This window comes from Panthera uncia, chromosome C2 (assembly GCF_023721935.1).
Source record: "Panthera uncia isolate 11264 chromosome C2, Puncia_PCG_1.0, whole genome shotgun sequence".
Lineage (NCBI taxonomy): Eukaryota > Metazoa > Chordata > Mammalia > Carnivora > Felidae > Panthera > Panthera uncia.
The window spans coordinates 36419070-36491158 of record NC_064810.1 but is presented as its reverse complement, the minus strand read 5'-3'; the positions used below and the strand labels follow the sequence as shown (position 1 = coordinate 36491158).

The following is a 72089-nucleotide window of genomic DNA, read 5'->3' as shown; positions in this document are numbered from 1 at the left end:
ATTTCTCTGATTACTTCAAAAACTGTTTGACTATGTGTGGTAGCAGAATAATGCCTCCCCAACCCCACCTCCCCATCCAAAATGCCCACATTTTAGTCCTTGGAACCTGTGAATATGTTGCCTTTTAAGGCAAAGGGCCTTTATAGTTGTGAGTATATTAAGGATCATGATGTAGGGAGATTGTCCTGAATTATCTGAGTGAACATCTTACTAGTGAAAGAAGGAAGCAGAAGAGTCAGAGTCACAGGAGGTATGACAATAGTAGTATGACTGCTAACTTTAATGAAGGAAAGGGCCACAAAGCCAAGCAGTCTGGTAGCCTCTACGAGCTGGAAAATAAAGGAAACACATTTTCCCTTGGAGCCTCCAGAAGAAACACAACTCTTGTCAATACCTTGGTTTTAGCTCAGGGAGACCCATTTCAGAATTCTGATCTCCAGAACTGTAAGCTAATATATTTATGTTGCCTTAAGTTACCTAACTTGTGGTAATTTATTACAGTAGCAATATGAAACTTACACACTGTGTTTTTCATCAGCTCATTAGGGTAACATGAATGCTCTTTTTGTAGTATAAGCTTCTTGTTTTATACATACAGAATCTTCTCTTATTTCTTAATTCACTTAACATTTTTAAAACCTTTAGAACAGTGTCTGCCACAGAATAAACAACATATGTTTGTCAAATAAATAAATAAATACATAAATAAATAAATAAATAAACAAACAAATAAATAAATAAAATTTGGAAAGTATATGGGCAGTTTTTTAAAAAACATGCTTTTTTATATGCTCTCTTAATTTTTTCTCAGTTAATTTTTTCTCTTTCTCTCTCTCTCTTTCTCTCTCTCTCTCTCCCCTTCTTCCTTTCCTAAAATATTGGCAAAATACAGTCTAATAATATTGAAGAGTACAAAACTAAAACAAATTTGGGAATTAGCAAGATTTATTGACAAGGTAAATGGGTTTTGTTTGAGGCTATTTACGTTTAATAAGAAAGATTAGGCTCTCTTATCTGGACAGTAGGGTGGAGTGTGGAGACAGGGTTTTGAAAGTCTTGGGGTATCATTGTTTAGCATGCACATATTGACTGCACACTACATCCCACTACTGTTCTTTGCACTGGAACCTAAGTAGAGTGCCAGTCTTTTGCTCCAGTATCTTTAGAGGTAGAAAATGTCTAAAATTTTCTGGAATTAGTGAATGGTCATTACTTCCCTCCTCAGGCTAGGACTAGTGGCTAGATAATATATTTTTATTAAATGTATTTTGAACCAGTACTTTAATTTTAAATGCTTAGTGTCATCATTTTCTTTTATACCACTTCATGTCTCCTACAACCCAGGGAAGAAGTAGGTCTTCAATTTCACAATGTAAACACATGCCCCTGGAGTTAGGTGAATTTCTTTTATACCACAACCTTTTTTTTGTACTCTTGGCTTAGGGAGCATCCCAAAGATTTTCTCTGAGACTGATTGTAGTCCAAGCTTAATAGAATGGCTTTTCTGTTCTTTGGAAAAATTTCCCAACATGGATTTCCTGTAGGGATCAGTAACTGATCATAATATAATAGTATGTTTCTACTAGTCTTATGACATTTTCTTTGTTTATTGTTTCTCCTAATGGGAGGTGATTTTTGTTGTTGTTGTTGCCACTTTGGGATTTCATTAGAAATTATGGAGGAATAAAAGAGAGAGAAAAATTAAGGGTTTGTGGATTTGTAACATTTAAAATTACCAGCGTACTTCTGTCATTCTCGGTGTGTTTTAGCTCTCTAAATGGTAACACCAGGTTTAATTTTAAGTCTGGGTGGCCAATAAATTAATCATTTTGCTAAACCCATTGAAGTGGTTTTGGTGTTTCTCATGGTATTTTATAATTCCCACTTCAAGGCAGCCTTACAAAGCACACTAGGACTACAAAAGGCCATTATTTTGTGTGTATGTGTGTTTCACTTTCAATGGAATTGAAACAATATTCCATAGCATAAGGTATGATATTAGAGTCTTTATTCACAGCTTATAAAATTTAAACATTCCTTCTAAGTTTGCCTGTAGATCTGTGGTTCTCTGTGTGTATCTGAGTTCATTCTTCCCAGAAGGTAACAACATCATGTCCTGTATAAATATTTGTAGTTTATCACTTTTTAGAGAGATGTTACAACTAACTCGACTTTGAATGTAATTTCTCTGCATCCTTGAGGACTAGTGAAAAATACAGTCTTAGATTATTAGGTTTTCCTTCCTGCAGAGTCATTTGGAAGGCCCAGATTTTCACACACTGTTAAAGTACTGATTGGCTACTTGGTTAATCTGAGAATGCTTTGAGATTCGGTGGTTCTCAGCCTCTCACACCAAACTTGGAGCCGGGGAACACAGACAAAAATCAGACACTTTAGTGCTTATGGCCCCGCCTTCCTGAGGAACCACTCACACAGCTGCTCTGAGGCCAATACTTAATGCTTAGCAGGTTCCCATTCTTCAAGGATCTCTTTCAAGATTGGAAAATCTTTGTCTCTCCATCCTTGCTCTTCTAAAAAGCACTCCTTGTTTTTCTTTTACTCTTTGAAGTTTCTAGCATATTTAGTTTAGTCATTTTAGGTTTTTACAAATCACAGGAAGAATCATTGACTTGAACCAGCATCTGATACTAGGACAGCAAAATTGCCTCAGACAAGTAAATGCAACGTATGGCTAACTTATGGAAGAGAGACTCTAAAAGATTAAATGCAAAGTAACATCTGAGTAAATTATCTTGCCTCATTTATATTCATCAAATTAGTTTTTTTTTTGTAGTGTATAAGTTATTTATTTATTTTACCTATCTGTCATGAAGTGAAGTCCCAGAGTTATCTAATAAAAAATCAGAAACCTTTAATGCTTTCAGACAGAAAAAGACTTTCTTTTGTTTTTAATGTTAAAGTTTGTTGTTGTCTTTTATGTTGGTGCATAAAAGGGACATTATTTCAGTCTTAGGAGATTGTATTTTTTTTTTTTTTTTTTTTGTTTTTAAATTTTTTTTCAACGTTTTTTATTTATTTTTGGGACAGAGAGAGACAGAGCATGAACGGGGGAGGGGCAGAGAGAGAGGGAGACACAGAATCGGAAACAGGCTCCAGGCTCCGAGCCATCAGCCCAGAGCCTGACGCGGGGCTCGAACTCACGGACCGCGAGATCGTGACCTGGCTGAAGTCGGACGCTTAACCGACTGCGCCACCCAGGCGCCCGGAGATTGTATATTTTGAACAAATACATTGTGCACTTATCATGCTGCTTCCAGGAACATCAAGGGAATGGAGAAAACTTATCTGCTCATCTCTAATCCAATTCTCCTTCATTGGCTCCTGTACTTTAACTTCATGAGCAATATTTCTCAAATAAATGATATCTATTCCTATAAAGGAGAGTCCCATAATTCCATTTGAAATCTATAACAACACAAATTTCCTTTCTTTTCACAACTTATACTATTTGAAATAAAGTAGCAACTACACCAGTGAAGGAACTCTTTAGAGCTTTTACTAAAAGTAAACTTTTAGGGTCTGCATTTTAACCACTAAAAAATCAGTCATGAAAAAATTATGTATTGGCCATGCAATATCATAAAAAAGTCCTAGGTCATGATTTTTTTCTGTAATATATAGTCATTTAATTTGGTCTTAATTTTCATCACTTCTTATACTAAAAGCATACATATCTAAATGGTAAATCATTTAAAAATATGTTTTCTAGCATATTTAGGAATGTTACTAGCAATGGCTAAAAGAGTATTGGATTGGAGTCATGTTTCAGATTTATTTCTATTGCTCGGTAGCCAAGACTTGACTTTGATTATATTTCCCCAACTGCTAAGTGGTGGTATTATTCTCTCTCACAGGGAAGAAAGAAGAGGAAGGGGGATGGAAGAAGGAGTGAGAAATAGAACAAAAGCCAAAATTTGGAAAGCAAGTGTATCATGACTCACAAAATAAACTGAACAAACAATGCTATGCAAAATAACTTGAGTTAAAAAATTTTTAACAGTAGCTTGTTAAGGCCATATTTTCTAGGATAAAAGCATAGACTGATTTAACTCTAACATTGTATAGATTCATGTTCCAAGGATGAATTCCCAATTTTTCTAGCAAATTGTCCATTTTACCAAATATCACTAATTTCTCCAGACTTCCCCTTTGAGACATTCCTGAGATTCTGCAAAGATTGCACTCTGCCTTGAAATTTTAATAAAGCCAGCTTTGCATGACCACAAGTTTTTCTGGTGGTCTTAATAAGAAAACTTCAACAGAAAAAACAGCTAGAAGAGACAGAAGGAGTTTGAGAGTATAAGTTGTATACAAGAAGACAAGCAGTATTATAGAAGGAAAAAAAAGGTATTTAAAACCGCAAGAGGAACATAGCTGTAGGAATTTGTGTGAATTATAGTCATTTTTGGCCAAATATTAACTGTAAGAATGACCTCGTAAAAAATGAAAAAAAAATTAAGTAACCAACTGGGAGAAAACGTGAGAAACTAAAGGAGGGAGGAAAACCGAATATGAAAAATAAGCATGAAAATGAAAAGAAAACAAATTACATTTTAAAATGGCTTTGACTAGTTTATCATTTTTGTTATTATCTGTTTAAGCAGTTTCTTTAGAGGTGCAAGAAAAACAGAAAACCATGAAGCTACTTGCCCAGCAAAGGAGTAAGTGATTACTAATTCAACTGAGATTAATCCAAATTCCAAGAAATAAAGCATCTGATACGATTTTCGGATATCTAGGATAAAGTGCACATATTTCAGACATTGTTTCAAGTGCAAAATGTCCAAGACATGTGAAAGAGTGACCTAAAATGAATGATCAATACACAATTCACAATTCACTCTTTAGGAAAAATAGATATGAAACACATAGTAATTCAAAAATAATTTTTGCAATTCCAATAAAAGTAGCAGATAAAAGTGAGGTTTTGAATAAGATAATGAAAAGAGCTATTATTTATTGAGTATCTTCTGTATGCCAAGCAATGTTTAAGGAACTTTAAATTATACCACATTTAAGCCCAGTCAACACAGGTAGTATAATTGCCATTTTACAGCTGAGGGAATTGAGGTGTTAGTAGACTTATTTTTTAAGTTTATTTATTTATTTTGAAGTGGGTGGGGGGAGGTCAGAGAGAGAGAGAAAGAGAGAGAGAATCCCAAGCAGGCTCCATGCTGTCAGCACAGAGCCCAAGGTGGGGCTCAATCCCATGAACTGTGAGATAATGACCTGAGCCAAAACCAGGAGTTGGCAGCTTAACCCACTGAGCCATGCAGGTGCCCTGAGGTGTTAGTAGAATTAAGTATTGCTTATTAATCATGTTAGTCTGAATGCACATTTTAAACTCTTTCCTTTACTCCAGGCTACTTCAATGTATGCAGGATTGCAAACAGAAAGTAAGCTTAAGCCCGTCTCAATTATTTTTTTTTTCATTTTTTTTTCATTTCATTTTTCATTTTGGTTAAAACCAACATTGGATTAGACTGGAATCAGGCAAAGTTATGCTATAATTAGTAGTAAAACTCTTAATGTGGAAAGTGTTTTTTAGATGTCTTTTAAGAGTATAAAACAAATAGAACATACTTGCACGCAGACTGTCCTGAAGCGTTTCATAATCAAAGGCATGATGGTATGGCTTGACTTATGCTAATTCTACTGCTGCAACTACATTACCACTATCAAACCACTATCAAATCACTACTACTCAAAAACATAATTTATTACATACTTGTTTGGTATGAGCCTGTGTGTGCTATATGTTTTATGTACCTTATCACATGATAGTTTTTAATTACTCAAAAACTTGTCATTACTACCATTTTGTAGGAAACAACTGAAACTCAGAATTTATTAAATTTCTCAGAATACACAGGAAGTGAGAGGCAATCCTAAAATTAACTAGGAGTCAGTTTAATCTTTCTACAGATTCTCTGATGATCAGAATAGCTAAAATTAACAATACAAAAAACAACAGGTATTGGCAAGGATACGGAGAGAGGGAAACCCTCTTGCACTGTTGGTGGAAACGCAAACTGGTGCAACCATTCTGGAGAACGGTATATGGAGCTTCCTCAAAAAACCAAAAATAGAACTACCCTATAATCTACCGATTGCACTGTTAGGTATTTACCCAAAGGACACAAAAATACAGATTTGAAGGGGTACATACACCCCAATGTTTAATTTTTTTAATGTTTATTCATTTTTGAAAGACAGAGACAGAGCATGAGTGGGGAAGGGGCAGACAGAGAGGGAGACAAAGAATCTGAAGCAGGCTCTAGGGTCTGAGCTGTCAGCACAGAGCCTGACGAGGGGCTCAAACTCACAAACTGTGATATCTTGACATGAGCTGAAGTCCGATGCTTAACCGACTGAGCCACCCAGGCGCCCCCATACACCCCAATGTTTATAGCAGCATTATCAACAATAGCCAAACTCTGGAAAGAGTCCAAATGTCCATTGACTGATGAATGTATACTAAAGAGGTGCTCTTCAGCAATGCTGTTTGCCTATTTAGAAGTCACTTCACTTTTGGAATTGAATTTTTATATGCAATTTTACATGTATTTTACATACAGTTATTCTGAATTTACTTTTTACAGTAACGATGAAATGGGCAAGTCAGACGTTAGTTTTGTTTTTGTTTTGTTTTGTTTGTTTTAACATAAGGAAGCTGAAGCTTAATTTTCAGTGCAGACAGTACAACAAGAGACGTGACTAATCATATCCTAACAAAGATAGAGGCAGGACTAAAACTTCAGAAAGTTTTCTTGGACCACTAAAAATGCCTTTGTATTTGCCATACCTGTGTGCCTCCAGATTCAATAGTTTATACTATTAAAATGTCTACTTGACTGTCATTTCTTTTCTCTTTGCTTTGACTTGTTTTGTCCTGAATTGTCTTTGTTGTTGTTGTTGTTATCTTGCCCTGTCTTCTCCTGTCCTATCCTGCTGGATTCTGTCCTGCCTTGTCTTGTTTTGTCTTTCTTTCACAATTTTCAGTAGCTTTCTATTTGCTAAAGAAAAACATCTAAATTTCTAGCTTTTTTTCAACGTTTTTTTTTTTTATTTTTTTTTATTTTTGGGACAGAGAGAGACAGAGCATGAACGGGGGAGGGGCAGAGAGAGAGGGAGACACAGAATCGGAAACAAGCTCCAGGCTCCGAGCCATCAGCCCAGAGCCCGACGCGGGGCTCGAACTCACAGACCGCGAGATCGTGACCTGGCTGAAGTCGGACGCTTAACCGACTGCGCCACCCAGGCGCCCCAAAATTTCTAGCTTTAATTGACAAAGGTCTACTCAAGCTGGTCCCTACCTAACATTCATACTTTATTATTCTGCTATATTTTCCACTCATCCAATATTCTCCAGCCATGTCTACATTTTTATTGTTCCTACAATATTCTGGATTAATTTCCAATTTGTGCTCTATATATTTCTTTTTCTTCTGCCTAGATATTCTTCTAATTTTACCATTTCTCACAATTACTTTATTAGGTGGCCATAAATCCAAATTTGTCTTACAGGATTAAAGTCAAAGTGCCAAAAGTGCTGGTTCCTTCTTTTTTTTTAATTTTTTTATTACATTTATTTATTTTTGATAGAGACAGAGAACATGTGGGGGAGGGGCAGAGAGAGAAAGAGACCCAGAATCTGCAGCAGGCTCCAGGTTCCAGGCTCTGAGCTGTCAGCACAGAGCCTGATATGGGGCTTGAACCTACAAGCCACGAGATCATGACCTGAGCCAAAGTCGGATACTTAACCGACTGAGCCACCCAGGTGCCCCAAAAAGTGCTGGTTCCTTCTTGAGGCTCTAGGGCACAATCTGTCTTTGGCTCTTCCAGCTCCTGATGGAATCTGGCATTCCTTGACTTGTAGCTACATCACTTCAATCCCTACTTCTGTCTTCATATTACCTTCTTTTCTGTTGTCCAGCTCCCCTCTCATGAGGACTTCTGTCATTACCTTTATGTTCTACCAAGGTAAACCAAGATAATCTTTCCATCTCAAAATCCTTAACTTAATTACATCTTCAAGGTCCCTTTTGTTATATAAAGTGATTCATAGGATCCAGGAGCAGGATTTTGGAGGTGTTATTTAGCCTATGACAAGAGAATAGAAAAAAAAATGTGAGCTATTTGATATCTATATTAAAAATAAATTAACAGGTGGGGTGCCTGGGTGGCTCAGTCGGTTAAATGCTCAACTTCATCTCAGGTCATGATTTCACGGTTCCTGGGTTTGAGCCCTGCATTGGGCTCTGTGCTAACAGCTCAGAGCCTAGAGCCTGCTTCAGATTCTGTGTCTCCTTCTCTCTCTGCCCCTCCCCTGCTCTCTAGCATGCTCTCTCTCTCTCTCTCTCTCTCTCTCTCAAAGTAAACATTAAGAAATAATTAATTAACTAACAGAAAAATTAAAAGTTTTAAAAGTATTCTGGCTCATATATGATTACTCATCATGGATATTCTATAGTTTTTCTTGATGCTAACCTTAAAGCTGAACTCAGTACTTATAGATGAAGAGATAATCAACTCTACAAAATATTAGTGATGAATGTGGATATTTTGAAGATTTTCATGGATACATAGGGGTGTTCATACTATATAACAAGTAATTTAAAGAAAATTTCATTTTTATTTTTATATTACTCCATAAATTACTCTTTCTGCCATTCTTTACCAGACTTCATTCTTATCCTTGCACTTTCCTCAAATCAGTCTTTAATATCACTTCCATTTTTTTAAAGACATATTATATACGTTCAAATTCTCTCAATCCTAACAGGTAGATTCAAGGCTCTGTTGTTCTAATTTCAGACTGTGCTTATTAAAATATTAATTTATTTACATGCTTCTCTCTATAAATGATGAGGATAAAGGTGGGCTAATCGTTTTGCTACAAAAATATGTGTTTCTCTTATATCATTAACTGATGATAAAAAATATTCTTACAAGAATTTATATTACCTATATTACCCCTGTGGGATAAAGTAAATCAGATTGGAGTATTACTTTTCTTCTGGAGAACTATATCCCAGAAGTAAATTGAGACAATTTTTTACAGAAGTCTAAAGAAATAAAAGAAATGGAGGATGTTTGACTCTATTTTTTTTAATTTTTTAATGTTTTTATTTATTTTTGAGACACAGAGGGACAGAGCATGAGCAGAGGAGGGGCAGAGAGAGAGAGAGGCAGAAAGACAGAATCTGAAGCAGGCTCCAGGCTCTGAGCTGTCAGCACAGAGCCCAACATGGGGCTTGAACTCAGGGACTGTGAGATCATGACCTGAGCTGAAGTTGGACGCTTAACCGACTGAGCCGCCCAGGCGCCCCATTTTTTTAAATTTGTTTTTAACATTTATTTATTTTTGAGACAGAGAGAGACAGAGCATGAACAGGGGAGGGTCAGAGAGAGAGGGAGACACAGAATCTGTCAGTTGGCTATGCTATAATGTAGAACAATTGACCAATAAATAGTAAATAATCTATTACTAAAATAATATATTGGATCATTTTTAAACTTACTATTAGTAATAGTGACATTAAGATAACTAGTAGTTGAAAAATTTGTACAATTTAATATGAACGAAAGAAAAACAGAAAGAAAAGAAATCAAATCTAGACAAAAATAAAGAAGGGAGCCTGAGTGGCTCAGTCAGATAAGTGTCTGACTCTTGGTTTCAGCTCAAGTCATGATCTCATGGTTTCATGAGTTTGAGCCCTGCCTCAGGCTCTGCACTGGCAGGATGGAGCCTGCTTGGTATTCTCTCTCTCACTCTCTCTGCCCCTCCCCAGTCACACTATCTGTCTCTCAAATAAATAAAATAAAACCTTAAAAAAAGACAAAAATAAAGAATAATGGTAATAAGAAGAGATAAACTGAAAACTATAAAATATGTTATCAAAAACAAGGTCAAATCTGTTATTAGTAAAAGTAACTAAGAATGGATTGGATAAGTATGATGTAAAATTAATAAATCACATATTGGGAAAAAAATAGACTACTTTGCTGCAAAAGTCATATCTTTAAACCCCTTAACAATATAGGGGCTGTGAAAAGCTAGAACGTATAAATTAGAGAATGTTAACTACTTTAACATAATACAAATTGAATATTGTAGACAGAGCATTAAAAGGGAGAAAGATTGTTTATGCCCATCAAGTAAAAATAAACTAAAATTTCATAAGTAAATATAGGTAAACACCTTATATTTTCATGATTGATCAAATTACTTTTATGAACTTAAAGTAAATTATTTAAAAACACAGTGAGGAACATTAAATATGAGTGGAAAATTTATAACTGTTATGTATACAAATACCTTTCTGTTAATAAGTAAAAAACTTATATGAGCAAATTAAGAAAATATTATTCCAGAAGGAAAAATGAGCAAAAAACATAAATAGTTATTTGCTAAAAATATTAGTCACAAAACAATGTCCACTAAGAAGACCTAGAATAAGTAGCATTGCAATAGTATAGAGCATACTTAAATGCACAAATTTGGAATTATAAATACCATTCATCACTATAAATTACCAGGGTTCCTTGGAGAGATACTAATTATAGGGTTGGGACACAGAAAGTATAAGATAAACCTGGAACATCTTGTACTGAAAATTAAGGAAATGCTCAAATTAAGATGGGGAAATATCTAAAGGATCAGAAGCCATTTGAAAGATCTCCCACTGGCCAAAACTGGGACAATTTGAGTATCAAATTAAGGAATAATGGTCACAGATTATAACCCTTTTCATTAAATTAAAGTCTATGTGTTTTAGTGATAGACAGAAATTAAAGAATATATAAACAAGGAAATATCCACTAAGACACATAGAAAGAAGAATGATATTTTAAAGTTATCATTTGGCAAACTTCAGAGTAATAATTTGGAAAAGATTTGTGAATGGATACTAAAACTACTGTGTATATATTTGATGAAGAATAAAATATTACATAGCCTCAAAGTATCTTCCTATAAAGTATGTATTAAATAAAATAGGGCAAAGCAATTTTGCAGTGATAAACCTAGTAGATATCACTTAATCAAGTGTCAAAATTAACATCAAGATTGATGGGAGAAATCCAGTAAAATGCAATGAAAAGAATACAGCATTACTTCTGTGATATACTGAGCAAAATTTCATAACCTGATTCTGAACATAAAGAATGTCAGACAAATCCAAAAAAAGGGATATTTTACAGACTACTTAAAGGTAAACAGAAGATTTGAGAAACTTCCAGAGTGAAAGATATTACATATAGAAGACAACAAAATCTTGACATGATACTGAATTGGATCATTTTGACATAAAACAAATTACTGAAACTTGAACAAGATTCATGCATTACATGATAGTAAAGCATCAATCTCAACTGATTTTTATGTTTATATTCTCACATAGGATAGGGTTCTTGTAGAATATGTGCACTTAAAATATTCAAAAGTAATACAGCATTATGACTGAAATACAGCATTATGATGGAAATTAGACTGAAAAATGTATGCTTCTTGAAACTTTGTAGCTATATTATTTGTGGACTAATTACAAATTGAGGATTTGAGATACTTTGCATTACCATTAGAGCTTTAATATTCTCAGGGACAACAGTACATCCAAATAACATATTTAATTGGTCTCTTTACATAATTAAGAAGTTAAACGTTATCAATAAGATACTCTGATAGTTGTGCAAATGAAGATTTTATGCAGAAAAGCCTTTGTAATAATTTTATGACAAAAGTAAGAACTATGATCAACTTGTTTTCCCTTAATTTCTCAAGTAACTCAGACCATAAAATCTCTAGACTGAAAAGAAATCAAAATATAATGCATAGGTCTTCATGATTAAGCTTTTCAAACTGTTAATTTAGACTTGAAAAGGGTTTATACATTGAATTTGTTAAAATACTTGTAGTCATAAATGGATCAAATTATTTAATCTTGAAATTTATAATGTCATTATATCACTACATGAATCAATTAATTTTAAACCTGTAACATAGTTGATGTAGGAATGACATTATACAGAATGTTCTTTTTCTATAAATATTAGTACTGACAACTCTTAGTAAGCTATTTTGCAACCGTGGTACTATTTGTGAAGAAGCTATGCATTTATTCAGAGTTGAATGTAGTTTATGAATTATCCAGAATTATTTTTTAAATCAATCTGCTTCCTATTGCCAGCTCTTTGGAAAGTTTTGTTTGCTCCCCCATATAGACTATTCTGTATTTACCTCGTGATTAATCTCTCCCTCCTTCTTCCTCTTTTTCTCTTTCCTCAAGCAACTCCACCTTATAACTGCACAAAGAAATACCCTTTAGATCTGATGCAGTAGCATCTCAGTGGTTCTAACACCAGCTCACCAACCTCACCAATCCTGATTAAAATGGAATTTGTCTGGTGGAAGGGAAAAAAAAAAACCAGCAAATAGAGAAGTTTGTTTGGTTTTGGTTTTGGTTTTTGTCTAAGCTTAATGTGCCTCTTCAAATATTTTCTGTAATAAGTTATGTAATAGTTGTGACTTTTTTTTTACATTTATTTATTTTTGAGAGATGGAAAGAGACAAAGCACGAGCAGGGGAGGGGCAGAGAGAGGGAGACATAGAATGCAAAGCAGGCTCCAGGCTCCAAGCTATCAGCACAGAGCCTGATGCAGGGCACAAACCCATGAACCATGATATCATGACCTGAGCCAAAATCTGATGCTCAATCGACTGAGCCACCCAGGCACCCCAATAGTTATGACTTCTTACTGAAGCCATTTAGGGACATATTGCAGTACTTTTGAATCTCATCTTCTTAGTTTTCTTAACATTGCTTTGTAAATAGTATGGAAAGAGCCCAAATGTCCATTGATGGATGAATGGATAAAGGAGAAGTGGTGTATATATACAATGGAGTATTACTTGGCAATCAAAAATAATGAAATCTTGCCATTTTCAACTACAGGGATGGAACTAGAGGGTATTATGCTAAGTGAAATTAGTCCAAGAAAGACAAATATCATATGACTTCACTCATATGAGGACTTTTAAGATACAAAACAAATGAACATAGGGGAAGGGAAGCAAAAATAAAAGCAGGGAGGGAAACAAAACATAAGAGACTCTTAAATATGGAGAATAAACAGAGGGTTGCTAGAGGGGTTGTGGAAGGGGGGATGGACTAAATGGATAAGGGGCATTAAGGATTCTACTACTGAAATCATTGTTGCACTATATGCTAACTAACTTGGATGTAAATTAAAAAATAAATTTAAAAAAATTACTTTGTAAATGCTTCCCTTTCCTTTGTAGGCTACTTTTTTCTCATATTAAGAAAGCCTTCAAGAACACTATTAAGCCACAAACCTTTTTCAACATCCAGGCCAGTCCTAGATGATTTAGTTTTTATTCTTTCTAAGCTCTAAACTTTCTTATACATATTGGATATTTCCTTTCAAGATACCTATGGTCACTTGAACCATCTGTGCCACATCAAGCTCCATACCTTGCTGCACAGAGATATTCTTTTTTTATTTTTGTAAGTTTTTATTTACAACCCTGTTAACATACAATGCAATAATAGCTTTAGGTGTACAATATAATGATTCAGTGCTTCCACTCAACACCCAGTTCTCATCACAAGTGCCCTCCTTAATCCCCATCACCTATTTAACCTATCCCCTTCATGCACCTCCCTTTGGGTAACCATCAGTTTGTTCGTGATTTGCCTCTCACTCTCTCTCTCTCTCTCACTCTCTCTCTCTTTTTCTCCTTTGCTTGTCTGGGAACATATTAAAAGTCAACAAAAAGAGAAATCTCACTCTCACCTTGACTTCTCATTCATAATACCTCCTTTCCCAATCCAGACTGCACATTTTTTAGATTTAGCAGTCTCAAACTGTACCCCTTTTACTCTACAGTAATATCACATTTATTGCTTTACCTCCAGGAGGAACTTTCTAATCAATCCTTCACACTATTATAAGAGTGTTTTTTTTTTTTTTTAATCCAGAGATCTCAGCATGTCATAGTGTAAAATTCTTTAGTGGTTATATGTGTATGGAGTTCAGGATAATAGTTGGGGCTGAAATTATAAATGTGTAAATCGACATGTCACTTAAATTGTTAAGACTTGATAAGATCAGCAAAACTAGTGAGTTAGATGAAGAAAAGAGTAATATGTCTGTGTTCTTGTACTAGACAGCATTCAAAGATTTGGGAGAAGGGAAGGAAACAGCAAAGACAGAATGGTGATATGAGATGAAAGCAAGACAGGGGTGCCCTGGTGGTTCAGTCAGTTAAGAGTCCAACTCTTGATTTCAGGTCAGATCATGATCCCAGGGTTGTGGGATAGAGCAGTATTCAGCTCTGCACTAAGCATGGAACCTGCTTAATATTCTCCCTCTGCCCCTTGCCCCTCTCCCCATCTAGTGCTTTCTCTTTCTTCTTCTTCTTCTTCTTCCTCTTCTTCTTCTTCTTCTTCTTCTTCTTCTTCTTCTTCTTCTTCTCCTTCTTTTCCTCCTCCTCCTCCTCCTCCTCCTCCTCCTCCTCCTCCTCCTCATTCTTCTTCTTTTGAGGAGGGCAAGGGCGCCTGGCACCTGGGTGCTACACACACACACACACACTCTCTCTCTCTCTCACAAATAAAATAAGTAAATAAATAGATAGATAAATCAATAAAATTAAAAAAAAAGAAGGCAGCGGCACCTAGGTAGCTCAGTTGGTTAAGCCTCTGACTCTTGATTTCAACTCAGGTAGGATCTGAAGGTTCATGTGATCAAGCCCTGAGTTGAGCTCTGCACACTGAACTCTAGGACCTGCTTAGGATTCTCTGTTTCCTTCTCACTCTGCCTCTCCCCGACTCATACTTTTTGTGTCTCTCTCTAAATAAATAAATAAAGTTTAAAAAAAAGAGGGAAAGCAAGACACTGTGCTATAGTAAAAGATGAAAACTAACAAATGCTCAGTGGACTTAGTCATATCCTGGTCAGGTCATTGGTGGCACTGACAGGAACAATCTTGGGAGAATGTTGACAAGGAATGCCTGAGTACAGTTTCTTTAATAGAGAATGGGAAAAAGGGATTTATAAAAAAACCAAGTTAGACACCTCTTAAAAAAATAATTTAACTGCGAAGGTGGAGAAATAATGGGTAACAGTAAGTGGGGCAGTGACATACATATTTGTTTTTTCAATAAAGATGAGGTATTTAAGACGTGTTTTTATACTGATGAGAAAAATTCAATAGCAAGAGAAAGTTATGACTTTGGGAGGACAGAAGAACTGTTTGAGAGTAATTGGTGATATGACTTAATAATATGTGTTGTATGAGATTCTGTCTTTTCTCTTTTTAAAAAATTGCCCTAGATAGAAGAGGACACTTTCTCTATAAAATTTATGGAAGTTTTGTTATGTTCCTTTTCAAAACTTATTTGAAATTTTCAGTACTTGTATGGAAATATTAGTACATTTATAATAAGAAATTTATACATTAACAGAGTATATCCTAAAAATTTTTTCTGATTTTTTTCTGCCCTGTATAAATATACATGGCTCATTAATTTGTTAAGTCAATTCCTATGTATTACTAATATTATAGATGATATTTTATGTTATATTATGTGTTTATACATTTTAATCCTGCTAAACACTTCTAATAATTATAATATGTTTGGGGCACCTGAGTGGCTCAGTCGGTTGAGTGTCCGACTTCGGCTCAGGTCATGATCTCACAGTTCGTGGGTTTGAGCCCCATGTGGCTCTCTGTGCTGACAGCTCAGAGCCTGGAGCCTGCCTCAGAGTCTGTGTCCCCCTCTCTCTCTGCCCCCCCTCCCCTGCTTGTGCTCTGTCTCTCTCTGTCTTTAAAAAATGAATAAACAAACAATTTTTTTAAATAAAAAAATCATAATATTTTGTTTTTAGTTTTGTTGGATGTTTATGTATAAGCTTATATATTCTTCAAATACTGTGGTAATTTTTTTCTTTTATTATTAGTATTTTTAAAATTTAAATCCAAGATATTAACATATAGTGTAATAATGATTTCAGGAATAGAATTTAGTGATTCATCACTTACATATAACACCCAGTTCTCATCCCAACAAGGGTCCTTCTTAATACCCCTGAGCATTTAGCCCATCCACCCACCCAACACCCCTCCAACAACCCTCAGTTTGTTCTCTGTAATTAAGAGTCTCTTATGGTTTGTCTCCCTCTATGTTTTTATATTATTTTTGCTTCCATTCTCTTATGTTCATCTGTTTTGTATCTTAAATACCACATATGAGTGAAGTAATATGACATTTGTCTTTCTCTGACTAATTTTGCTTACCATAATACACTCTGGTTCCTTCCACATTGTTGCAAATGGCATGATTTCATTTTTTTGATTGCCGAGTACTATTCCATTGTGTATATATATACCACATCTTCTTTATCTGTTCATCAGCCAATGGGCATTTGGGTTCTTTCCATACTTTGGCTATTGTCTATAGTGCTACTCTAAGCATTGGGGTGCATGTGCCCCTTCAAAACAGCACTCCTGTATCCTTTGGCTAAACACCTAGTAGTGCAGTTAATGGGTTGTAGGTTAGTTCTATTTTTAATTCTTTGAGGAAACTCCAGACTGTTTTCCAGAGTGGCTATACCAGTTTGCATTCCCAACAGCAGTGAAAAAGTGTTCCTCTTTCTCCACATCCTCACCAATATCAGTTTTTTTTTTTCCCTGAGTTGTTAATTTTAGCCATTCTGACCAGTGTGAGGTGGTATCTCATTGAGGTTTTGATTTGTATTTCCCTGGTGATTTGAGCAATATTGAACATCTTTTCATGTGTCTGTTTGCCATCTGGATGTCTTCTTTGGAAATGTGTCCATCCATATCTTCAACCCATTTCTTCACTGGGTTACTTGTTTTTTGAAGTTGAATTTGGTGAGTTCTTTATAGATTTTTGGATACTATCCCTTTATTAGATATATCATGTGCAAATACGTTCACCCATTCCATTGGTTGCTTCATAGTTTTGCTGATTGTTTCCTTCCTCATGCAGAAGCTTTTTATCTTGATAAGGTCCTGATAGTTCATTTTGCTTTTGTTTCCCCTGCCCCCAGGGACGCGTCAAGTAAGAAGTTGCTGTGGCCAAGGTCAAAGAGGTTGTTGCCTGTTTTCTTGTTTAGAATTTTGATCACCTCCTGTCTTATGTTTGTCTTGTGTCCATTTTGAGTTTATTTTTGTGTAGCGTAAGAAAGTGGTCCAGGTTCATTCTACTGCATGTCACTGTCCAGTTATCCCAGCACCATTTGCTGAAGAGACTGTCTTTTTCCCATTGGATATTCTGTCCTGCTTTATCAAAGATTAGTTGGCTATATGTTTGTGGATCCATTTCTGGGTTCTTGATTCTGTTCCATTGATATATGTGTCTGTTTTTGTGCCATACTGCCTTGATGATTACAGCTTTGTAATACAGTTTGAAGTCTAGAATCGTGATGCCTCCAGATTTTTCTTTTTCAGGATTGCTTTGGCTATTCTGGGTCTTTTCTGGTTTAGAAAACAAATTTTAGAATTGTTTATTCTAGCTCTGTCAAGAATGTTGGTTGTATTTTGATAGAGATTGCATTGAATATGTAGATTGTTTTGGGTAGTATCGACATTTTAACAGTATTTGTTCTTCCAATCCATGATCATGGTATGTTTTTCCATTTTTTTGTGTCTTCCTCAATTTCTTTCAAAAGCTTTCTATAGTTTTCAGTGTATAGATTTTTCACCTCTTTGGTTAGGTTTATTCCTAGGTATATTATGGTTTTTGGTGCAGTTGTAAATGGGGTCGATTCCTTGATTTCTCTTTCTGCTGCTTCATTATTAGTGTTTAGAAATGCAACCAATTTCTGTATATTGGTTTTATATCCTGTGATTTTCCTGAATTCATGTATCAGTTCTAGCAGTTTTTTGGTGCAGTCTTTTGGGTTTTCCACATAGAGTATCATTTCAACTGTGACGAGTGAATTTGACTTCCTCCTTGCTGATTTGGGTGCCTTTTATTTCTTTGCACTGTCTGATTGCTGAGGCTAGGACATCCAACACTATTCTGAATAACAGTGGTGAGAGTTGACATCTCTGTTGTGTTCCTGACCTCAGTTTTTCCCCATTGATGATGATATAAGTGGTGGGCCTTTTGTATATGGCTCTTATGATTTTGAGGTATGATCCTTTTATCCCTACTTTCTTGAGGGTTCTTATCAAGAAAGGATACTCTATTTTGATAAATGCTTTCTCTGCATCTATTGAGAGGATCAATATCTTTCATTTGTATCCTTTGTTTTATTAATATAATATAAATAATAATTGTATAAAATAATATATTAATTATTAATATAATAATAATAAATATAAGCTCACATTGATTGATTTGCAGATACAAACCAGCCCTGCATCCCAGGAATATGTTCCACTTGATTGTGATGAATAATTATTTTAATGTATTGTTGGATCTGGTTTGCTAGATTTTTGCATCCATGTTCATCATGGATATTGACCTGTAGTTCTCCTTTTTAGTGGGGTCTTTGTCTGGTTTTGGAATCAAAGTAATGCTGGCCTCGTAGATGGGTTTGGAAGTTTTCCTTCCATTTCTATTTTTTGGAATAGCTTCAAAAGAATAGGTAGTAACTCTTCTTTGAATGCTTTGTAGAATTGCCCTGAAAAGCCATTTGGCCCTGGATGCTTGTTTGTTGGGAGATTTTTGATTACTGATTTACTTTCTTTACTGGTTATGGGTCTGTTCAAATTTCTATTTCTTCCCATTTCAGTTTTGGTGGTTTATATGTTTCTAGGAATTTTGTACTTGGTGAGGGCTGATTTGTGTCCCAGTATGTGATCTGTTCTGGAGAATTATCCATTTGCAGTCAAGAAAAATATGTATTCTGCTGCTTTAGGATGAAATGTTCTGAATATATCTGTTAAGTCCATCCTGTCCAGTGTGTCATTCAAAGACATTGTTTCCTTGTTGAGTTTCTGCTTAGATCTGTCCATTGTTGTAAGTGGGGTGTTGAAGTCACCTACTATTATGGTATTATTATCAATGGGTTTCTTCATGTTTGTGATTAATTGATTTATATTTTGGGGTACTTCACACTGGGGGCATAACAATTTAGAATTGTTAGATCCTATTGTTGGATAGACCCCATAATTATGATATAATGCCCTTCTTCATCTGTTGTTACAGTCTTTATTTTAAAATCTAGTTGTCTATGGCAACTCCAGCTTTCTTTTCATGACCATTAGCATGATAGATGGTTTTCCATCCCCTAACTTTCAATATGCAGGTGTCTTTAGGTCTAAAATGGATCTCTTGTAAGCAGCATATAGATGGGTCTTGTTTTCTTATCCATTCTGATATCCTATGTCTTTTGATTCGAGCATTTAGTGCATTGACATTTAGAGTGAGTACTGAAAGATATGAATTTAGTGCCATTGTGTTGCCTGTAGAGTTGGAATTTCTGGTGATGTTCTCTGGTCCTTTCTAGTCTTTTGTTACTTTTGATCTTTTTTGTTTTGTTTCATCTTTTCTCCACTCAAAGAGTCCCCCTTAAAATGTCTTGCAGGACTGGTTTAGTAGTCACAAACACCCTTAGTTTTTGTTTGGGAAACTCTTTATCTCTCTTTCTATTTTGAATGACACCCTTTTTGGATAAAGAATCTTTGGATATGGAGGCCTGGGTGGCTCAGGTGGTTAAACATCCAACTGCAGCTCAGGTCATGATCTCACAGTTCATGGGTTCGAACCCCATGCCAGGCTCTGTGCTGACAGCTCAGAGCCTGGAGCCTGCTTCAGATATCTGTCTCCCTATCTCTCTGCCCCTCCCCTGGTTTCACTATGTCTCTACCTCTCAAAAATAAATAAACATTAAAAAAATAATAATCCTTGGCTGCATATTTTTTCCAATTCAGCACATTGAATATATTCTGCCACTCCTTTCTGGCCTGCCAAGTTTCTGCTGATAGGTCTGCTTTATCTGTCTTCCCTTACAGGTTAAGGACTTTCCCCCCTCTTGTTGCTTTAATAATTCTTTCCTTGTCTGTGTATTTTGTGAATTTGACTATGATATGTCATGGTGATGGTTGGTTTTTTTTGAATCTAATGGGAGTTCTCTGTGTTTCCTGGATTTTGATGTGTGTGTCCTCCCCGAGATTAGCAAAGTTTTCCACTATAATTTGCTCACACAAACCTTCTGCCCCTTTTTCTCTCTCTTCGTCTTCTGGGACTCCTTCAATTCAGATGTTATTCCTTTTTAATAAGTCACTGAGTTCTCTGTCTTGTATCATGCTCTTTGCCTTTGTTACCCTCTTTTTTTTTCTCGCTTCATTATTCTCCATAATTTTGTCTTCTATATCGCTGATTCACTGCTCTCCTTCATCCAATCTGCCGTCATGGCATTCATTCGAGATTGCATTGGTTATAGCATTTTTAATTTCATCCTGACGAGATTTTACTTCATTTTTCTCTGCAGAAAGGGATTCTATACTTTTTTCAACTCCAGCCAGTATTCTTGTCATCGTGGTTGTAAATTCTAGTTCAGACATCTTGCTTATTATCTGTATTGAATAAGCCCCTGGCTGCCATTTCTTCCTGTTCTTTCTTTTGGGGCGAATCCCTTCATTTTGTCATTTTAGAGAAAGAAAAATATAAATAAAATTAAAATTAAAAAATTAAAATTAAAAAATTAAAAACAAAACAAAAAAATCAAATAAAAGAAGCTAGATCCTAAATTTATTTTGGTCTGCTTGTTGAAAGCAGTTTGATAGAATAGAGAAAAAAGGGAAAGAAAAGAAAATTTTAAAAAAGGCAAGAAAAAATTTAAAAATTAAAATGAAAATTTATATAACAAAGTAGACTAAAATGAAATAAAGAAAATGAAATAGAATAAAAAAATTAATAAAAAATAAAAAAAATAATTAAAAAATAATTTTTAATTAAAAAAAGTAAATAAATTTTGTTTCTCTTTCTGTGTCCAAGAAAAAGAAAAGAAAGGAACAAAAAAAGAAATAATTTAAACAAAGTCAGAAGCAAAGAAACAAACAAGCAAGCAAAAACCCAATAAACAAACCAGTGAACAGAATGAAACCTGAATAAAGTAGACAGTTTCCCCTGAAACTCAAACTATGAAACACTCTATAGTCCAAATGCTAAGCAGGCAGTGAGACTTGTGCTGGTCTTCCAAGAGATGTGCTTCAAGAGTGCAGTTTGGCAGAGCTTAGTGTAATGGTTCTGTTCTTCATTAGGTGGCGCTGCTTAGCTTATTGGGGTGGACCTTGTGGTGCACACGCAGGTATGCGTGTATGTGCGTGTTCAGGAAAGGTGGAAATGGCTTCGCCCAGCTCTTGGTCTCTGGCACCTGACCTCTAGCACCCCTCCTTTGTTTCAGGCCTCCATCCACTCGCCACCTCTACCCTGTTAGTGTCTAAGCCTTCTGCCTGCCATGTAGCACTTCTCTCCAGAGTTTTATCTCAGATGGGGTTGTGTTTCAAAGCCCCTCACTTTTGAGACTCCTGTGACTTGGACCCACGCAGAAGTTGTTTCTGAGTAATGCTGGGTGCCAGCTTGCCCCAGAAAATGTTCATGCAATTATGCAGTGGCAGAGGTTCCGAGATTTTGATGAATCACAACACACAACCGGTGCCAGGTTTAATTGCGCTCTGGTGTCTTTGTCCCAATACCAGCAAATGTGGCTGCTCTCTGGGGTCCTCTGGGATCTTTGCCTGTGGGGAGGCCATATGACCTCTATCAAATGTTCTCCAAGCAGGGGAACCACTTCTCCCCATGTGACACACAGACTCCTTGGACCCTGATGCCTGCTCCTGGGGACTCACCCTATTTCCTCACCAAAGCATTGCCAGGCACTGAGCTCTGGAATTTCGGACTCTGCACTCCACTGTTTATAGCATCCTAGTGGTATTGAAGCCCTCTCCCTTCTCCCCATCAGTATCTTTGGGGAACAGTTTTTTTGCCGAGTCCCCTGTAAATGTTTTCACTCTCTCTCTCTCCAGCCACTTTCTGGGGTGGGGTGTTTCTTGCACATTCCCGGTGAGCTGCACTCTCTCCCTTCCCCTTTCTCTGTCCTTTCTTGGAAAAAACAGCTCCCTACCCTTCGCAACTTTTCTCTCCCCCAGTTCACCTCTCCATACCATGTACCTGCTGAGATCTGTAGCTCAAGTTATGCACATTGTTGTGTTGATCCTCAGATCAATTTCCTAGGTGTGCAAAATGGTTTGGTGCTGATCTAGCTGCATTTCAGGGATGATAAAAGCTGAGAGTCTCCATGCTGCTCTGCCATATTCCCCAAAACCTCAATAATGTTTTATTTATTATTTCCATTTTAATCCTTCAATCTGTTTCTTTTACTTTTCTCTGAACTTTGGTCAATACCTCTAGAAATATATTAAATATTAATTGTGTTATATTGAAATAATCATATTTATAGATTTTTGTCTGTAGCTTTAAAGTTCCTACAGAAATGCCTTTTATTCCATTTTAAAATCATAAATATTTGTTAAATGATATCGTGTTTATTACTTAGGGTTACCTTAAAATAGTGCCACAAGGTGAGTGACTTGAAACAATAATTACCTTTATTTTCTCCAGTTCTAGTGGCTGGATGTCTGAAATCAAGGTGTTGATATGGACATACTTCCTCCAAAACCTATAGGAGAGGGTCTTTCCTTGCCTCTGAGCTTCTGGTAGTAGTGATCAGTCCTTGGCCTTCCTTGGTGTATGGCCACATTGCTGCAATTTTTACTTCTGTTATCACATGACATTCTTCCTGTGTGTCTCTGTCTTCTCTTTTTATAAGGGCATCAGTCATTTTGGAGTAAGGCCAAACCTACTCTACTCCAGTATGACCTCATCTTAATATGACCACATCTGCAAAGACTATTTCCAAATAAAGTTATATTCACAGGCTCTGGGGATTAGGACTGCAGCATATCATTTGGGAGAATACAAGTCAACAGTTATTAACTTTTTTTGTGTCTGTGAGATAATGAAAAGCTCTTCTCTGACTTTATTGCAAAGAAAGATAGACTTTAAATGGAAAGAAATTAGCATAGGAAAAAAGGTCACTTTGTAATTTAAAATGTAAATTCATCAAGAAGATACAAAAATTATAATTATCTCATAAAAATGGATGAATTTTATATTTTGTTTATATATGTTCAGTCCTTTGGAATTTGTTGATGCTTTCTGGCCAGCATATAGTCGTTTTTTATAAAAATGTTTACTTTTTAAATTTTTTATTTAAATTCCAGTTAGTTAACATACAGTCTCATATTAGTTTCAGGTGTACAATATAGTGATTCAACAATTCCATACATCACCTGGTGCTCATCACCACAAGTGTACTCCTCCATCACTTATTTCACCCATCTCACCACCCACCGCCCCTCTGGTAACCATGTTTGTTCTGTATAGTTAGGAATCTGTTTCTTGATTGTCTTCCTCTCTTTTCTACCCTTTACTCATTTGTGTTCTTTCTTAAATTCCACATATGAGCGAAATCACATCTGTTCTCTGACTGACTTATTTCATTTAGCTTTATACTCTCTGGTTCCATCCATGTTGTTGCAAATAGCAAGATTTCATTCTTTTTATGTCTGAATAATATTCCACTGTGTGTGTGGAGACATCTTCTTTGTCCATTAATCAATTGTTCGACACTTAGGCTGCTTCTATAATTGTCTGTTGTAAATAATGCTGCTATGAACATAGGGGTACATGTATCAATTTGAATTAGTGTCATTGTATGGGAGTAAATACCCAGTAGAGTGATTAATGGATTTGGGGGTAGTTCTATTTTTAATTTTTCAGGAACCTCCATACTGTTTTCCACAGTACATGCTTCAGTTTGCATTCCCACCAATGGTGCATGGGTGTTCCTTTTTCTCCACATCCTCATCAATACCTGTTGTTTCTTGTGTTGTTGATTTTAGTCATTATGACAAAAATGTTTGTATTTGAATTATATACGTATTTAGTACATATTAGATATAGTGCTTTCTAAATATTATTTAGAAATAATATTTCTAAACAATAGGATGTTCTAATTGGGTTGTTTAGTTATCTGTGTTGTTACTGACTCTTTTCTCCTGAGTGATTTTCTTGTCAGTTACTGAGAGATATTTGTTACAGTCTTATTAGGATTATGCAGTTGCCTCTTATTTTCCAATTATCTTTTCAGTTATATCCTTTTTGTTTCATATAGTTTGAATACATGTTTTGAATTATTGTATAGTCTTTGTTTAATGTTTATTTTTGAGAGAGAGTCAGAGCGTAAGCAGGGGAGGGGAAGAGAGAGCAGGAGACACAGATTCCAAAGCAGGTGCCAACTTGACAACAGAGAGCCTGACGTGGGCCTGAAACTCACAAACCATGAGATCATGACCTGAGCTGAAGTTGGATGCTTAACCGCTTAATTGACTGAGCCACTCAGATGTGCCTTTGCTTGCTTGCTTGCTTGCTTGCTGGTTGTTTTTTTTTTTTTTTTTTAGAATTATTGTATAGTCTTGAAGATTGACTCATTAATATCAAATGTTGGTCTTTGTCTCTGGTAATGCTTCTTGTCTTAAAATGTACCTTATCTGTTATTAGTAGAACATCCACTTTCTTTTGATTAATCCTTTACAAGGTCCATCTTTCTCCAAAATTTTATTTTCAAACTTTCTTTATTTTCATATAAGGTGTGTCTTTTTTAGAGAATTTTTAATACTGTTTTAAATGAAATGTAGATTCTATCCAGGCTGAGAACAAGTAAATCATCTAAAGATTCACAAAAAAAACCAAAATATATACTGCTTGGAGAACATGGTTTTATGAGATAAAGTTAAATAGATCAATGCTTATTCAAATACTCTTAGTTCTGGTGACATAGAAATTTTATTTTTTTAAAGCAGTGAGGCATTTACTAATTTACCATAATATAATATTTTATTATTTTCTATATTATTGTACAAACTAGCAGAGGGAAGAAATTTGTGCATTGAGATAAGTTAAGAAATAATACAGTAGGATCAGGAGTGGCTTTATTAATGCACAATTGCAATGATTGTGACCATTATTGATAATGTGAAAGTAGAAGGACAGAAGAAATAGTAAATCCTTTCTGACCCAGAGGAAACAGAAAAAGGGATTTATTATACATTTTCTTTTTTAAAAAATTAGTGATTTAGGTAGAAATGATGTTTTTGAGGTTGAGAAACAAAATGCATTGAGATTAGTTTTAGTTTAGTTATTATTGACTGTGGGCTTTCCAGAAACAAAAACTGCACATCAAGCAAAATTAAGTTTATTAGACTTCCAATAATAAAGGAGTACAGAACTTTAACATTTAACAGCACCTTAGTGTTGCCTCAAATCAAGGAAATAAAAGGATATTTACAAGGCTTTTGGATGCAGGCTATGGTCTTTTAAGGTAATTCTTGGATGGGGAAAAAGATGGTAGAGTTTTGGAAGAGTTTATGGCATATTAGTTTTACATCAGTGGGCATACAAAAGAGAAGTGTTGAAGCAAATTCATGAACCTGCAGTTAGTAGATAAATATTTAGTTCATTTATAGTAGTTAATGTAACTCACTAGATGTATTTTTCAGTATTTTATGCTTCTTCATCTCTGATGGTTACTGGTTCTCTGGCAAAAGAAAAAGGACAAACAAAAAACAACATATGGAAGCAAATACACACCTAAAAATGACACACAAGTGGGGTGCCTGGGTGGCTTGGTCAGTTAAGCGTCCCACTCTTGATTTTGTCTCAGGTCATGATCTCACAGTTCATGAGTCCAAGCCCTTATTAGGCACTGAGTTGACAGTGTGTAGCCTGCTTGGGATTCTCTTTCTCTCCCTCTCTCCCTCTCTCTCTCTCTGCCCCTCCTGCCTCTCATATAATAATAAGAAAACACAAGCAAACAAAAAACCTGTGCATTGGTTATTTTGGAAGGCAAAATGCCTCCTATTATCAGACCTAACACTTATTTTCAAAACAGCAAAGTTTATGTTTCACTGTGGGAAAGAAGTGTCCTAGAACAAAGAGAAGCCATGTGTACCATAGGAGAGACACTAGAATTGGGAGCAAACATGAATGGGGAATAACAAGGGAAAATAGAAATAGAACTAGGGACTGGGGGAATCCTATAATTCTTAATCGTGAATTTACTGTTGGTTTTCTTTTCTTTCTTTTTTTTTTTCCATTCATGATCTGCTTTTCTACACTACAGTTAGTCCCATAATATAAGATATTGCCCTATTCTAAAATGCAACCACCAAGGAAAAATGACACTTCATGCTTTATAATTTCTTTAGTGTGAATTGTAAATGATTTTTTAAAACCCTTTTCTGACGGAAAACAAATTATTCTATAACCTACTAAGTGGAGTTCAAACATTTCAATCACACAAAATACAGTGTTATATCATTTCAAGATTAGTACAAAAATATTGTTCACTTTCAACTAACTATGTTAAAAATGGAGAGATTTATTTGTTTGTTTTCATTTGTTAAACCATTTAAAAAATATCTTAATCATTTGAGAATGTCAAAATTATCAGAGGCCATATCTTCTACACCAGCTCACAGAAGATATAAACTTTGGTGAACTTCACATCTGTTTGGTAATGGGGTCTGGGAAGAAAAACAAGCAAATCTTATTATATTCAAGTTAAATTATGGTGGAGTTCTATCATAAGAGTTTGGCCTCTACCTTGATAACTTAGTTTGAAAGAGCTGTTTAGCCATTCTGTTCCTATATTCTTCATCTGTAAAATACAAATACTAGCATAAATGATGATGAACAATGGAACATTTTCCACTGATGCTCATAGTAAGATCTTCACTTACAGACTCTTCTCCTTACATTCTTGCTAAACTCAAATTGCCCAACCAGTGGTTACTAAACTGAATCTTGCTGTCTGTGCATCCTGTTCTAAGATTAACAAAATCTCAGTTTGCACACACCTTCTGAGATTTATTTTTAATTGAAGATTAATTGACATACAGTATTGTATCAGCTTCAGGTGTACAACATAGTGATTCAATATTTATATACATTATTATGTAACCACAATAAGTCTAGTTACTGTCACCATACAAAGTTGTTACAATATTATTGACTATATTCCCTTTGCTGCACATTACATCCCCATATCTTATTTATTTTATAACTGGAAGATTGTACCTCTTACTCCTCTTCATATATTTTGTCCACCTCACCACTACTGTCCCCTCTGGAAACCATCAGTTTGTTCTCTGTATCAATGAGTCTATTTCTATTTTGGTTGTTGTTATTTGTTTGTTTTCTTTCATAGATTTCACATACAAGTAAGAACCTACAGTATTTGTCTTTCACTGTCTGACTTATTTCATCCATCCAGGGACTTATTACGTCCATCCATGTTGTTACAAATGACAAGATTTTATTCTTTTTTACTGCTGAATAGTATTCTATTGTTTATATAAACTACATCTTCTTTATGCATTCATCTATTGATGGACATTTAGTTTGTTTTCATATCTTGCTCATCATAAATAATACTTTAATGAACAGGGATGCATATGTTTTTTCAAATTGTATTTTTTGTTTTCTTCAGATAAATACCTAGAGTTAGAATTGCTGGGTTGTATGGTAGCTCTATTTTTAATTTTTTGAGGAACATCCATACTGTTTTCCATAGTGTTACACCAATTTACATTCCCACCAACCAGTGTACAAGCATCCTCTTTTCTCTACATCCTTGCCAACACTTGTAATTTCTTGTCTTTTGGATACTAGGCACCTTGACAGGTATGAGGTTCTATTTCATTCTTCTCATTGTGGTTTTGATTTGCATTTCCCTGATGATTAGTAATATTGAGCATCTTTTCATATGTCTGTTGGCCATCTGTACTGTCTTCTTTGGAGAAAGATCTATTCAGGTCCTCTGCCCATTTTTAATGAGGTGTTTTTTTTTTTTTTTTATTGAGTTGTCTGAGTTTTTTTAATATATTTGGGGTGTTAACCCCTTATAGGGCATGTCATTAGCAAATACCTTCTTACATTCAGTAGATTACCTTTTCCTTTTATTGATGGTTTCCTTTATTATGCAAAAGCTTTTTAGTTTGATATAGTCCCACTTGTTTATTTTTGCTTTTGTTGTCTTAGCTTGAAGACACAGATACAAAAAAAAATATTGCCAACACGGACATCAAAGAGCTTACTTCCTGTTTTCTTCTAGTTTTATGGTTTCAGATCTTCCATTTAAGTCTTCCATCCATACAATTTATTTTTAAATAAGAAAGTGTTCTAGTTTCATTCTCTTGTGTGTAGCTAAAATTCAGTTTCTTCAACACCATTTATTAAATAGACAGACTTTTCCCCAATACATATTCTTCCCTTCTTTGTCATAGATTAATTGACTATAGGAGTATAGACTTATTTCTGAGCTCTTTATTCTGTTTTACTGATCTCTGTGTCTGTTTTTGTACCAGGACCATACTATTTTGATTACTATAGCTTTGTAGTACAGTTTGAAATCTGGGAGATTGATAGTGCCAGCTTTGTTGTTGTTTTCCCTCAAGATTGCTCTGACTATTTGAGGTCTTTTGTAGTTCCATACAGATTTTAGGATTACTGTGTCTAGTTCTGCAGAACAAATGCCATTGTTATATTGATAGAGATTGCATTGGATCTGTAAATTGCTTTGAGTAGAATAGACATTTTAACAATATGAATTCTTCTAATCCATGAGCACAGTTTATCTTTCCATTTGTTTGTGTCATCTTCAGTTTTTTTCATCAGTGTATTCCAGTTTCAGAATACAGATCTTTTATCTGCTTGGTTAAATTTATTCCTACATATTTTTTTGATATGATTGTAAATGGAATTGTTTTCTTATATTCTCATAGCTTATTATTAGTATATAGAAATACAACAGATTTCTGTATATTGATTTTGTATCCTAAAACTTTTCTGAATTCATTTATTAGTTCTAAGTGAATAATTCTGAGAACAAAACTAAATCTTGACTGACCTTCCCAACTTATAAATCTGTATGCTAATTATTCCTTCCCAATATCCATCTTGCAGTGTTCTCACATTGAAAAGTTTTTAATGAAGGCTTAAACTAATTGATTTTGATTTAGTTTTTCTCATCCCATAGATTTAATGCCTGGGAAATATTGATAAAGATAGGACATGCCAAGAAAACTATTTCTCCTTTATTATAGGCCTCTGTGGCTGGAAAGTGTGGTAAGTTCTTCACCTGTCTGGTATTTTACCATTTTGTGTCAGTGTGCTGCTCAAACCTTTATGTCATCACTATTATCATCTTTGGATGAGATTCCTCTACTTGTTTTTATCACTGCTAGGACCCTTTAAGGTGAGGCAAGAGTGCAAGGATTTGATTAGGGGGAGCTCACTTGTGTTTTTCATTCCTCACCACTGGAAGGCAATAGACAACTGTCAGTTGGAAAGCTGACAACAAGCTGGTGCACTATTTGCATAGGTGCCTATACCCCCAATTATTTGAACACTTCAAGGCATTTCACTTGGAGAATTCATAATTATAATAGCCATTTTGAAGAGATTTTGATGTAAAAATTTTGTTTATTTGAAAGGTGTCAAGACACAAAGGCTACAAATCTGGTAAGGAGGTTGCATCGCCATATCTATCTAAAAAGGGGATCATTTGAGAGAAAGGTTATTTTACTTAAATAATCTCTATTAACTCTTCTGTGAGAGCCAGTATGTGTGTATGTTCAGGTTTCAAAATGGGCTTTCTACCTGTAATCATTCTTTCTTGCAGAGGGATGATAATTAACTTGTAAGAATAATTTTTGTCTAAAATAAGCTTCTTCTTAATTTTCCTCTATGTGTGTATGTGCATATGTGTTCTTCTTCTGTTTTTTCCTTCTCTTTGGTTATTTTGTATATTAGTCATATTTTTTGTTATTATGGTTGCAATCTTAAGAATATATACATATCTGGATACATATTCAAATGTTTCATAAAGAAAGAAAATTATTGGGTTGCCTCGGTGGCTCAGTCAGTTAAGCGTCCTACTCTTGATTTTGGCTCAGGTCATGATCTCATGGTCTGTGAGTTTGAGCCCCACGTCAGACTCACACTGACAGTGTGGAGCCTGCTTGGGATTCTCTCTCTCCCTGTCTCTGCCTTTCTCTGTCTCTCTCTCCCTCTCTCTCTCTCCCTCTCTCTACATTTCTGTCTGCCCTGTTTGCATGCTGTCTCTTTCAAAATGAATAAACTTTAAAAGAAAATAAAAGGAAAGCAAATTATTTTGCTGTTATTTTTTGCTTAAAAAATAGTCTATATTAAAAAAAATCTTCAACTGAGCATGTAATAGAGTGATAGCTTTGTTAGCTAGTGACTAGATCAGAAAAAGCTCTGTCGAAACGAGTATTTCTAAACAAGATCTAAGGAGTAGTTGCACTTTAGTTTATGTATACTTATGAATTATATTAATAATGTGTACTGTATCTGATCAATTTTTGAATCTTTAAACAAATTAGCATTATTAGGTATATTGATGCAAATATCCATCTCCTTCTACATTTTATGTAAAATTAACATCAACCACTATTAACATTAGCCACTATTCTAGTATATGCAATACTAAAATTAAAACTTATTTAATTTTAAAAAATTTTCTACATTGACCTCTGAGGGTCAAATGAGCTGTCATTAATTTTCACAAATATATATGATTTTGAATATAAAAAATTGTAATCAAATAACTTGTGAAAATGGATGTCTTTTTAAAAGGTTAATCTCATGAATAAATTCTTAAAACATTACTGGTAGGGGCACCACACCTGGGTGGCTTAGTCAGTTAAGTGTCTAACTCTTGATTTCAGCTCAGGTCATGAACTCATGGTTCACAAGTTTGAGCTCCTCATTGGGCTGTGCACTGATAACATGGAGCCTGTTTGGATTATCTCTCTTCTCTGTTTGGCCCTCTCCTGCTTGTGCTCATAAGCTCGCTCTCTCTCTCTCTGTCTCAAAATAAATGAATACACATTTTTAAAATATTATATATAATAAGAGCCAACTGTTTGCTTCAATTATAATTTTCATATTTTTAAGTAATTTTAAGACCTTACACTAATATTAGATTGAGTATATGAACATTTTCAAATTAAGAAAAAATTATAAACCTCAGTGTCTAAACTTTTTATTTACCCTATTCTTATACATTGTAGAATGTGCAAATGCCTTTTGATAATGCTATATATATATGTGTTTATTTTCCTTATTTACTTTAACATTTGTGAAGTTGATATAAAATATACACTTACAAAAATAAAGAATTATGGAGTTTGTGATTTTCTATCTTCCAGTTTTCTCTGTCTCTGAAGGGAAGAAACAAGAATTGATAACTTTGGTTAAAGGTGTTAATAAAAAAGTGTTTGGGACTATGCTTAGCATAATAATTACAGGGAGACATGAATATATACAAGATAATAGATATGGTTTGTATATTTTTCAAAGATGACATTACAGTTAATTGATATAGGAATTGTAATATAAATATGCATTGGCTTAATATGTTGATAAAATCATTTATAATGTAACCTAAAAGTATGATTTATGAAGGTATGATTAATATACCTTAATATAAAACCATGAATGTGTTAAAATTTTGATTTATTTGACTCAATATTAATCTCTTTATTCATAAGGAAAAGTTTATAATTTTTTTTAATGTAAAATACTATATATAAGAAGGGCTAGAATTTCTTTCTTTCTGTGAAACAAAATTATTCCTTGCCAGAAAATAATCTGTTATTCTTTTTAAAGTTATGTTCCTTATAATCATTGTTCCCAATATTTTCCAATAACTATTTATTCTAGTCATTTTTTCTTGAATATTACTTTCCTACTTTTCAAGATCAAATTCAAAAGAGTATGAAAGGTAGTAGAATATGTCACCTCAAAATATGACTGTAGGAGTTCAGGACATGCCACCCCACAATATGCCACTTTGGTATATTATTTTCAGTTGTAGCTCTCTGAAAACAACAAATGCAGGGAGAATCTTTCTTTGAATTCCTCTTATTTGCCTAAAGATAGATCCTCCAAAAGGAACTGAATTGTCATAATCCCCTTCCCTGGAGTTTGTCAACCAGGGAAGATTGACTGCTATCACAGGAGAGGAGACTAGAAGTCAACACCACCCTCAGACAAATACTGTTACAAACTATCATATCTTCTATCTATTTCTCTAAGGGCCCATTCATTTTTCCTAAAAACCATATCTTCTCTTCTAAGAGGCCTATATCCATCCGCTTTCCTTTCTCTGTTAAGATAGTAAATACTATCCTAAATTTTAAAGGTATATTTTTGAATTATTCCTTTTTCCTGGCTATCTCCTAATATATACATGTACTATACATGTTATTAAACTTCTGTTGTTTTTCTCCTGTTAATCTTTTTTTTTTTTAATAAGAGTCTCAGCTAAGAGCTCAGACAAGGTAGAGGAAAAATTAGTTTCCTTCCCTATAATAGATACAACTATTAAGATGTCCTTTATGTATAAAACTCTTTGTGGGTTTCCTGGAATAGTCACCAGGTAATAAGAAGATTTGCTTCTTTGCCTTTTAAAAAGAAGAACAATATAAATAGTTAAGTTTGATTGTTCTTTTCCAAATTTTAAGTAATTTCTAACTAAATAAGGAATGAAAAACCTAACAGACTATGAGAAACATGTAGTCTTCATAATTTTATTATGTGAAAGTAAAATATAGTAATACAAATATGTTTAAATAATTGTATACCTCTCAGTATAAAATAAGCATACTCAAATTCAAGTATACAATCTGGTACAAAAACTGTCTTTAAGTTAATTTTTGTTTCTAAATATTAGTAATATCTCAAGTGCAATTAGTGGCAATTGTTTATTATGTTTTATTATTACATCAGAGGCCCTAGAGATGGTCAATATCTGCCCAGTTTATATCTGATGATTTCCTGGGTAATCACTGACTAAATCATTATGTGTTAATTGTGTGTTATTCTTCTACAGAGCATTCCTATTTTTCCATGCTTTTATTGCTGGCTAACAAAATAATAGAAAAAAACAGATTAAAATCTTAAATCAGCATAGATAGGGCAATTTCACTTAAAATTTTTGAAAATATTTCTAGCATTTGTTCTATCATCCAAACTTAACCCTGGCAAAATTGTAAAGATGAGACCTAAGTAAGAACCAATCCATAAAGATCATTTGAACATTAGCAAATGCATTTTAAACAACTGTCTTAATCCAGTGGATTTGCTTTCTTGATCAGGACTAGGAAAGATAAGTAGGATATTAAGGGGACATCTCATGGTCTATTAATGATCCTTTCTTATGTTGCTTAGCAATGATGAGGGAGCATAAGGCAACCAATGCCCCACAAACACCCCACCTCGGGGTAGGATATGTGTGATACTCCTCAGGTACTCCTGGCTGCATCAGAACAAAGGAAAAGGAAAAACAAATGGTTTAATGATAAGAGAGATCAGTCATGAAGGACATTAATCTCCATTAGTTTACATATGTCTTAGTAAATTATGAGAAAAAGGCAATCTTATCAATAGCCTGATCTCCAGAAACCTATAGACTCAGTTTCCTGGAGCCCCAGCATCACCCTTCCCTCCACAGTAATGTGGGGAACAAAGGCAAGAAGGAAATGACAGGTAAAATTAAATTTCTTTTTAACCTGCAGCCCATTGACAAATACTTGAGGCAAATACAGAGCCTAGTTCTCCAGGAACCTCCTACTGTCCTATTGTTAAACCTTACTAAAGGAAAAACAACCTTAGCTTGACAATAGCTAGGCCTCTGGTATTTTAGGAGTCTTCTTTAGCACATGAAAGTCCTTCTGGAGGCCTCTCTTTTCCCTTTGCCTCCCCCAACTCCATAGTATACAACCAGTCACTCCTCACAACCCCAGTGCTGTTCTTTCTGCTCACGGGTCCTGTCCCTGAGATGAGATTTTGGAGTGGTGGTGGTAGGGGGTGGTGGTCCAGAGTCAACTGACAAGAACTCTTGAAGACGTCTTTGGTGAAAAGGTGATTTTATTAAATCACGGGAACAGGATTTGTGGGCAGAAAGGGCTGCACTGGGATTGTGAAAAGTGACTGATTATATACTGTGGAGTTGGGGGAGGTAAAGGCAAAAGTCATGGCTCCAGAAGGACTTTGGTGTGCTAAAGAGGACTCAAAGATACCTGAGACCTGGCTGTTGTCAAGTTAAGGCTGTTTTCCCTCTAGTAAGGCATTAACATAGACCAGTTGGGAGTTCTGGAGAAATGTTATACTCTATATTTGCCTCAAGTATTTGCCAATGGGCTGCAGTTATAAAGAAATTCAATTTTACTTGCCATTTCCTTCTTGCTTTTTTTCCCCACATCACTATGGAGGGGAAGGTGATATTAGGGCTCCATGAAACGGAGTCCATAGGTTTCTAGAAATTAGGCTTTTGATAAGATTGTTTTTTTCTCATAATTTACTAAGATTGTATAAACTGATGGAGTCTCATGTGCTGCATGACTGTGATCTCTATCACTTAACCATTTGTTTCCTTTCCTTTCCTTTGTTCTTGAGAAACCAGGAGTGCCTGAAGAATATTACACATATCCCTATTTTTGGGAGTGGGGGGGTCAGGCAATGTGCTAGCTTTTACTTGACCCTTAGCTTGCCTTATGGTCCTTCATCACCTGTGCTTTAATGAAATCACCTTTTTTGAACCAAATATGTCTTAATTCTTTCTTGGCCATCAGCTCTGAACGCCCATCACTCCAAAACCCCACCAGCAGAGTATTCCCATATCTTATTCTGCTCAGAGTCTTAAATGCTTCTTTGTAACTACTAACTACTAACTCCAGAGATGATGGCCACCATCATAGAAAATCAAAATACCAAATTTTAGCTATCCTTCAAGAATCTTAGCATCTGAATGTTTCTCCTTATCCCTTATTACTAAATGCAAATTAAGAAGCCAATGGATGAAATTAAGTTCCCATTTTCCTGTTCCTATGTCTTGTCTCATGATTAACATACCTTGTTTTCCCCATATTTTTCAAGAATCTGAGCAGTGAACAATTCTCAGAACAATACTAAACTTTGAGTGGCCCTTTTTAATCAGCCTTATAAAATCTTTCAGCTACTTACTTCCTGCAGATACTCATTTTTAGCTTTTCCCCATATTTCAGCATTCTTAAATACTTGAGTTAATGACTTTAGTTGTTTCTTTTTCTTCTTTCAGTGTAATACTTACCTTACAGAATTGTTGTTAATGTAAAATATGTATGTAAATTATTTAGCACAGAACAGGCTTTACAGATGACCTGCTAAAAATGGTAGTAATACTGTTGATGCCAATAATTAAACAACATCCATAGCTGGATTTCATTGGATGATGATGATGATGATACCAATGAAGTCTAGGAAAAGTAAACAGTAAATAATTAGGTAGCAACTCAGAGCAAGGAAGCAAATAATTAGGTAGCAACAATGGAACAGTGAACTTTATAAGTATAGACCAAACCCAAAAAGAGGGCAACATTGCCAACAGCAAACTGAAACATAAAACAGCAGATTACTTTGGAGATTTTAAATTAATATTTTCATTAGTAATATCGCACAGTGTTGTGGATTTCAGGTCATCGTTTCTTTACTGATGTTCCTCCCAAATTACCTGCAGACATTTTTGAGGAGAGTGAATTTTATTGGTTTCTTGTTTCTGTGCCAGCCCTCTAGAAACAAATGAGATTTTTTCCTGCCATACAAGCCTCTGACATTAGGATAGAAATACTAACGAAGCAATTTATGTCCTCATTGTAACAGGCTAAGTCTAAAAATTTGTAGAGTCTTTATACCAAGTTTTGTAGTGTTAAGTAATGGACTTACACATTTTTGAGAAAATGTTTAGATTCACAGAGTGGATTTATTTTTAAAGTGCTTAAGGAAACTTAGTATGTGAAACTCCAAACCACCGAAAGGCCAATCTTGCCTTGAGGGCACAGACCCATTAGCACTTGTTCAGGGTCCCATTCTTTTCCCAGGAGAAGATCAAACTTGGCAAATAAGAAATCAGTGGTCATTAATTCTTTGCATTTGTAAGAGAAGTTGCTTCTGAGCTTTATTCTTAACTCAATCCACCTGAGATCTAGATTTCTTAAGTGAATTGACCTTTAGTCTGGTAGCCAGAGTCTTTATAGAACTGTATAGTAGTTCAAGGTTTAGAGAGGTTGGATCTGTTCTTAGTGGAGTTATCTCCTGACTTCAAGAGGTAAATGCGGGTTAAAATTTACTAGGGCAAGCAGTTTCTAAGGGATACCTTTTGTAATGTGATTGTCTGAAGATTTACTGGGAAATGTTACCCGTGTCTCTCTGTATTATAAATTATTTTAACCACATATGTAAGTGGATTCAGTTAATTCAGATTATTAATATTATTCAGATAAAGTGATTGCAAATTAAACACTAAGGTTTTTTGTTTAAGTACTTAATTTTGTTCAGGTTTTATGGTGCTAACAACTTTTGTTAGCTTCTCTGTTACATGACCAAAATATAGTTACCTCCTTTCCTGTAAATGCATACTATTTCTTAATTGAAAGGGTGAGGTTTTTTTTTTTCCACCATCTTTGAATATAGGCTGACTTTTGTAGGTTGCTAGACCAATAGATACAACAGAAATGACAGTATAGCTAAGTCATAAGAAGTTTCACAGCTTTTGCCTGGACCTCTTGGAATGCTTTTTCTTAGAAAACTTGTACTGGGAGACATCAGACAGCATGGTAAAAATTGGAATAACTCAGGCCATTTTGGAGGAAGAGATACCATGTGTAGGGAGAGAGAAGCAAAGAGACATCAAGACACTAGACATAAGAGTTTAAAAATCCTGTTCTAAGTGGATCCTGCAGTCTCAGCCACAACAGAAACCCAACCCCTGAGCCACAAAATTATGAACAAAATGAAATAGTTATATTAAGTGACTAAATATTGGGCTGATTTTAACAAGATTGATAGCTATAAGAGAATTGGGTAGTAGATCTAATTCCATAACAAAACCTAAAACAGGTTTCATTGCTTTGAGATTGTCAGTCAGAAGTTGGTAGAGCTTTGAGGAGACTTCTGGTGATTATTCTGAAGATGAGTGAGGAAATGTTATTGGAAGTGGGAGAAAGGGGATTTTACAATGTAGTAGAATAGATTTTGGCAACACTGTCACCTGTAATAAAGTGGAAAATAGCAAGGGTAAATAATAAACCTTTGTTCTGGCATGGAAAATTTCCAGGTAGTATCTAGAAAGTTTCAATAGTCTCTTCTACATGCCTGTTTATAAAATAGAGAACAGAGATCAGCTAAAGAAGGAACCATTCAGTTTTTGAGAAGAATTTTAATTTTTAAAGTATATTTATTTATTTTGAGAGTGAGAGTGTGTGTGAGCGTGTGGGCTAAGGGGCAGAGAGAGAGGAGATGAGAGAATCCCAAGCAGGCTCCATGCTGCCAGTGCAGAGCCAGACCTGGGACTTGATTGATCCCACAAACTGGAAGATCATGACTTGAGCTGAAATCAAGAGTTGGACACTTAACTGACTGACCCACACAGATGCCCCAGTTTTTGAGCAAAAATTTTTAAAAATATGCAGAGGACCCAGGACTTGCTGGTTTCAGAAAATTTTCATCTCCATTACTTCTTTGCTAGAGATTATCAAGGTAAAAAGAGAAAGAATCTAATTTAGTATGGAACAAACAGTAGGCTTTGGGGTCACTTTTATGAAAGAATGGCTTCAGTATCCTGTGTTGATACCTCTGGAAGATTTAAGGATACCTCTAGAAGATTTAAGGCCATCCCTGTTAAGACTTCGTAGAATCTTACAAGATCTTCTCAGACCCTCTCTGCCACAAAAGCATGCCTCTAAGAATCTTAAGGGCATGCCACACTGACCCTTTTAACCAGATAAAAACACTTGTAAGAATCTTAAGGGAAATATTGCATACCAACTTGACTTTTGAGCCAAATCAGAACAGAACTTGTCTTGAAATGTGGATATGAATTCCATATAATGGAGTGGATTAAAATCTGATACACTACAGGCTCACAAAGTCTTAAACACATTATATCAGCTTCAACAAAAAGGAACAGAGATAATATAAAATACAAATAAGTCTTTGAGCCCTTAAACTTGTTTATACAGGAAACATACTGAGAAGCTTATTTCATTATGATCATGGTCTGTTTCCTATGGAAAAGAAGGAGAGAACCAAGAACTCAGAATGTGGAACAAAGAGACATAGAATAATCATCAAGAAATTGGAGACATGGGCTAGGCTGGTGTGGGTGTGAAAGATGAAATATCTTAAAGGATAAAATATTCTCTTTATCAAGGGGAGACAGAAGGAGGCTGATGCACACAAGAGACACCAATTAAGTAAGTGAGAAGGCCATCTCAGAAGTGGATCATCCAGCCCTAGTCATGCCAGGCAAGCAGAGCCCTCTCAATATCTGATGCATAAAATGATAAGCAATGTTGTTTTAACACATTTAAGTTTTTGGAATAATTTATTATATATTGATAAATAGGTAATTGGAGCTTGCCTTTCTTTACTATATTTAGTATGATTAGTGTAATTATGAATTAACCTCCCTTGAATCAGTAGAATATGAGACTTAAATCAGAGCTGCAATACTCAATGCCCCTCAGGGCTTCACAGCATAAGCAAAGTTAGTTACTATATACGTGCTCAACAAAGTAGTGTTAAATGAATGAGCTCCTTGAACTTCTGCTTTGACAAGACATTCTCAGCATATTTATTGGCTTTTAACTGTTATCATCCTGAAGATAGACACTTTGGTAAGTCATTTGGAATTCAGTGCTTACTACAGTACAGGCACAGTGTTAATATTATTCTCACAATAACACTTGTTGACATTATTGTTGAAAGTTAGGTTCCTTGGGATAGGTTAGCAAGAAGGATGTTTATAAGAGACTGCTCTTGAGATCAATATCTCCGAAAGGAAAAAGATTGAAACAGGAGTGAAGAGAGGGAGGTGACTTGTCATATACTTTAACCAGCAGTGTTGGTTTACACCATGGAGAGCACTGGAATTGACTTCTTCTAGTCAAATCAATACATACTTTCAGAGACTACTGTAATTGTTTATTATAGTTTTTTATAAATTGCAAATTAATTTGACAAGACCAACCTGCGCAAACCTTACCAGCAAAGTTGAAAAATTCTCACAGAAAAAAATTACAAAACAGTCCCGAAGTATGCAAGTGAAAAGAATAATTGAATACCAAGATTTATGATTTTATAATAACTTCTGTATAATGTTTTCCAATTTAAAAAATTAATAAATTGCTTGTGATCTGGAAAGCTGCAGTTTATTTGTAATACATTTTAAATTTCTATCACTTCTAGTCACTTGTCTCTATGTGTTTTTATAATAGAGAAAACAGTATGTAGTTCTGAGTTACCTGGAAATCTCAGGATTGTGGTAATTAATAATTGTGCTAATATTCTTAATCCTAATTTTTAATCATCTATAAATACATAAAAATTCAGCCCAAGTATTTTCAGTCTTTTACCTTTATTCAGAGAGCCTTTTTAAAAATAGGAATATTTTCAACATAATTTTTTTTGAAAAAGCTATTTTTTAAAATATTTATTTTTAAAGTATTGCCAAATTTGGATGTGGCAATTAGGCCATCTCAGTAGAATTCAGTTTCACTGTATAATATAAATGTATCTAATCAAAAAATAGGAATGAGGGGCGCCTGGGTGGCTTAGTCGGTTGAGTGTCCGACTTCTGCTCAGGTCATGATTTCACAGTTTGTGAGTTCGAGCCCCACATCGGGCTCTGTGCTGACAGCTCAGAGCCTGGAGCCTGCTTCGGATTCTGCTTCTCCCTCTCTCTCTGCTCCTCCCCTGCTCACATGCTGTCTCTCTCTCAAAAATAAATAAAGATTAAAAAAAATAAAAATAAATAGGAACGATATGAAAATATTTTTCTCAAAATGTATTGCAAGGAACAGTTGTAGAATTTCAGAATTAAAATTTGTACCATATGGAAACTCCCATCAATCATTCAATTTGTTTCCTCCATAACTTTTTGTAGCAATAAATTTCAGTGTATTTCTATAACATGGTCTTGTTTACAAGCTTTCTTTTCTTTCCTTTCCTTTTCTTTTGTTTTTAAACTTTTTTCTATGTTTATTTATTTTGAAAGAGAGAGACAGCACGAGCAGGGGAGGAGCAGAGAGAGAGGGAGAGAGAGAACCTGAAGTGGGCTCCAGGCTCTGAGCTGTCAGCACAGAGCCTGATGCTGGCTGGAACTCATGAGCGGTGAGATCATGACCTGAGCTGAAGTCGGAAGCCCAACAGACTGAGCTACCCAGGTGCCCCACAAGCTTTATTTTCAATAATTAAAAGTTTCTAAAACTAAAACAGATGACTTCTTTTTATTTCTTGTTCATTGACATCTTTGAAGATTTCCAGCCAGTTTTGAAACAAATGTGATCAAATGTAGAGGACTCACTTATGAAAGGTTCAATAGAATTACAGTCTACTGAAGTTGATTTACAAAATACCCTTTAGCAATTTCAAAACTTTCTAAAATTTAACTGATGTCTGGCAAAGTGAAAATGCGTATTGCTGCACTAAAGAAATGATGATGATGATGGTGATGATGATGATTGAGCAACTTCATCACAAAAAAATTATGTATTTCAGTGATTTCTGTATGTATACTTTGACAATTACAGATTTTGTTTCAGTTGCAAAAATATCACTGCTCATTTGGATGCAATTATGAATTATTTATTCACATGACCAATTTCAACCACATTGGCTGAATAGAATTTGTAATTTAGAAAAAAAAATTGTTCTTATCAAAATTCTATGAGTCACTGAAATTTGTTAGTGTTAATATTATTACTGATAGTATTACTACATAATACAATTAATTTTACTCAATGGACAACTTTTTAACTGAATTTACAAAATTTCAAAATCATGTACAGTGAACTTCCAAAAGCTTTACTTTTATTTGATTTATTGGATAAAACATTAAATTATTACTTGAATAATCTTCCATGTTTTTCTACTTGATACATCTATTAGTATAAATCTGGCACCATTTAAGTGTTTGTGAATGGCTTCTCTTGTAACTGATGCTATAGCAATAATTGAGATTTTTTTTTTTTTTTTACTTAAAAAAAAACTTAGGAGTCAAAAAGACCAAAATTAATTTGGAAGAAAAATTATTTACTAAGAAGCCATAAGTTAGAGTGATATGAAAATGCATATTCTGCAACTACATATGTTAAAATATCATTTTGCTTCTTTTCAGGTTTTGTGCAACCTTTATATTTATTATAATTTTGCTGAGAAATAGAAATTTAGTTCTTAATTTTTATTTGATTTCATCCTAACTTTTTTGAACCACTGGCACCTAAAATCCAAATTAAAAAAAAAAATGGCATTAAACATAAAATAAGCAATTGCAGATTTATACCACTCATGGAATTGATTAAACTGCTTTTACAAAAACATTCATATTTTTCTCTGCTTGTTCTATGGTGGTACTGTTCACTTCATCTCTCACATATATTGCACATATGTCTGATGTATAATTTCCCACATTTCCTACTGACTGCACTAACAGGTAGCTTGGCAACTTCCTGCATCTCATAAGCATAGGCCATGACAGAGTTGGCTGGCACAGGTGGTTTACAAGGACATCGTGGTTGAATAATTTTCCTACTACTACACAAGGCTGGAATGAGTTAGTTGCTTCTAGATTATCTTATCCCTTAGCACTATATTTTTTATCAGCAAGTGCCCTCAGGAAAAGAATGATGAGTTATCTTTGCTCATTTTTCAAATTTAATCACATGTTAAATTGATAACTCTTACTGAGCATATATCATATACACTAGTAGATGATGCCAGGTAATGAGAGGAATCACTAAAGATCTACTAAACCAATTCTGATTTATTTTATCTAATTCTTATTACTACTTTATTTTTAAAAATGAAAAATTGGGGATAATTCCTAAGATGGACAAGTGCTCTTCCAGGAATACAGCCATAAACTAGGACTTTAGAAGGCAAACAGAAAAGCCCATCAGACTATTTATAAGAATCCTGAAGTGTCTTCAATTATTTATAAAGCTATAATATTGAAGAGAAGAGATTAAGTCAGTATATGTTCTCAGAAATAGAACAAAAGGGGAAGGGCCAGGAGCTAATTGAGTTCAGGTTTTGGTTAAAGGAATGAAATGTGTTTTAACAGTTGGAGCTATCCATACATAAAGTTTAATATGTTGAAAGTTAACATTTTATATTTGTAAAAATATTCAGGTAGTGGGTAGATGAACATCTACTCTTAATATTGTAGAGGAGATTCCTAATTTGGGTAGGAGTTTGGAAATGGTGCCCTCTGTACAATCTACAGGTTTTTATTACCTACAATGAACAGTAATGTGCATTGGTGTCCCACTACAATGCAATTTACTTTACAGTAGATTCAGTAAAAGTTACTCAACTATGCCTTCATGCTAAAAAGCAATGAGGCAATCAAATGAACCTATTGTAATTTGTCTGGTTATGGAATTACCTTATAGCATAGAAAACCAAGGACAGAAAAAGGGCATGGGGCCCAAAGCAGGAAGTGGCAGAATTAGAGAGAGGTACTGGCAGTTGAATCATTATGAAATTGTAGAGTACATTTTTTTTTACTATAAAACACAATTCAAATTTTATAACTATTCAGTGTCAGCACCCACAAGTACATGCCAGATACTAGGTCCTGAATGAAGAAAGTTATATATATATTTTTTTTCTATACTCTTCTAGGCTTTCTGCCATGTGGTGCTCTTTGATTTTCAGACAAAGCATATGAAAATGTATAGGTGTGCGTGTGGGGTTTTTCTCGTTGTTGGTTTTTTGTTTTTTCTGTTTTTTTTAACTTTCCTCAAAATGGATACAAGAAAAGATATAAAGTTTTGTTATTTTAATGTTAGATTTCTACACACAATATTCCTTGACTAAGACAATCTGTTTTAAAAAATCTGGGCATTTTGACTGATTCTAAAATATAGTAAAGATTCAAATTGATAAGTTCTATAGGTATTTGTTTTAATATATTTATGTTCTTGTATATATCAATGGTTATATACTGAATGTGTCCTCACAAAATTCATTTGTTGAAATACTACCCCCAAATGTGGTATTAGGAGGTATAATGACTATGGGAGGTGATTAGTTCCTGTGGATGGTGTCCTTAAAAAGGAATTAGTGCCCTTCCAAAAGAGACCCCAGGGAATTTTCAAGAACCTTCTTAAATGAAGGACACATCCAGAATTTGGAAGTCTGTGAACCAAGAAGCACGTCCTCAACAGGCACCAAATTTGCTGGCTCCTTGATCTTGGACTTTCAGACTCTAGAACTATGAGAAATTTCTGTTGTTTCTAAGCTATGCAGTTTGATAATTTCTTATAGTAGCCCTAATGGTCTGAATCACTAACATTTTATCTATACCATATTTATGGTATAGAAATCATGTTTTCCTCCAAAAAATTTTTCTTCTTCCCCTCCTAAATCATCATGCAGCATATGATATTAGAAATCTTTATAGATAGATGATACATAGATAGATAGAGACACACAGAGAGAGAGAGATGATAGATGATAACTGAAATGTTTCTGGAAGAGTTGTAGATTTTAGTTTTGTTGACTGTATGTTTATTAAGCTCATGAAAATGACATTTGCATATATAAAAAACGATCATCCTTATGTAAGCAAACATTAAATGATAGTTATTTAGAAGATGAATATATTTAAAATAATGGATTAAATCACAACTTCTTTCTTAAGTCATTTCTATAGTGTTGTCAGCCTATTGATATACATAAGCCAGTTTCAAATAATAGCACTGACATGTGAGGGATAAATGAACAAACATTTTTAAATGGCCAATTTCTAGACTTAAAAAAATCACTTTAAAGACAGTATACAGAAGTGAAAGATAAAACTTTTAAAGGAAAATATATTTTCTTCAACTTAAGAAAAATTAAAGAAATCACCTGCTAACTGCAGACTTTTCCTAGAACCCCTTTTTTCTACTATTCTGGGCATTCCACATTACAAATTGAGTCTGAACTATACCTCTTAATTAGTCTTGAAAAATAACATATATAACTAATCTCATAATAGCATATTGGTTACATGAGTATAATTATTATAAATAGATATCTTCACACTGATGCTTATATTTGAGAAGAATAGATGATTATGGCTAGGTATTTAATGATGAGTTCTTAATAAATGATATAGAAGTGCCTCTCTGGTTACCCACTACATTTTATTCTTGAAAGATAAAAAGTTAAAATTTCAAGGCTCTATTTTCATACATTATAAACTTTTCACATTATAGAAAATTGTACCCATTAACAAAATATCTTAACAGCCTGATCATGTGAAATGAAGTAATTCTTACACCTTTGTTCATATTCCGGTAGAAGAAACTTTCGTTACCTTCTCTGCAGCTAATTCTACAATCTGTACAATGAATTCTGTCCTCTTCCTTTATGTGAAGGACAACACATCTGCCTTTCTTCCTTTTCCTATCATTTCTTCTTCCCCTTCATCACATAAACCTGCTTATTTTTTTTTCTTAAAAGCGTCTGTTCTTATAATTTAACTTCCTTTAAGATAACCATGTTTACTTCCTTCTTAATTCAGAATCTTCTGATAAGAGTACTTTATATCCAGTATTCCTGTCCTCTTTACTGCCTTCCATTCTCTTCTCTCAACTTCCTGCAATCTGATTTTTATTCTGTCAGCTTCACTGACAAAGCTCTTACTAAAGTGACTGGCATCCTCTTCTTGTTCAAATTAATGGAAATGATAATTCTCTCTGTATATCTTATTTTCTTCTCCAAAACTTGTCTTCAATTCACTATTTAAATTTGGGGGTTAGTTCCTTTATTTCTTCAAACTTTTTTCTTTATTTCCCTAAAAACTCTCCCTGGATGATCTCATGTACCTGTCAATTTGCCCAAAATTTACATTTATAGCAAATGTTGAAACAAGATCTGTCCTATTCCTTTTTTTTTCACTTCATCTGAATTTCAATAAATTGAATTAAAAGAGAGATAAAATGTTTTCCTTTTAATAACAAAATATTGGAAGATATCTCTTTAAACAAATATATAGAATATGTTTTCTTGTTCTTTCTTGTTATTATAAGATTCAGGAAAATAAGCATGGAAATACATAGAAACTTGAAATTGCAACTACTCTAAACATAATTTGAAGCACATGGAAAGCATTGCTCCAACTTCCTTTCCATTGCTTGACCTTCCTCTCCAACATCCAAATATGCCCAAAGACTTTCAAAGATGGGGATCTTTCTTGGACAACACATACTCTAAATTATATAACTAAACAGCTTTCTCCTGGTATATTTAATCTATCAATTTTTAATATTTTTAAACAATTTTAAAAAGTGCCAAGCAAAATAAATCTAATTATTTGTATGAAATCTTTAAATAGTTGAAAACAGAAAAGATGCTCCTTTCTCATCTCAAGGTTGGTTGTTCATCTCTTAATGGTTCAATTCAATCAATAATTTTTTCCATGGCACAATTTTTGGTAAGCCACCAAATTTGTGGTGATTTATTACATTAGCATTAGAAAACAAATACAGTCTTCAAGCGCTGGATCATATTGAACTTCTTTTGTTGTCTACATAGCAATGATTTTTAATAATTGACCTCCTTTTATTTTCTTGTCCCATCTCATAATCTTGTCTAAAATGGGCATTAAGTTTTCCAATCAGGGTTTTGTGTAATACACTTTATTCCCCTGGTGAAAATTGGTACATTTGGTCATCTTCAGTTTTTGTTGTCACTTTTTCGTGACCTGACGATCCTTATAAGACTCACAGCAATAATTTGACAATTTTATAAACCTAGTTATGTACGTTGAGATCTAATTTGTTGAGACAAATGTACTTTGATTTAGATTATTCATTTTATAATCAATATACTTACATTGGTATCCACAAACCGATACAGCTTCAAGTTGTTGCTGTTGCTGTTGTTGGTTTTCAGAATGAGTATCATTCTTAAACAGGAGGGGGAGGGGCAGCAATACAGGAGCTGAGTCATTTGAGTCATTCAGCTTTCACCATTTTCCATTGTTAGCGTCACACCATTTGTAATAAGGAATCAGTCCGTTCTTTCCTTGATATTTTTCTTGTTCTAAGCTTAATTAGTGTTGCCTGAGTGCTCAGTCAGTTGAGTGTCTGACTTCAGCTCAAGCCCTGATTTCACAGTTCAAGCTTCATGGCAAGCTTTGTGTTGACAGTAAGTGAGCCTGCCTTGGTTTCTCTGTTTCCATCTCTCTCTGCCCCTCCCTGGCTTGCATTCTCTCCCTCTCCCTCTCTCTCTCTTTCAAAAATAAAAGTTTATTTTTTAATTTAATCAATTACTTCATTTTTCAACTTGAGACTTTTTCCATGACATATTAGGCTTTAGGCATCCTTACATTGTTTTTAGATGTCTCTTCACCTCTTTTATTTTATTTTGGAAATATGTGGCTTTTAAAATTTTATTACTGGGGCAACTGGGTGGCTCAGTCAGCTAAGTGTCTGACTTCAGTTCAGGCCATGGTCTTGCGGTTCACAAGTTCGAGCTGTGTGTTGAGCTCTGGGCTGACAGCTCAGAGCGTGGAGCCTGCTTCAGATTCTCTCTCTCTCTCTCTCTCTCTCTCTCTCTCTCTCTCTCTCTCTGTGTGTGTGTGTGTCTCACTCTCTCTCAAAAATAAATAAACATTTTTAAAAAATTATAAAATTTCATTATTTGCTCCCCCAAATAACAGTGAAACTAGTAGATTCCTCTGTATCTATCTTGGGTTCTTCCTTATAGGAATTATTCAAAATTTTAGTCTCAATTTCACATTTAGAACTTGTCTCCCTTAACTTGATAAACTTGTTTTTCACTTTTGGAGACTATATTATTCTCAAAAAGTAAATTTCAAATAGCTATTTTCTGGCTGTCCCAAACAGGATACCATTGCATTGTATTCATGATAGTTTTCTCCTTTTGTAACATCATTTATTAAATGTCCTCTGTTATTAAAACACATTATTTATTTAAATAAGATAAGTCACAGTAAATTTAGGAAAAGTGATGAACAGAATTTTTACAGGAGAAGTTTTGAAGACTCTGAGTTATCCACCCTGCCTTCCAGAGTTAAAAGCATATTTCCCTTTAAATTCAAAAGAATTTTTAGAGTTTCCATAGCTTTTGTTTATGTTTTTGTCTTTCCCACATCTAAAAGAAACACTGAGTTACATTTTTTTTTTGGTCATGAAATTATTAATGTTATTTACTGTTGTAAATCTGTGAAAATTTATATAGCTGTTTTTTGGTTCACCTTGTTAGATATTTCATGAAAATATGTTTGTTCTTCTTGCTGTTGATGTTGTTCTTGATATTGCATGAATTTCACTTCTGAGAACATTCTCAGAAGTTGTCACAAAAATTTTTTTAAGTATTAAATGTGGAGCAATTCAGGGTGAAAATCGGGATTTATTTCCACTTTTCTAAGAATAACTAAAAAATACCACCAAAATTTCAAGGTCACTTAGCAGTCTTTTTATATGTAATAATATTACTTCTAGTGTTGGAAAAACAAATATGTGATAAATTAGGAATCTATCATATTTTTCAACACTAATGTTATAATGTTGCAGTTATATCATTAGATCACAGTCATTTGTAGAAATGTATTTTAAAATGTATCTCTGTATTTATTTTTATACTAACATGAAGCTATTGTAGAAATTTATGTTAAATTTCCTTTGTCTCTCCAATTTCAGAGACATTGTAACATATTTTGAATATCTTAATCCATAAGCTGTGATATTAGTAGGTCAGTTCTTGGCACAAGTGTTTATAAAAATAACAATAAATAAAAAATAAGTAAGTAAGTAAATATTTTTTAAAAGAGCAAAAGAAAGGTTTTCTTCAAAAACACAAAATCAAATCTGACCATAGCAAAGATCAGAAATCAAGTGTACCTACTTCATAATAACTCCTACTTCTATTTAAATTCTTCCTTTATAATAGCTGCATATATACATCTATTTATTCCATAATTATAATATTAAGACTAAATTCTAAATTCTAAATTTTGAATTCTATTTTTTTTAATATTTTATGATCATTTTGAATATATAAACACCATTAAGAGTTTATGAGTGCATCATTATGCATGACATTATTTGAAATAACATAAACAGGTATCAGTCCTCTTTTCTAAAAATAATACTGTATTATGCATTCTGGGTCCCAGTAAAGTAACATAAGGATCATCCACCAATGCTATAATTACCTGAAATTTGAACTCTTTGAGAAACTTTTAGCCAGTATTATCAGTGGGACACTTTAAGAATTAATCTATGGTTTTAAGGGAAGTCAACTATGTATAAGGAGAAATTGACTACTTTGAAAATCTATACATGCTACAGAGCCTATGTATCTAATTCCAAAATGGGATACAGATGTGTTCAAAAGTAGGTGATGTAGGTATGTAAGTTTGATGGTGGAATAACCTAAAATAAACCTCCATGTATGCTACTCCATGTGCATTAGGCTAAAATGAGATCGACCGATTTTAACATTCTGGAGTCCAGTCTCCGAAATTTAATTTACTTCTAAGTTTCACTAGACCAACTAAGCACCATTTGTTCTGACAAACGAGTGGGAAAAATCAATCCTTTGAAATAATGGAGAAGACTTTTTGAAAAAAAAAAAAAAAAAAGCTGTGGAATGTCTGTATTTCTACCGTTTCTATCAGGTGTTGCTCTAAAAGATGTTATTTATAGTGAAATATAATTGGGTCACTTCCAGTGATGAAAATTTAGCTTCCTTATTATCCTGGACACTATGGCTCATCTCCTGTTTCACGTGTTGGCTGGATTTTCATGGTAATATCTTCATAATGATCAAAAGAAATGGCTCAGTTAGTGGGGTTATCAGTACAATGTTAGATGCTGCCAAAATCTTTTGGCTCAAAATCAACTGCTATAACTGTGTCCAATATCTTTTCATCTATATCATAACATGTAAACGAAGAGAACAAAACCTTTAAGCTTTAGAATTAAAAGGACTATATAGTATGATTATATATTCAAAACTATAATATGTAATTGTTATTTAAGAAGTTAACTATTTTTTCCTATTTATACATTACCACCTATTTCTTTTCCAATGAATCAAGAATTAAAATATGTGGAGATATTTGATCTTAAAAGTAATCAGATAAAATAACATTTACTTAATTTATCAAATATTAATCAGAGATAAATATTTTCTTATTGAATAAATTGAAAATAATTACTATATTAGCAGATTCTTTTGTTAGCCATTTTTGAGAAAATGAGAAATAAAAGTTTACCTCCCTTAAGTTTTATCAATTGTTGTTGGGGGGGGGGGATTGGGAACAGAGTCACAGAGATTTTCCACCAAAATCATAGGAGGGAATCATTCTGGTTTATGTGATTGATGTTTTATGGCCCAATCTTGAATAAAGGGTCTTCAGTCTAAGAAAAAAAAAAAATGAGAGCAAAACATTTTTGGAAAACGTAGCAAGATATATTTGTTCACTTTGAACAAATAGGAAAGCAAAGTCTTAGGGAAGATATTGATAATAAGTCAGTTATCTTATTTTATCTTAGATCATTAGGTTTAATCAAGCTAGTTGCAAGAAAGGATGCTTTCTTTTTGTGCTTCCTGCTGATCTACTGAATCCTTGTAATCTTTTTTTATGCCACAACTCAGTTGGAATTCTTGTCTGAACCCATATTACTCGATGCAGGAAAGGGCTTTTGAGAAAATAGGATAATGTTATTCACATTGAATCTTTGAACCTTTTTTTTTTTTTTTTCAAGAAGGAATTATTGATTGTGTCAGCATCCTTCACACTGCATTGCAAAGATTCAATGTGGAACAACGATTCATTCTATAAAGGAACACAGGACATGATTGCCCTGCCTCCCATCCTATTAGTACTTTAACATTGGACTGAATTACCCAGCTGTTTTGACATACAAATCATCCCAATTGGTTTCTAACAATATAAAATATATTTTTGTATGCTGCTGTCATATTATTTTACCCTATTACATTCACAAACCTTATTTAGGTATTGAAGTGTGTGACCAGATCTCTTGATATAAGGTTAATTGGAAAAAAATAAAAACAAAAAAACCAAAAAAACAAAGTAGTACTTATCTATGATCTGGTTTAAAACTAGACCTTATTGTAGCTTACATGACAGACCATTTTTTGTGTGTGTGAATATAAACTCAACAATAGAGTGCAAATTGAGGGCACATAGAATCTACATACCAGTGATAGACATTTCTTCTATCTATCTATCTATCTATCTATCATTTCAAGATATTTTAAACTATAGGGTCATACTTTGAGTAAATGATCAAGAAAAATTCTATTTTGCATTGAAATTTTTATTTGTAATAGCTTTCATGCAACATAGAAAATTGATTAAAACCTATTTCTGTATCCAAAGTATACTGCCGAATGATGGAAATGAAAATCCAAAATAAAATTTAATTGACTTTTCCAGAAAGGATTCTGTTTATCTATCAGATGTCTACATGGTTTTAAAATTTTTAAAACCCTTGATTTTCCAGAATTTGAATCACTGCTCCTCAAAGGCCCTTTACATATTTCCTCTTTATATAGGAAATAAATTTATTAACTTTCGTGTCTTTATAGTAATCTAGAATTTAACATAGTATCATCAATTCTAGTAATGTTTTACAAAAAATACAATATCATATTAATATCTCAAGTAACATATATTGCAAAGTTTAACAGAAAATCCCTACTGCCTCTCACAGGATATATGAAGTTATTTAAAAAATCACCAGAATTTGTGAACTTTCCAAAGAATTCACTCAGAAAGTCCAAGATTGAATGGCTACTTTGAATAAAAAGAGTGAAGTTGGAGGTGTTAGTATATGAACCTTCTGTAAAAAAACAACAACAACAACAACAACAAAACTCTGTTAATGTTTTATTTTTTTGAGAGAGAGAAAGAGAGACAGAGTGAGAGCAGGAGAGGGGCAGAGAGAGAGGGAGACACAAAATCTGAAGCAGGTTTCAGGATCTGAGCTCTGAGCTGTCAGCACAGTGTCCATGGGGCTCAAACCCACAAACTGCTAGATCATGACCTGATCTGACACTGGATGCTTAACCAACTGCAGGCACCCTGCACCATCTTTTAATCATATAAACATGTACTTGGTCTTGTAAAATAAAGTAATTTCAAAGAACACTTTCACTACTCTCTTTTGGTTTGTGTATGTGCTTTTGCTCGCACATGTGAGAAACTGTTGAAGGTTCCAAAAATTGTGGTTCAGATCAAGAACATGCTCTTATTAGTAGATAAGACATGCATTCTTAAGAGAGCCAAGCCAACTATTTCTTGTTTTTAGGAAGTATAAATGCTTTATTGGGAAATTACTCTTTATTTCATTTTTTAAAAATTAATTAATTTATTAAAAAATTTTAGTACAGTTAGTAATATTCAATTTTACTAAAGTAAACAGCACTTTACTTCATATGTGTGATGATGCTCTAAAGTGAATGAGGTAAAGCCAAAATGGTGTTCAGAATTATTGCTGTCATAAACATGTGATTCTGGATCAAGGTTCTGTTTATGATGAGACACAGCCTAGCTCATTTAACAACATGCTTAACACAGAATTTGCTCATAAGTTTTACCTGCCCACAGACAAATTTATAGATTTTTGTAGTAGGAAAATGTACAATTTCTGCTGTAACACCTCCAAAGACACAAATTATTTCATAAAACTGTCAGATCCTTTTCAAATATTCTAATAATCATTTCTTCTTACATGTGAATCACATAAAATCTTAGTTCATGATATTGAATCATAGCTTCTACTAAAGTGACACTTCTCACCACATTTTTACATGTACCTTAAAAACCTCAGTTTTGGCTTAGCCCAAGCTGTTTTCTTCATACATGATATTCTTCTAATCTGTTCTACATGTTTCCAGAGATTCTTCTATTTTTATTATTAATCTAGAATTTTCATGTATGACTTGATGTATATCTAAAATAAGATTCAGAAGTTAACAAATCCAAGAAGACACTCTTCCTACCAATCTCCTCCCCCTTGGGTACTCCCTGAGGCAAGGCTTGACACCTGGTGTGAACTGGGTAGTACACATAGATGTACCACAAATGCATTGCAGGTGTGTGCCTTTTCTCAGCATCCAGATGAAAATGCGTGTGGCCAGAGGTCCTAGACTGGTCCGGCTGCAAATTGCCATCTCCCTACCTTAAAGTGCCATAAACATTATAATTTTACGTGTGTGCTATGTGAAAATGTTTTGAATATAGTGCTATAATAATACTTGTTCATATCATTTTCATTGACTTTCATTCATTTCATTGAATGGTTAAAACTAACTCTCCTATTTTTCCTTATACACTAATTTTATCTCCCTAAGGAAGATATGAAGATCACAAAGGGTGGAGACTTGTCTTCTGCACTTTTGTATATATGTGAAGATCATGGTAGTGCTCATTAAGGTTATTAAATACAGTTTTATACCTCACAAATGAAGAAATGAATTAAACAAGATTAGAGCAGTGGAGATGAAACAAAAATTTTATACCACTCTTTATATTCACAGAAAACATTAGAAATATCTTAACTATTTGTATGTTTTTCTAACCTGGTGTCACCTGAGTTGCATTGGAAAAGTTATTCATAATTGAGAGCTGAAAAATATTCTGCAGTTTGGATTTCTATGTGGTTGTAGTTCCTTCTGAAATTGATTTACACAGAGTTAATCCAGTTTAAGATTTTATGATTGGGCATTTTCTTTATTTGGTATCCTAAAATAAACACCCAATAATTATCCTACTTTAGTAAAATAAAGAATCAGGATTTCTAATTTTCACTTCCTATGTGCAACCCAAACTAATTTATATTCTGAATACTGGATATATTTTCCAACTTGTGAATTTTTCAGTTTGACTATATACTGCTTTTTCTTAAAGATGGTGAGCAATTTAATCACATGAAAAACGTAACTTCCCAACAACTCTCTTTAATTTTCATTATTTTCATATTATTGAATGTATTTTCAAAGATGAAAAAGGAGGTCAGCTGTAAGAATTTAACTGTATCAAGTCTTTTGAGATGCATTTAACACCTTTGTTGGAAGTCTCAGTAGAGAGGCATATCATTTGATGGGTATATAAACTGGCATTCTTCCCTTCTCAGCCACAACTGCAAAATAGTTTTTGTCCTACTGGTGTGGTTACTTCCTTTATTAAGTAAAATAAAATTAATATCAATTGTATTTGAAAGAGTAGTTGATGTGTGGCCACCGACAACTTGGAATTTTCATGATTTCAAGAGATTTTATTTGTACTATGTAAATAATTACAGATGTGATATGACTAGCAGTACCTGTACTTGTTCTCACAAGTCTAGGACAAGAGTTGGGAACTGGCTGTTAATTAATTCTTGGTTGAAAGATGAGCCAAGAATTAGGCTAAGGTGAGCCTAATATTTACCTAAGGGGAAGTATGCCAGTGAGAGAAAGAAAAGACCCTAGAAATGATATGAAGAAATTTAGACATTGAGACCTCAACTCTTCTTAGCTGTTGGACACCATTTGAAATATCTGTTAGCCTCTTAGAGTGAAACAAAACAAACCAAGGATAAGCAAAAATAAAGTGTTATCCTGTGATGGTCATGGGGACAAGTATATCTCATGAATTAATGTGTTTGAAGTTTTATTGATGTTTTTGATTTCTTTATGTCTATTTTCATTTTGAGAGTTTTCTGTTTTTCATTAATGGTGTGCATATAATAGTCAAATCCAAAGTTGCCTTCCTGTTGCATAGAAGTGTGCATTACCAGACCTTGAAATATTCACTCCTCCTTAAAGAGTTTCTGGGAACAGATGGAAAAGAAGAAATTGAAATAATTGTCTGTTTGTAAATCTTGATTTTTCTCTCTCTTGATCTTTTCTCATTTCTTCTTTTCTCTATATTCCCATTGTCCATCTATCTGCATTATTATCTTTTCTACACACATCTAGTCATAATTAGAAAGACGTTCAAAAGAGAGAACCGAAGGAAAAGGAAGTGATATTCCATGAAGTATGTAGGAGATGGGGCAAAGTACCTGTTTAAAATGGTGATGCTGAATTAAGGTTATTAAAATGGGCAAGAAACTCAAATGAGAAAAAGTGAGAATTGAGTACAATCGCTCATGAGGCTTAACCAACTGATTTTTTAAAGTATGGTCTTTTCTTAATTCATTCAATAAATTTTTTGTGCAGTGAATACTTATTGTTTTTCATGTTTTAAAGTTTATTTTTCTTTATTTTGAGAGAGTGAGAGAGAGAGAGAAAGAGAGAGCCAGTAGGGGAGGTGCAGAGAGAGAGGGAAAGAGAGAATCCTAAGCAGGCTCCACACTGTCAGCACAGGGCCTGTTGTGGGGCTCAAACTCACAAACCATGAGATCATGACCTAAGTCGAAGTCAAGGGTCAGATACTTAACCAACTGAGCCACCTAAGTGCCCCATTGTGCAGTGTATATTTATTAAGATCAGTTGTATGCCATATATTTTCAAAATACTGAAGATAGAATGGTAAGTAAGGCAAGAGTTCCCACAGGAAACTAACATTTTAATGAGAGCAACTGAAAATAAGTAATAAATAAGTAAACAAATACATAACTAACAATGGTAGCTGTGTGCTATTTATTAAAAAAAAGTATTATTTTTACATATTTGCAAAAAATAATTTAAAAAGGCATATTTTAATAAAATACTATTTGCAGTCTCACCAGAAATATTAAATAACTTGTTATAATATAAGAAATTACACAACACTACCAAGAAAAAGGATAAGTAAATGGAGAGATAGACCTCGTTCATGCAACAGATTATCAGTACTTTAAATAAATGTAATTTTTTTCTTTGATTTATGAATAAAATGCAATCACAAACAAAATCTCAAAAAAAAAACAAAAACCAAAACTAAGCAAGCTGAATGCAGAATTCACATTGAAAGTACAAAAGACCAATGAATAGCTAAGACTGTCTTCAAAAAGGAAACAAGGAGGGAACATTTACTTTACTTGATATCCAAATTATAATAAAGTTATAGCCATTAAGATACACTGCCTGAGGATAAGACAATAAATAAAAGTAACAGAACAGAGACCCCATGAACAAACTCAAGCACATTGTCCTTTGATTTATGACCAGCATGGCTCTGCCTGACAGGAGGAAATGGAGCATCATTTTAATAACCCATTCTCAGGCAATTGAGTAGGTATAGAGGAAAAATGAAATGATCACTATCTCACACTCTACAGAAAAACTAATTCTAGGTGGATTGTAAGTCATCAATACACATCTGCCCATTTATTTAAGTCTTAATGATTATTTTCAAATTGCTCTCTTATTTTCATTTAATGAAATTATATTCTAATTTTTTTATTACTTTTTTAGTGTTAGTTTTTCTCGTGTTCTTTGGATTTTTGTTTTCAGGTGTATCAAGAATTAATTTGTTTTTCTCTTTCCTCTTTCAGCTCATCTTTCCATTGTTTTATTAGCTTATTTTCTTTTGTTTTGTTTTATTTTTTTTCCTATACCTTCTCCCTAGCTTCTGATAGCACTAGTCAACAATGAGCTCATTTTTAGGTGGTTTGATATTTCCCACTGTGTTAAAGATGTAATACTTAAGATATAGACAGCTGAACTTGGCTACAGATTTTTTTTTTTGACTCTTATGAACAGAGTTCAATAGCAGTGTCTGCTTTAATTTTTTTTTAATATTTATTTATTATTGAGAGAGAAAGAAAGAGCATGATGGGGGAGGGGCAGAGAGAGAGGGAGACACAGAATCTGAAGAAGGCTCCAGGCTCCGAGCTGTCAACACAGAGCCTGACATGGGGCTCTAACTCACAATCCATGAGATCATGACCTGAGCCGAAGTCGGATGCTTAACCAACTGAGCCACCCAGATGCCCCAATAGCAGTTTCTGCCTTAAAAGTGGTAATACTGCTTCCAATATTCTGAATAAAACTCTTAAATACTTGTGTGTGAATCTGAGGTCTGGCTGCAGTCCCTGTTACTGCTTTCATTTTCATTCTGAATCTTGGCCACAAAGATATTTATCTTGTGTTTGTAGACAGCAACATCTCTCTCTCTCTCTCTCTCTCTCTCTCTCTCTCTCTCTTCCTTCCTATTACACATCCTTCTCTTCCTCCTCCTTCTCTCCTCACCCCCCTCCTCTGTGATGTGTATTTGTGTGTGTGTGTGTGTGTGTGTGTGTGTGTGTGTATGGTGTGTGTGTGTATTTTATCTAGCATCATTGTACTATCCATATGTCGGCAGTTTCTTTATCAACTAGCATTTACCTTCACAGACTTCTATTAAGCAATGACCTGGATAAAGAAACTGTGTCACTGATCATTTAATGTAAAATTATAGGCACTGAAATGTTCATGGAGTTCAAATGAAAAACCTAAGTATCTCAGATATAATAAAAGATACATTATTTTTAGTCATCCATTAAAAAAACAATACTAGTTTCTTCTTTACCTAAAATCTCAAGTGTTTTCAGTTGATAATATTGCCTTTTGGAAAACCCCAAATTTGAATAGTAGCATGTCAATTCTTTTCACAGTAGCATTTGACTTAGAATTGATATTGCATAGAAAATGCAGACAACTAACAATTACTTTCAGTATTAATTTACAGATTATTCCAAGAAATAATCAATAATGATTAGACTCAGCTTTTATAAATATTATCTATATATCTAATTACCACTTTAGAATGAGCTAGGTTATAAATATGTTTGGATAGAAAGATTTAATAACAAGAGATATAAAATTTGGACTATGGACATTATACTTTATCATTCTCTTTTTAAAATAAAAAAACTAAAAATTTTTGGTATTTATTATCTTGACAAGTTTCCAATTTTCATACTCATTACGTTGCTATAGCAGATATCTGAGTTAAGCTAATATAGTCATTATCTATTTAGGAATTCTAAGAATAGTGTGTGCATGCTTTCCTTCCTAGAATCATTTGCCATTTCAGTACAGCCTTCATTTCATTCTTTATTTTCTAGGACTTCATTATCTATGCTAAGCCTGACATTTTCCAGATTGAAGATACTAAATTTGTCTTTTTTGACCATCTGTGTTAATTCTTGTGCTAAAACCATCACTTATCACTTTGCCCTAATTAAATCCAACTGTACATATCATTCAATGCCCTAATAACTCCTTCTCTGCAATCTTTCCTCCCTCTTTGACAAAACCAAGTTGTATCTAGGCTGACAGTGACTCTGGCTCAGTGTCTCCAAGATAGATGAGCATGTGCTGTAAAAAGGAAGCTGCCTTGGAAAGGGCCTTTTTACTTATCACCTTGATTGAGCTTTTCCATTTTTATCCACCATAAGGAGTTTTAATTTTGAACTTCCTCTTTTGCATTTCTAATGAAAGCATATAGCTATGATCACTTTCACCTTTGCCTCATTTGCAGTGCTCTCCTTAGTCAACTTTCACACATTTTCCTTTGTAATTTTTGTCTTTTGTATTCCATCCACTTGACTTACATGTACAAAAGATAGGGTGCCTGGTTTTTAAAAAATTTATATGTAATGGTTTATATTCTATTTTTAAGGAGTGCAACTCACTTGTGCAAAGATTCTTTTTCATATTTGCTAAATTTCCAGATAAATAACAGTCATTATTAGTCTTTCTCCACCTCCTCTGATTCCCTTAAAGCTTGCCTTTGAGCACATCATTGTTGACTGCCTGCTGTGATGTGAAAAGAATTCCTGTACCATCATGTACTCAAATAACTAACCCCACTGGCTTTCTTTCAGGTTAAATTGCCTTCCTTTAGGTTAAGCATTTTTTAGAACTGCTCCATTCTTGTTTGCATGTTATAAATTTAACTTTTAATTTGACAAAGCAAAATTTTATCTTTGTTGAATATGACTTTATTTGTCCAAAACATACTCCTCTTTTCTTTTTTAATTAATAGATTTTTTTGAGCAGTTTTAGGTGTACAAGGATATTGTGTGGAGAGTGTAGAGAGTTCCCTTATATCACTTCCCCCAGGTTCATCTCATTTCTCCTTTTATCAATATCTTATATTAGCATAATACATTGCTACAATAGAGGAGCCAATACTAATACTTTATTAATTAAAATCCATAGGTTACATTAGGGTTCACTCTTTGTATAATACATTCTGTTGGTTTTGACCCATATATAATGACATGTATCCACTATTACTGTATGAAACAGCAGTTTCACTGCTTCTCCTGTGTTTCATCATTCATCTTTTCTTCCCTCCCCCAGAGCCCTTGGCAAACAGTGATCATTTTACTGTCTCCATAATTTTGCCTTCTCCAGAATGGAATATAACTGGAATCATGCAGTAGATAGTCTTTACAGACTGACTTCATTCACGTGGCAACATGCATATGAGTTCCTCCATGTCCTTTCATGGCTTTATAACTTATTTCTTCTTTATACTGAATAATGTACTATAGTTTGTTTATCCATTCATCCACTGAAGGATATCTTACTTCCAGGCTTTGGCAATTATGAATAAAGCTGCTTTAAACATCCATGTGCAGATTTTTATGTGGACATATGTTTTCAGCTCCTTTGAGTAAATACCAAGGAGCATGTTTGTTGGATCATATGCTAAGAATGTGCTTTGTTTTGTAAGAAACTGACAAACTGTCTTCCAAAGTGTTTGTACCATATTGCATTCCCAAGAGCAATGAATGAGAGTTCCTGTTGCTCCACAACCTTGAATTTGGTGGTGTCAGTGTTCTAGATATTGGGCATTCTAATAGGTGTGAAATTGTATACAATTGCTGTCTTAATTTGCATTTCCCTGGTGACATAAGATACTGAGAACCCTTTCATATGTTCATTTGCCATCTGGATATTTTATTTGGTGAGGTGTCTGTTAAGGTCTGTGGTCCATTTTTAAACAAGTTTCCTATTTTCTTACTGTTGAATTTTGAGAGTTCTTTATATATTTTGGATGACTATCCTTTAGCAGATGTGTCTTTTGCAAATATTTTCTCCCAGTCTGTGGCTTGCCGTCTCACTCTCTTGACATCGTCTCTCACAGAGCAGGAGTTTTTAACTTTAATGAAAACCAACTTATGGTTCTTTTGTGGATTGTATCTACTACAATCTAGGTTATCTAGGTTTCAGGTAGTGTCAGTCCTCGAACTTTGTTCTCCTCCTTCAATATTTGGCTAGCTTTTCTGGGTCTTTTGACTTTCCATATAAACTTTAGAATTAGTTTCTTGATATCCACAAAATAATTTGCTGTGATTTAGTTTGGGATTGCAATGAATATATAGATCAAAATGGGAAGAACTGGAATCTGGATAACATTAGGTCTTCCTATCCAATAACATGGAATATATATTTAATTAGCTCTTCTTTGATTTCATTCATCAGAATTTTGTAGTCTTTCTCATAGATCTTGTGCATATTTTGTTATATTTTTTCTAAGTATTTCATTTTGGGGAGTGCTAATGCAAATGGTAATGAGCTTATACTAGGAAATTCCACTCATTAATTAATATTATATACAAAAGCAATTGACTTGCATAATAACCTTTACCCTATAATCTTGCTATAATTGTTTATTAGTTCTGGGAAGTTTTTTTTTTTGTTTCTTCTTTTAGATTTTCTGTGTAGGCAATTATGTCATCCTTGAACAAAGCCCTGTGTTTCTCCTAGGCTAGCCTCTAGAAATTGTATAACTTACCATTTTTTATTTAGTTTGGTGATACATTTTGAGTTATAATTTATAAAATATATAGGTTTTATGTCTAGATACAGCTATAAAAATATAGATATCCAAATATTCAACCTCCTTTCATTGGAATGACTATCCTTCCTCCATTAAATTCTTTCACCAATACCACGCTGTCTTGTTTACTGTAGCTTTATAATAAGTTTTGACGTCATCAATCCTCCTACTTTGTTCTCCTTCAGTATTGTGTTGGCTGTTCTAGGTCTTTTGTCTTCCATATAAACTTAAGAATCATTTTGTTGATATCTACAAATTAATTCACTGGGACCTTGTTTGGGATTGTGTAGAATCTGTATATCAAGTTGGAGAGATTGTAGACGTTTTACCAATATTGAGTATTTCAATGCATGAACATAATATAATTTCAGTTACTTCTGCTGTCTTTGATTCCTTTCATCAAAGTTTTTTGGATTTTGTATATAGATTCTGAATATATTTTATTTACCTAAGTATTTCATTTTTCAAATGCTATTGTAAATGTTACTATGATTTTAATTTCAAATTCCTACTGTTAATTGCTAGTATATAATAAAGCAATTGACCTTTGCAAATTAACCTTGTATCCTGTAATCGTCTATAATCACTTATTAGTTCTAAGGTTTTTTTTTTTTTTTCCATTTTTTGGTGCTTGTCTAGTTGACTTTGCATCATCCACAAAGACAGTTCTATTTCTTCATTCTCAATCTATATACCTTTATTTTCTATTCCTTGTCTTATTGCACTAGCTCGGTCTTCCAGTACCAGGTTAAATGAGAGTGGTGAAATGGAATATCATTACATTGCTGTTAGTTGTAGATTTTATAGATATTCTTTACCAAGTTAAAAAAGTTCCCTCTGTATCTAATTCTGAGAAATTTTATAAAGTATAATTGTTGAATTTTGCCATCCCCTCCCCAAATTAATTGCCATTATCACATGAGTTTTCTTTTCTAATCAGTGATGTGGTTTAAATTGATTTGTGAAGGTGGAACCAGTCTTGCATATGTGTAATAATCTCACTTGGCCATGCTGTATAATTTTTATACGTTGTTAGATTTGATTTGCTAATAATTTGTTAAGTATTTTCCAAGTATGTTCATGAGATGTATTAATCTATGTGTTTTCTTACTAGCAATGTTTTTATCTGTTTTGAGTATTAGGGTAATACTGGCCTCATAGAGTGAACTCAGAAATGTTTCTTCTATGACTATATTCTGGAAGACATTAGAGAGAATTGGTATCATTTATTGCTTAAATGTTTGGTAGAATTTACTAGTGAAATTATCTGGGGCCTGTATGCTCTCTTTTTTGGAATTTTATTAGTTATTAATTAAATAACTGTAATAGATGTAGTCATATTCAGATTTTTATCGTCCTGCTTGTTTTGGTATTTTGGGTCTTCTAAGGTTTTGGTTTATTTCATCTAATTTATCAAATTTGGGAGCATATGGTGGTTCATAGTATTCTTTATTGTTATTTTGAAGTCCATAGAATCAGTACTGATAATTTCCCTATTACATTTGTGATATTAATAATTTGTGTTTTTTCTCTATTGTCTTTGTTATTGTGGCTTGAGGTTTATCAGTTATATTGAACTTTTAAATTCAGGGGCACCTGGGTGTCTCAGTCGGTTAAGTGTCCGACTTCAGCTCAGGTCACAATCTCGCGGTCTGTGAGTTCGAGCCCCCCATTGGGCTCTGGGCTGATGGCTCAGAGCCTGGAGCCTGCTTCCGATTCTGTGTCTCCCTTTCTCTCTGCCCTTCCCCCATTCATGCTCTGTCTCTCTCTGTCTCAAAAATTAATAAACATTAAAAAAAATTTTTAAATCAACTTTTGGTTTCATTGATTTTATCTATTATTTTTCTGTCTTCAACTTCACTAGTTTCTACTCTAATACTCATTATTTATCTTCCTGTGTTGCATGAGAATTGAATTACTCTAATTTTTAGTTCCATAAAGTATTGAATTTAGATCTCTCTTCTTTTCTATTGTATGCATTTGATGTTATAAATTTTATTCCAAACACTGTTTTCACAGCATCCAATGAATTTTGATAAATTCTATTTTCTTTTGTTGTTATTATTATTGTTTGAGAGAGAGGGAGAGCATGAGCAGGGGAGAGGGGCAGAAAGGTAGAAAGAATCTTAAACAGGCTCCACAAGTAGTGCAGAGCCCAATACAGGGTTCCATCCCATGACCTTGGGATCATGATCTGAGCCAAAATTAAGTTGGATAGTCAACTGACTGAGTCACCCAGGTGATCCGATAAATTCTATTTTCAATTTTGTTTTGTTCAAAATCTAATTTTCACTTCTATTGAGGTTTTTCTTTGGCCAATTTCTTACTTAGAAGGGTGTGGCTTAATCTCCAAATATTTGGGAATTTTCCAGCTATTTTATATCATTATTGATTTCTATTTCATTTGCATTGCAGTCTACATAGTGCTAGAAACTCCTGGGTACTTTATTTTCACAGATCTTATTTCCAGTGTTCCCACTAGATTCTAATCATGAAGAGCCAAGAGACATCTTTTTTGGATTCTAGCAAGGAAGATGAAGAAAATTGGAAGCTATTGATCATGTTATCTTCCTACAGAGAGCATTTCCTTTGCTTCTTGTAGGAAGTTTGTGCAAGGGATATTTTTACTTAGCCTAAATAAATAACCAAGCCCATTTGAATTATTTTTTTATTCTTTGTTAGAACTGGACTATTTCACATTCACTCTTACTCCTACAGCATAGCCCTGGAAGGTTCCACCAAAAATCTTGGGTATTTACCAGGTCTGCTTCTTTTTTGTGGACAAGAAACTCCCAAAGTTTTCATCTATCTATCCTTGACTTTAAGGAGAGCTTTACTCAGACTCTCAGCTTCTTAATGACCTCTTTAATTTGCTAAAGTTGCAAAGAAAAGAATGTTGCCCAATGCCTTTTTTTATTCTGTGGGCTTTTGCTCTATAGGACCTTGAGCCCTCAAGTGCTTGCAACTTTTTTAAGCTCCTCTATGTCTTCTCACACTTCAAAAAAAATGCTTTATACAACTTTTTCTCTTTGTAGAAGATTGGTCTGAAAAAAGCTATTATACCTTATATTATAAGGGAAAGCTTAAGATAACTCTTAAAAGCCCATATGATTTTTCCCATATAATTTTAATTTACCAGATTTCTGAATCACTTGCCTAGTCAAGGGATGGATATTAACACAGACTACATATTATTTTTACTCTAAAAAAATGTTTTAATGTTTATTTTATTCTGCTCAGGCTGTGATACCAAAATAGCATACACTAGGTGGCTTAAGCCACAAACATTTAGTTCTCACAATTCTGGAAGTCCAAAATCAAAGGACCAGCAGATTTAGTTCCTGATAAGGAACTTTTTCCTGGCTTGCTTATGGCCATCTTCTCCTGTATGTATACATGGCTTTTCCTCAGTATGTGATCAGACGAGAGACAGAGAACTCTTCTGTCTCTTCCTCTTCTGATAAAGCACTAATTCCCTTATGTGGGCACCACCCTCATGACCTCACTTATTGCCTCCCATGGTCCCCATATTCAAATACCATCAATTTGGGGGTTAGGGTTTTAACATGTGAATTTGGAGGGGGAGACAAATATTCAGTCCCTAACAATGCTCATTTATTTAATCATTTTTAAAAATTTTAAGTGAGTGCATGTCCTGTGTGAGGCATAATTTATGTCACAGAAGATACAATGGTTGGCTGAAACCCAAGAGCCTTTGCTTCAGAATTAATTATGTAGTGTAGAAGATACACAAATATAATATGGAATATTTACTATAATGAGTCTGAAAGTATGAAACTATACAAAAGAAACATTTAACTTTGGGAAGATAAAGAACAAAAAGTGATGTTTATATTTAATCTGGAACTGAATAAAATTTAGGAGACAAAATAACACTGGAATTTCTAGAGGATATGATATTTTAGCCTGAAAAATATAGTATGTAGATACTCAACGGATCATGGTAAAATAAATGAATTTCATCATGGCTAATGTATATTCTCAGGAAATTAGAAATTAGTATATTTTATATACTATATGCATATCCCCTTGCTCTGTCATCTGAGAAGACCCAGAAATAATACTTCCCCAGCCCAGACATCTTTTACTAATATCATTTTACATATGTAAATGAATAAATAAGTACTCCAGAGTGAAATGTTTTAGGACTGGGGCAGGAAATATACAAGAAAATCATGAAGCATCTGATAATGACAGAAAATAAGGAGGTACCCCCCAGGATAGCCACAATGATGAGCTATGTCAAAGAGACACATAAGCCAACTAAAAGAGCTCCTAAAAAAGATAAATGTGGAAACATTTGAGAAAAAAAAACTAGGATTGGAGTATAGCCCAAAATTGAATGTCAAGATCCATAGTCCAAAAAATTCCATAAGTCCATAAATAAATGAATAGATAAATAAATGTAAGAGAATACTCGGATAATTTATGTAGATACTCTGTCCACTAGTAGGTGGATCATACCTCTCCACATTAAAAGTATAGCTGCATACAGTGACATCTTTACAAAGACATCCTTATGAAGAGTACAGTATGGGAAGTGGGAGGAAATGAATAACTTTACAAGTGGTGAAACTTGACAAGCACTATCTCAGGCAGGTGATCAAGGTTAACATCAACAGTAATGAGTGATGTTGGTAGTATATAGCCTTGATAAGATGTGATAAAAATAGCACTTTACCTTTATGTTCTTCCTCCAATAAAACCCATAACCTCAATCTAATCATGTGTAAAACATCAGACAAATCCCAATGAGGGACATTCTATAAAATATCTCACCAGTACTCTTCCAAACTATCAAGGTCATCAAAATCAGGGGAAATCAGAGAAACCATCACAACTAAGAGTATATTAGAAGACGTGGTAACAGAATACAATGAAGTATCCTTGATGGGATCCTGGAACAGAAAAAGAATGTTAGGTAAAGGAAATTCCCCCGAATAGAATAGTCAATTATTATTGTCAAGCCTCATATTACTCTGGAATGGCATATAAGAATTTACACTAAACCCAAGGAAATCTGAAGACATTAGTTACTAATTTATCAATATTGGTCTATTAATTGTAACAAATTGTACCATACTATTATTGGTGCTAATAATTGCAGAAATGCATATGGACATAAATGGAAAATGTCTGTACTTCTTCACTGCATTTTAGTAAATATAAAACTATTCTAAAATATAAGTTTAATAAGATGTTTACATTTGACCCCAGGAGCAGTAAATCAGTGATTGGAGGGTCAAATTTTCAAATACTTGTTACAAATAATATGAGAGATTTGACAAGGAAAACAAAGTAGAAATAAAGATTGTAAATGTTAATTTTATGATAGTGCTATTTATCTATTTATTTATTTATTTTCTGTTTTTCCTTCTTCCCCCAGTGAAAAATATATCTTGTTCCCCACTAAGTCTCTAGAGCTAGGGGTACTGCCTCAATTATAATATATTTCCATTATCTATTAGTGGAATGATAGAACTTTTGAAAAATTGAGGGAGTATGATAAAGATACAATGAGGATGAAGTAGAGAAGATCTCTTTTGAAGAGAATGTGGCATTTACATGCATACGTCTACCCTAGATTGTTGTCACAGAAGTTCACCAGGATTATAGGTTGATTTTTATTAGAAATAATGACTATCAACCTTATGCCAACATCTTAAATGAATCATAAGGGTTAGTCATGAAGTAAGTAGATTACACTGACCACAAAGAAAAGAGGAAAATATTCTCAAAGTAATTTATCTCAAAAAGTAGGTTTTTAAAAGAGGATGAAAAACCCTGGATTCATATTGGCTTGCACAATTTATGTTCCCATGTGAATCCACATCTCTGTTAAAAGAAATGGCACATTGCACTGAAAGTGGTATAATGGATGCAGAGGAGGAGTTGGATTTCATGGAATTTCTTATATGCTTCCATAGAGAAAATATGAGACTAGGCAATAATAATTGACTATTCTATGTGGGAGAAATAAGACTAAGTGGTAGGAGATGGTAACATTCATATTTTTCTACTCTAACTTGACTATAAATTTTGGAGGTTGACACAGTAAGAGAAATGATAATCCTCTTTTTTATAGTTAGTTGTTTTTCTTCTCTTTGGCTTACTGATGAGGCAAGACCAGAAATGCTTTGCTTCAAATGCAATCTGCTAGATATGCTTCTTGAAAAATCAGATTATACTTTTATTTTGTTTGAAACAATACTGTATTTAGGTTTCAGGGCCATACAACTGAGCTTAAACTTTGATAATCTAATTTGTCTTCTAAATTAAATGGATATATGAGTTCATGACAGAGCTCATAAGAAAATATATGTAAATTATCTTTTAATGCTAATGTCAACTCTTTTAAAGGAAATGATGTCAAGAGAGAATTGGCCCACATATTGAACTCCCTCCCTCACAAAATAATATAGGAATGTTCAAACCCCTATAAAATAATAATTCTGTGAAACTAGATAGTTGTGAACATCTGAAAAACATGAGATTTGGACAAAATTAGGGTCAACTGCTCGTTGCCAGTCAGGTAACAGAAACAAAAGAAGGATTCATCTGTAAAGGTTTCTGTTGTTGTTGTTGTTTGGTTTTTTTGTTTGTTTCTTTTTCCTGCTGAATCCAGACAACTGTCACACTTGCAGCAGCAAGAATATGAAGTAAAAGTAGAAATCATGGGTGGAGGAAAAACAGAAAATCTTTCTATTATTCTATTAGTGCCCTGAACAGGTATATTTTGTAATAATATCCACCCCAATTTTTTTTTGTTTTTTTGTTTTTTTGTTTTTTAGTTTTTATTTTCTTTTTGGGTTTTGTTGTTACTGTTGTTGTTTTAAATATATGATATGCTATGTAAAACAAAGATTTATTACCTCAATCTTCTAAGGTATGGGGATAAAAGGGAGTGTAAAACACAGTTAAATATTGGTCATCACAACAAATACAAAGAAAACTGAAACAAATTGTTCAGCAGAGCTGGGATCACTATAATACACTTGGTGGAAGTTTCATTTCTCAAGAGGCCTTAGAACAAGCATTCATAAGGATCAAGAAATAAGAAATGAAATCAGGAGCAGAAAAGAAAACAGTATATAGAAAAAAACCTCAACACATCTTTTTCATTTCAAGGGACAGCAACCAATGTCTTCGATAGACTTGGTTGTCCATGATAACAATAAATATGTTCCTTTTTGCAGCCCATTGCATAAGCCATGGCCAAGAGTCCCATGATCTAGCAAAAAACAACTTTTTACAAAGTATAAACTATATCCTTCTAATTGAGAATTCTACCTTATCTCTAAATAATGCAATACCAGGGGTGGTTTGGTGGCTCAGTTGGTTGTGTCAGACTCTTGATTTTAGCTCAGGTCATGATCCCAGGGCTGTAGGATCAAGCCTTGTATTGGATTCTGCACTGAGCTTGGAACCTACTTGAAATTCATTCTCTCTCTCTCTCTCTCTCTCTCCCTCCCTCTGCCCCTCTCACCATCAAAACAAACAAACAAACAAACAAACAAACAATACCGGGTAAAAAATCTTGTCCTCTTTCAAAATCAGAAGAAAAAGGAAAGAAGTAAGGAGGAAAACACCAGATAGATTTATAAAAAGATTTAGTTTTGAAAAGATGAGAATTTCAGTCACCCATAAAATTAGATTTACTTTATTATAAGGAACTGAACTCGCAAAAATTTATAAACCATATTTTTTTGAAACTTGGGAAGACTAAATTTATCAGAGGAAGAAACCCTCCAAAATTACAAGAGCCTACATTCCAAAGTAAAATCTTTGAGTAAAAAATTATGCAGTTTAGTTATTAAAGCAGAAAACTGGGAAATTTAGTCAAGTAGCTCAATTTTTAGCCTTCTGAAGGAAATTAAAACAATCATATTGAGCATATAACTAGTTTATATGAGAGGAGAGATCTAATATGTGTCTAATAGGAAAGACAGATAAGAATAGTTAAGAATAAGAAAAAATAAAAGTAGAAGAAAAATATTCAAATTAGAATTGAATTTAAAATTAAAACTTGAATTAAATTTGAAGTTTTCAAATTTGAGTTACACTTAAATTAGACATAGATTTCAAATTAGACTTAAAATATTCTAAGTAGCATTTAAAATCACTCTAATTTTTTAAAACTAGTTAATTACTTGCATTACATTTTAGTTTATGTTTCAATTAGTTATTGCCAACAGCTAAAGTTGCTGTATTGTTCATAGACTATTCATTAATGATGACATGTCATATTTCTAATTTTGTTGCAATTATGAGCAAGCATTTATTGATAAACCTACTATTGTAGGTATCTTCAATCAGCCTTCAATTACATTACAAGGAACTGAATCCAGTGAGTTTGGCCAAGGCCCATCATAAAAGGAAAGATGCTCAGTTCCAGTTATGGTATCAGAAAAAAATGTCAGTTATAAGAAAAATAAACACATGTATGAAATTCTATAGCACCATCAGGTTTCGCTCATCTAAGTTAAAGGCATAAATGAATACAGAATAAGATCCAACATCTAGTTTGAAGAATTCCAACAGTTAGCCTGTCACTGAGGACATTTTTCAGGAAATATCTAATGAGTATTTATTTTCTGCCAGGCATATTCTAGGCACTGGGAGTACAGCATTAAGGGAGAAAACAATTATTATCCTCAAGAAACATTTTAGTTAAGGATAAAAAGATATTGGACCAGAGTTGTAAGAAAAAAATCAAGAAAATGTGGAATTGGTTAATATAAAATTGTCTACTCACTCTATGCCATGAAAGTTCAAATAAGGTAAAGATATAGATGTCAATGAGTTTTATTAAAGTGACCACTGTATCAAACAAGCGGAATGACTTCATTTTATAACTTCCACTCCATGTATAAGTCTGTGATGTTCTGGGGGACTAATTTTTACCTATCTTTTGAATAGAATTACAGCAAGATTTTTGAATTTTCTGGTAACTCTTCTGAAGTAAAAAGTTCTGTAATTTTTAGTCTAGTTCAGTAATTACTATGTCTAGTCTAATGTATTAAAACAAACAAAAAACCCTCCAATTTCGTTTGAATTATTTATTTTCCTTTCTATAGCTGGAATCTATTGAATAGACAAACTCATGATAAATTCAGGGCATGTTGTCAGTTTTTTTTTTTTTTTTTTTTTTTTTTTATTTTTTGTATTTTTGTGCCAAGAATTGTTTATCCTCCCTCAATACTCACTATTCTGTCTCACCTTTTTTGGAGAAAAAAAGAAAAAAATAGCAAATATAAAATCATAGTTGATTTTTTTAACATAACTTTCAGTAATTGATAATAGAAACACAAAAAATGAATCAGATAGATATTTTGCATGATATGATTAAAAATACTGCCATAAAGATGCATTGATCATTGTAAGTGCCTAATATATATTCTTTTCAACTTTTCATGGATTATCAAAACAATCATATTATTGGTCCCAGTGTCAAACTGATCAAAATATTACAGATGGAATATTACTGATCAAAATATTACTGATCAAAATAATACAGAATATGTTTTTTATCAAAGTGGATTTTGCTATAAAATCCAATAAAAAAATCAAAATGTCCAACTATTTAAATATTAAATAATATACTTTAAAAAAATTTAAATTCAAGTTAATTAACATACAGTGGAGTCTTGGCTTCAGGAGTAGAATCCAGTGATTTATCTTTTACATATGACACCCAGTGCTCATCCTGAAAAGTGCCCTCCTTAATGCCCATCATTCATTTATCCCATCTCACCACCCACTGCCCCTCCAGCAACCCTCAGTTTGTTTTCTGTATTTAAGTGTCTCTTATGGTTTGTCTCCCTTTCTGTTTTTATTTTCTTTTTCTTTCCCTTCCTCTATGTTCATCTTTTGAGTGTCTCAAGTTCCACATATGAGTGAAATAATATAATATCTGTCTTTCTCTAATTTCACTTAGTATAATACCACCTAGTACCCTCCACATTATTGCAAACGGAAATATTTCATTTTTTTGATCACTGAGTAGTATTTTATCCATCTTCTTTATCCATTCATTAGTTGATGGACATTTAGGCTCTTTCCATAATTTGGCTATTGTTGATAGTGTTGCTATAAACATTGGGGTAAATAACCAATGGGATGAGTCAAAAAAGAAATTATTGTGAAAATTTAAAAATATATTGAACTGAATAAGAGTAAAATTATGACATATAAAAACATAGGAAATTTAGCTAAAGCAGTTATTACAGGGTGTTTATAGTTTTAAATGCTTTATAGTGTAGTTTAATATAGTTTATAATTTTAAATGGTATAGTTTTAAATTCTTACAGTTCTAAATTTTCATATTAAAAAGAATATAGATGTTGGTAAAAGTAGAAGACAATCAGTTGTGTTTTTTAAAGTGACAATTATAAAAATAAGAATAATCAGGAAGATAACTACCCAATAGAGAAAAACAAACAAAAGGCATTAAAGACAAAACAGAGCAATACTGTAACATTCAGAAAACAAACAAAAAGAATATAGTGAATACATTGAAAACAAAAATAATAAAACAATATGAAAGAATTAACATGAGCTACACCACTCATTAGAAACACTGATTTTGTCTTATTTTAAAATATATAAGGCGACACAAAATGGAGCCAATTATCAAATTGTACTTCTGAGTAGAATGCTATGGTTCTTCCCCTTGCTTCATGAAAATCCAATCTTTGGTTAATTCTTTATTGCTGTTCTGATAACATGGTAAGACGTACGTGTCAAAATATAATAATATATTATTAATATTTATTAATACAGCATTACTTATAAATAATTCCTTATTGGTAAATCACATAAAGGAGAGGATTTAAACATAAAATATAAATACTAAATGAGATGTGATGCACTCTTTTCTTTCTTATGGCCAGCATATCACCTGTAGAGATACCGAAAGCTAGGGCTGTGAAATCATTACTAAAGATATAGGCTCTGTGGAACATGAAGCCTTTATTGACATTTAAGTCAGGGCAACCCTTGCACTTGTATGATGGGTAGTACAAGGAGAGCCTTGTACCTTTGTGGACATCTGCAGTTGAGCTGCTTCAAGGACTCTTGCTGTTGAGTAGGATCTCCTGACATCATCCTACTAGAATGCTATATCTCCTGCTAATATCCTTCAAAGGAAAGTGGTTGAAAGTGGGACTTATGGCAGAGTTATGAGTCTGAATGTTTAAGAAAAACAGAAAGATCCTGTGTGCATGTTGCAGATGAAGAAACGTGTGACAGACCAACCTCCTAATAACTAGAAAAGCTGGGTAATTAAAGCTACACATTCTTTAGGGCAAGGATAATAGAGCTACTAAAGCCGTTCTTATAATAGGTAGGGTTGAAGATCTCAGGGAGGTGGGGAATACTGGGAGGTAAGCAGATATTCAAAAGCTGAAGTTTTCTCTGGGGTATTTGTTGATTTAAAGACCAGAACAAGACACCAAAATTCTGGGCTTTACTCAGGCAGATGTTAGTTCCTGGAAGATAGATAATCAATATTTGTTGATGGTATTTTAGGATGGAGGTAAAAATAGTGATGTGATGGTGTTCAGGCACACAACCAATTTCTCAAGATACTTGCAAAATTATGAAAGTGAGTAGGTAGGAGGCTGAACATAGTAAAGATGTATAAACCTCATGCAATATAAATGAAAAGAAAACCTTATCTAGGCATATCAGAGTAAAACAATTGTTCTACAAAAACCAAGACAAATCTTAAAAGAAGCCAGACAACAACAAAAGACATATTCTCATTAAATGAGATTTATAGCTGATTCTTAACAGAAATTATGGAAATCACAGTAAATGGAAAACTTTCTCTTCAAAGTGATGAAATTAAATAAGTGAATGTGTCATTCAATAATGAAGGGAAATGAAGGTATTTTTAGAACAGAAGAAATGATGGAATTTACCATTAGCAGGCATGTACTAAAATACTGAACAAATTTTTTAAGCACAGAATGATTCTATAGGGAGGCCCTTAAAAGATGGTATGAAACTATGAAGAGTAAATATGGCTGTACATATAATAAAAATTTACCATTAAA

General features: G+C 33.7%; 1 long non-coding RNA gene across 1 annotated transcript; it reads right to left on the bottom strand.

Moving 5' to 3' along the window:
- Positions 1-26547: 26547 nt before the first annotated feature.
- On the bottom strand, positions 26548-46203 carry LOC125922099 (uncharacterized). The gene is made up of 4 exons (XR_007457575.1): positions 46095-46203; positions 35302-35467; positions 31337-31390; positions 26548-26668 (listed from the first exon to the last, which is right to left on the bottom strand). It is a non-coding gene; the product is annotated as an uncharacterized LOC125922099 (long non-coding RNA).
- Positions 46204-72089: the final 25886 nt, after the last annotated feature.